The sequence below is a fragment of the Jaculus jaculus genome, chromosome 14 (assembly GCF_020740685.1).
Source record: "Jaculus jaculus isolate mJacJac1 chromosome 14, mJacJac1.mat.Y.cur, whole genome shotgun sequence".
Classification (NCBI taxonomy): Eukaryota; Metazoa; Chordata; class Mammalia; order Rodentia; family Dipodidae; genus Jaculus; species Jaculus jaculus.
The window spans coordinates 19,662,051-19,731,082 of NC_059115.1; the positions used below are offsets into that span (position 1 = coordinate 19,662,051).

At 49.0% G+C, this 69,032-nt stretch overlaps 5 protein-coding genes and 1 pseudogene across 6 annotated transcripts; all 6 read right to left on the reverse strand.

Annotated features, from left to right (window-relative positions):
* Nucleotides 1-16,337: 16,337 nt before the first annotated feature.
* On the reverse strand, nt 16,338-23,465 carry Klk8 (kallikrein related peptidase 8). Of its 2 annotated transcripts, XM_045134113.1 has the most exons (6): nt 23,362-23,465; nt 22,964-23,041; nt 22,364-22,523; nt 21,773-22,035; nt 17,909-18,042; nt 16,338-16,522 (listed from the first exon to the last, which is right to left on the reverse strand). In XM_045134113.1, the coding sequence occupies exons 1-6, from the start codon at nt 23,369-23,371 to the stop codon at nt 16,367-16,369; spliced, it is 801 nt and encodes a 266-aa protein (XP_044990048.1). In that variant the 5' UTR covers nt 23,372-23,465; the 3' UTR covers nt 16,338-16,366. The 2 variants fall into 2 exon arrangements, with proteins under 2 accessions (XP_044990048.1, XP_044990049.1); XM_045134114.1 differs by lacking the exons at nt 22,364-22,523; nt 22,964-23,041 and having other exon boundaries at nt 23,362-23,448.
* A 1,609-nt stretch (nt 23,466-25,074) lies between these two features.
* Nucleotides 25,075-31,819, reverse strand: Klk9 (kallikrein related peptidase 9). The gene is made up of 5 exons (XM_004672570.2): nt 31,777-31,819; nt 31,496-31,652; nt 28,632-28,897; nt 25,532-25,668; nt 25,075-25,227 (listed from the first exon to the last, which is right to left on the reverse strand). Exons 1-5 carry the CDS (start codon nt 31,817-31,819, stop codon nt 25,075-25,077), a joined length of 756 nt encoding a protein of 251 aa, XP_004672627.2.
* Nucleotides 31,820-36,335: 4,516 nt separating this feature from the next.
* Klk10 (kallikrein related peptidase 10) lies at nt 36,336-39,207 on the reverse strand. The gene is made up of 5 exons (XM_004672571.2): nt 39,111-39,207; nt 38,250-38,418; nt 37,231-37,505; nt 36,862-36,995; nt 36,336-36,488 (listed from the first exon to the last, which is right to left on the reverse strand). Exons 1-5 carry the CDS (start codon nt 39,205-39,207, stop codon nt 36,336-36,338), a joined length of 828 nt encoding a protein of 275 aa, XP_004672628.1.
* Nucleotides 39,208-42,137: 2,930 nt separating this feature from the next.
* Klk11 (kallikrein related peptidase 11) lies at nt 42,138-44,612 on the reverse strand. Its single transcript, XM_004672573.2, has 5 exons — nt 44,546-44,612; nt 43,983-44,139; nt 43,395-43,660; nt 42,776-42,912; nt 42,138-42,290 (listed from the first exon to the last, which is right to left on the reverse strand). Exons 1-5 carry the CDS (start codon nt 44,583-44,585, stop codon nt 42,138-42,140), a joined length of 753 nt encoding a protein of 250 aa, XP_004672630.1. The 5' UTR covers nt 44,586-44,612.
* Nucleotides 44,613-47,802: 3,190 nt separating this feature from the next.
* On the reverse strand, nt 47,803-53,210 carry LOC101600323 (kallikrein-12). Its single transcript, XM_004672572.2, has 5 exons — nt 53,174-53,210; nt 51,859-52,018; nt 50,420-50,676; nt 48,616-48,749; nt 47,803-47,958 (listed from the first exon to the last, which is right to left on the reverse strand). The coding sequence occupies exons 1-5, from the start codon at nt 53,208-53,210 to the stop codon at nt 47,803-47,805; spliced, it is 744 nt and encodes a 247-aa protein (XP_004672629.2).
* Nucleotides 53,211-68,392: 15,182 nt separating this feature from the next.
* Nucleotides 68,393-68,493, reverse strand: LOC123454900 (annotated as a pseudogene).
* Nucleotides 68,494-69,032: the final 539 nt, after the last annotated feature.

Here is a 69,032-nt window from a genome sequence, read left to right on the forward strand (position 1 = left end):
TTTCTCTAGTCCTAGCTCTCTCCTATCTCCAATTCTCAGTCCTATTTCAGACCCAGTCCTTTAGACATTGAATAAATGTGCACCTGGCCCCAGCTATATGCCAGGTTGGGCAAGGTGCTGAGGGCAGAGATTCACATACTTCAATAGAATGCTGTTTTTCAAAGCACTGGCAGTTTTTTTTAATTTATTTCTCTTTAAAAATACTGTTTATTGGGCTGGAGAGTTGGCTTAGCATTTAAGCACTTGCCTGTGAACCCTAAGGACCCCGGTTTGAGGCTCGATTCTCCAAGACCCATGTTAGCCAGATGCACAAGGGGGCGCACATGTCTGGAGTTCGTTTGCAGTGGCCGGAAGCCCTGGTGTGTCCATTCTCTCTCCCTCTCTCTCTCTTTTTCTCCCTCTCTCTCTATCTCTCTCCTGCTCTCAAATAAATAAATAAATAAATAATTTTTTAAAAAGCTGCTGTTTATTTATTTATGTGTGCATGGTACGAGGGTCTTTTGCCACTGAAAAGGGAACACCAGATGCTTATACCACTTTTTACATCAGGCTTTAAGTTGGGTGTCTGGGAAATTGAACCAAGGGTGGAAAGCTTTAACCACAGAACCATCTCCTCAGCTCTCCAACAGCCTTGTGTAAAAATAACAATGAAAGAAGTAGTACTAGGAAACAGATGGAAAAAGGGGACTCCTGTGCCACAAGGGCCTCAGAGTGTTTTCCAGGTGGAGGCCCAGTGGATTGCCAAGAGCTCAAACCCCAGAGGCCCATTGTGAATAGGGGGAATACATTCTTATCATGTCTCACATTATTCCCTACAACTGGCCTCCTCATTTTCCAAAACCTGGGGTACTAGGTACTTGTCAAGAGCCTGGAGCAGGTTGCCTGTCACTCTGACTTGATCAGCTTAAGCAGTCTTCCATGCACATGGCTCGCTCCCTGGTCTCCCGGGTGCAGGAGGCTGTCTGGGCACACTCCTGCACTCTGGCAAGTGTAAGATGATTAACATGGTGCCCCCTTCCCCTACATTCTCACCAGACAGATTCCACTAGCTGCACCCAGGGGTGGGAGGATGCCTTGCCAATTGCCTCTCACCAGGCTGTGGGGGGAGGGTTTGCAGTCCAGTTCTCATTGCTGGTAGAAATCATCCAACCAAGAGCAGCTTCTGGGAAAAAGAGGTTTATTTTGGCTTACACGCTCAAAGGGAAGCTCCACAATGGCAGGGGAAAACGATGGCATGAGCAGAGGGTGGACATTACCCTCTGGCCAACAGAAGGTGGACCACAGCAACAGGAGGGTGTGCCAAACACTGGCATGGGGAAACTGGCTATAAAGCCCATAAGCCCGCCCCCAACAATACACTCCCTGCAGGAGGCACTAATTCCCAAATATCCATCAGCTGGGGATCTAGCATTCACAACACCTAAGTTTATGAGGGACACCTGAATCAAACCACCACAGGGGGATAAAGGCCTGGCTGACCAATGGTGAGGGCAGGGCAGGTTGGGTCAGGGAGCGTCCCCACCCCATAAAAAAGTAGTAATAAACGAATGGAAAGTGTGATCTGAAGGAAAGGTACAGTCATTCTGAAATCACTTTCAGAGAGTTTGACCCACAGAGGGCCAGAGCTGAGAGTCGGAGGCACAGTAAGCATTCTCAAGGAGAATCTGGGAGGAGGAGGAGAGTGTATCGCGTAGAGGAAACCATTTACAAAGGCCCTGAGATAGGAAGAATTACAGAGATGGGAGGAATTATGGAGAGGGAGGGAATTATGGAGATGGGAGGAATTATGGAGATGGAGGGAATTATGGAGATGGAGGGAATTATGGAGATGGGAGGAATTATGAAGATGGAGGGAATTATGGAGATGGGAGGAATTATGGAGATGGAAGGAATTATGGAGATGGAGGAATTATGGAGATGGGAGGAATTATGGATATGGGAGGAATTATGGAGATGGAGGGAATTATGGAGATGGAGGAATTATGGAGATGGGAGGAATTATGGAGATGGAGGGAATTATGGAGATGGGAGGAATTATGGAGATGGAGGAATTATGGGTGCAACTCAGCATTGGAGCCAGACCACAAGGGCACTTGTATTTCATGATGAATATGATTGTATCCTGCAGGGTGGGCATGGTGGCACATGCCTTTAATCCCAGCACTCGGGAGGCAGAGGTAGGAGGATTGCTGACAGTAAGGACACCCTGAGACTACATAGTGCTGAGCTAGAGTGAGACCCTATCTCAAACAAACAAACAAACAAACAAACAAACAAACAAACAAAAAAGCTACTTGTTTATATCCTGCAGATGGTGAATGGCTTCAAAGTCACTCAGGGGAATAACATGACAAGATTCATAGTTTCAAAATATCAGGGCTGGAGAAATGGCTTAGTGGTAAGGCGCTTGCCTGCAAATCTTAAGGACCCAGGTTTGACTCCCCAGAACCCATGTAAGCCAGACGCACAAGGTGACGCATGTGCACAAGGTCACACATGCACTCACGATGGCACACACCATCTGGGGTTTGATTGCAGTGGCTAGAGGCCCTGGTGTGCCAATTCTCTCTCCCTCTCATATTCTCTCTTTCATAAAAAAAAAAAAAAAAAATTCCAAGTCACTGGGGCTGGGGAGCGGGCTCAGCAGTTAAAGACAGTTGCTTGCAAGGTCTGCCAACCTGGGTTCAATTTCCAAGTACTCATGCAAAGCCAGATGCAAAGTGGTGTATGCATCTGTAATTCCAACACACTGATGACAATATGAGGTGGACCCAGGACTCCAGATCTCCTAGGCCAGCTAGGTGATGTCTGTTTGCAGTCTGGAAGTTCTGTTGTAGTGACACGAGACTGTCTCAAACACGGTGGAGCACAGGCACCACAGAGCTGTCCTGGGCTGTCCACCTGCATGCCATGGCGGGCCCCCACCACAAACACAGAATAAATAAATAATAAAAGTTAGAAATACATTACTTTGGCTGCTCTACAAAGAATGGAACTAGGGGATGTGAGGATATGGAGAGACCATCAAGACACCAATGCTGTTATGTAGGTGACAGATGATGGTGACCCAAGGGCATTGGGAATGTAGATGATGTTCACTAGATAGTTCCAAAATGCACTTAAGACTGGGGTTGGAAAGATGGCTCAGCAGTTGTTAAAGACACTTCCGTGCAAAGCCTGATGGTCCAAGTTTGATTCCCCAGTACCCACAAAGCCAGATACACAAACTGGAGCATGTGTCTGGAGTTTGTTTGCAGTGGCAGGAGGCCCTGGCGCACTCATACTCTTTCTATCTCTCTGCTTGCAAATGAATAATCAAATTAAAAAAAAAATTAAATGCACTTAAAAAAGAAAGTCAGCAGGTTTTGGCGGTGGGGTAGACGGAGACTGTGGTAAGAGACATTAAGGCTTCATTTGCTGTCTGGCTGTATGAATGCTGGAATCATTGCAGAAGACATGGCAAAGTGTGGTTAATCTGGTTTGAATGCGAAATGACCCCTACAGGCTCATGCGTTGGAACACTTGGTCACCAGTAGCGCTGGTGGCGCTATTTTGGAGGATGTAGAACCTATTGAGAGATGGGGCCTGATGGAAAGTAAGTGGGTCACCGACTGGGGGAGTGGGGGGAGGAGGGGAGGAAGAGGCAGTCCTCGAGGCCCAGTCCTATTGCCTGTCTGAGTTCTGCTTCCTGACTTACTCAGATGTAAGCAAGGGCCCACCGCTATATCTTCCTTACCATGATGTACCATAGCCCCTCAGAGTGAACCACAGTATATCCCAGTGACAAGAATACCAATTAAGCCAGTGTGGGAGACACCTTTAATCCCAATACTTGGGAGACATAGGTAGGAGGATCCCTGTGAGTACAAGGCCACCCTGAGACTATATAGTGAATTCCATGTCAGCCTGGGTTAGAGGGAGACCCTACCTTAACTCCCCCCCCCCAACCGCAATTAATACAGTAGTCAATTCCTTCTCGCAGCAGGACAAAGATCTCTGATCTTGGCCTCAATAATAACTGCAGGGCCTGGGGAGATGGCTCAGAGCTTGCTTGCTTGAAAACCTGGGTTCAATTCCCCAGCACCCACATAAAGCCAGATGCTCAAACTGGCACATGCATCTGGAGTTCGTTTGCAGTGGCTGGAGGCCCTGGCATGCCTATTCCTCTCCCCTTCTCTCTCTGTTTGGAAATAAATAACTTAAAATAAAAAAAACCCTGCAGTATCAACAACAATCTTTTAAATGTTTATTATTAACAACATGTTTCATATGATACACCATATGTTGGTACCCTCTTTTCCCTCATCCCTGCCCCCATTTCATTGAGGACGCTCCTCAGTGGGGTTGCAGTTATTCCACATGGGGTTGTGATTTATGTGTTGTGAGAGCAGCAGTCAGTTGTTTTCTGGGGGAGGGAATGCCCCTGGGCATGATGTCTCAACTTCTCCCATAAAATTCCCTAGGGGAGTTTTTTTTGACATGTAAATCCTTTTTATTTATTCATTTTTTAATTAATTAATTTTTATTAACAACTTCCATGATTGTAAACAATATCCCATGGTAATTCCCTCCCTCCCCCCCTAACTTTCCCCTTTGAAACTCCACTCTCCTTCATATGCCCTCCCCCTCTCAATCAGTCTCCCTTTTAGTTTGATGTCATGATCTTTTTCCTCCTATTATGATGGTCTTGTGTAGGTAGTGTCAGGCACTGTGAGGTCATGGATATCCAGGCCATTTTGTGTCTGAAGGAGCACATTGTAAGGAGTCCTACCCTTCCTTTGGCTCTTACATTATTTCCGCCACCTCTTCCACAATAGACCCTGAGTCTTGAAAGGTGTGACAGAGATATTGCAGTGCTGAGCACTCCTGTCACTTCTTCCCAGCACCATGATGCCTTCTGAGTCATCCCAAGGTCACTGCCATCTGAAAAGAGAAGGTTCTCTAACCAAAAGTGAGAGCAGCGTTAACATATAGGTATGAACATTAAGAGAAGTGCTTACTGGGCAGTTTGATAAGCACAGTATATACATTTAGCCAGACAGCAGCAAACGTTACACCCCTAGGTCTCATGACTATCCCTGTTTTAGGTTCTCAGTATCAGGGATGTATTCCCTCCCATGGAGTGGGTCTCCAGTCCAATTAGAGGGAAGTTGATTTCCACCATGACAGATGTGTCATTATTGCACCCGTTGGCTCATTTGGCCTGGCTGGCAAAATATAAGGCTTGCAGTATCCACTATTGAGTATCTTCGCTGGTAATTTCTCTTTCTCCCATTAAACTGCATGCAGAATGGCTTCTTCCAGCTTTCTGTCAGCTGGTCTAGATGGAGGAGGTTATCAGCTCAGTTCCAGCAGGATTTCCCAGTGACCTTGCAGCCCAAATATATGGAGTCTTCAGCAATAGTGTCTTACCATCTATTCCTGGTGGGAAACCAAGGGCCTTGGCAATGGTCTGTAATGTTTTGGGGGCATCAGGGACTTCCCTGGCCAACATGAGTTTTAAGTCTACTTCACTGATAAGCTCTTAGGAGCCTCTGGATCTCTGTTTTGGAAGGTGATGAGCATCCTCAGGGTTTGTCTCTTACACCCCTGCATTGATTATTAGGTTCAGCATGGAAGCAGCACTCTTTCTCACTGGTCTCCCCAATTTCCCTGTGGTTTCAGCTATGGCTTGGCTGAAGTGTAAGGGGTAGTTTATCTCTTCCAGTGTCACTGCCTTTCCGTGCTGCGTGCACCCCTCCCCAACAACAATCTTAACACAAGCCCTGGACTTAACTCCAAACTTCAGCTCAACCAATCCTAATGCTGCCTCATCCTTAGCGAACTCCAAATTAGCCTGAACCCAGAACCTAAACCTTGACCAAATTCCTGACTTTAAACATCAACCAGACTCTAACTAACTGTCACTGACTCTTTAAAAACATTTATTTATTTATCTGAGAGACAGAGAGAGAAAGAGAGAGAGAGAGAGAGAGAGAGAGAGAGAGAGAGAGAGAGAGGGAGGGAGGGAGGGGGAGGGAGGGAAGAGAGAGAATGGGCATGCTAGGGCTGCTAGCCATTGCAAGTGAACTGCAGACACATACTCCACCTTGTGCATCTGGCTTATGTGGGTCCTGGGGAATCAAGCCTGGGTCTTTTGGCTTTGCAAGCAAGTGCCTTAACCACTAAGCCATCTCTGCAGATCCTGTCACTGGCTCTTGAACTACTAGTCACAAGGCAAACTCAACTTTGACCCAAACACTGAGCATCATTATAGCCTCAGTCCCAAATATATCCCAGGCACTACCCAGACACGGCCCAGACTTAGGTCTCCTGCTCAGTCATATTTTAAGCAGACTTGGTTGAAATTCTCCCCACGAGCACTTCAGCACCGACCACAACATTCTAATCCCAACCTCTTAACTCTTTCCCCCACTCCACACTCATTTCTTAAATTCTCTTTTCCAATATTTATTCATTTATGTGTGAGAGGGTGTACATGCGTCCTGCAAACACGACTTTGCATCTGGCTTTAGTACTGGGAATGGAACTTGGACCTTTGCAAGAAAGTACCTTGAACCACAGAGCCATCTTCCCAGGCCCCATTTCTTCAGTTCTACACCAAATTTGGGGAGGGAGGATTAAATGAAGGGAGCTATACTCCTCAGCCACACCCCAGCCCCTCACGGTGGTTTCTAGACAGGAGCTGTACCTCTGAGCCACGCCCCCAGCCCTCACTGTGGATTCTAAGCAAGCTGAACTTTATCCCTAGCCTTACTTTTAAAGTACTTTTAAAAATTATTTTTATTTTTATTTATTTATTTGAGAGAGACAGAAAGGAAGGCAGAGAGACAGAGAGAACGAGTACATCAAAGCCTCTAACCACTGCAAAGAAATTCAGATACATGTGCCACCTTGTGGCTTACATGGGTATGCTTGCACCACCTAGTGGTGACATGCGACCTTGCACTTGCCTCACCTTTGTGCATCTGGCTTATGTGGGATCTGGAGAGAGATGGAACATGTTTCCTTAGGCTTCGCAAGCAAGCACCTTAACCGCTAAGCCATCTCTCCAGTCCTTACTTTTATTTTATTTTGGTTTTTCAAGGTAGGGTCTCTCTTTGGTCCAGGCTGACCTGGAATTAACTATGTAGTCTCAGGGTGGCCTCAAACTTACTTTTATTTATTTTTTTAATATATTTTATTTATTTATTTGGGAGAGAGATGGAGAGAATGAGGGACAATGGGTGTGCCAGGGCCTCTAGCCACAGCAAACCAACTCCAGATGCATGTGCCCCCTTGTGCATCTGGCTTATGTGGATCCTGGAGAATCGAACTGGGATCCTTTGGCTTTGTAGGCAAATGCCTTAACTGCTAAGCCATCTCTCCAGCCCCCTTACTTTTACTTTTGAGATAAGCTTTCTTTAAATTGCCCAGGTTTGTCTTGAATTCACTGGGTTGCCTAGAGAGGGCTTGAGCTTTCAGTTCTCTGCCTCAACCTCCTGAGTAGATGGGATGACAGGCCACTACACAGGTCATCCAGGCACAATTGTAATCCTTAATTTCCCATGAGCTCTAAAGTAATGTCTGCCAACTAACCCTATCCTGGCCTGGGTGCCATGATAACTGGATTCAAGCTAAGTCACTAAATCTGAGATATTTATTTACATAAAGTCCAAAATATATCTCAGAGTGCAAACCCCACAGAGGGACTCTGGCCTTTAAGAGTGTCAGCCTTGGGCTGGAGAGATGACTTAGCAGTTAAGTGCTTGCCTGTGAAGCTTAAGGACCCTGGTTTGAGGCTCGATTCCCCAGGACCCACGTTTGCCAGATGCACAAGGGGCGCATGCATCTGGAGTTCGCTTGCAGTGGCTGGAAGCCCTGATGCACCCATTCTCTCTCTCTCCCTCTCTCTGCCTCCTTCTCTCTGCTGCTCTCAAATAAATAAATAAAACTAAACAAACAAAAAAATATTGAGAGTGTCAGCCTTGCTGATTCAGGCTCCCAAGTCAGGGGTGGATCCTAGGCCACACGCTCTCATGGTTCAGCAAACTGTATCTTTCTTTCTTTTTTTTTTTTTGAGGTAGGGTCTCACTCTAGCTCAGACTGACCTGGAATACACTATGTAGTCACAGGGTAGCCTCGAACTCATAGCAATCCTCCTACCTCTGCCTCCCAAGTGCTGGGATTAAAAGTGTGCACTATCACACCCAGCAAACTGTATCTTTCTTTCCTGGTTTTCAAAGCAGGACCCTGAGCAAGATGCCCAGTTTGTCCCACCCAACTCTTCCTCCTTGGTCTTTTCCACTCCTCAGTCTCCTGCCTCCTCAGCATTCTGTTAACTGAGACATGGAGCCGGCTGGAGGGCAGGTCGAGTGCTTGCCTCAACGTGCACGAAGTCCTGGGTCCCATCCCCAGCCCCTCAGAAACCAGGAATATAAAACACCGACCTGTAATCTCAGCATTTGGAGACAAGAACATCAGAAGTTCAAGGTCATTCTTGGCTACATGAGAGTTGGAAGCTAAACTGGGGTACGTGAGAGCCTGTCTCAAACAAACAAATAAGCAAATACACACCAAACACACACATACACACACACATACACACACACAAAGGAGAAGAGCTATGCTCCTTTGGAGCTGGTATTCAATGAAATCAACATGCATGGCTTTGCATCTCTGTCACTCTGAAAGTTAGTTAATTAGTCTGTATTTGTTACCAACGCTGGTGTTCAGGAGCAGATGACATGTGTGTGGTGTGCACTGTTGTTTTCTTCAGCACCCAGCCCAGACTAGATGACACAGGAGGCACTTGGATAAATAGTAGCTTCAAACAGCTGGCACCCACACATCCACCTCCTACCACTCACTCCTGCCCGCATCACTGAGCCATTCTGCCTTGGGGTGTGACAGAAGGAACGTGGCCTCACAAGTCACTCCAATGCAGTTACTCACCCTATGACTTCCAGTAAGTGACTTCATTCCTCTGACTCTCTACAGTGGGAGAGAGCAAAACCTGCTTCTTGAGGCACCTGGAAGGATTACATCAAATTATGCGTGGAAAATTGATGGGTACAGAGCAGACATTGGCCCCACCATGCAGGGAAGGGAGCAAGCAGCTTTAATCTCTAATACCTACAGGGCAGGGTGTCAGAAGTTTTTTCTCAGACCTCATTATTCTTCCTCAGATGGCCCAAGTGATAAATGTCATATATATAGTATGTGTAATATATATATATCATATTTTATTTGAGAGAGAGAGAGAGAGAGGATGGGTGCACAGAAAGATAGATGGAGAGAGAGTCAGGGACCCTGCCACTGCAAACAAACTCCAGACACATGTGCCACTTTACGCATCTGGCTTTCCATGAATACTGGTGAAACAAACCTGGCATTTCAAGCTTTGCAAGCAAGTACCTTTAATCACTGAAACATCTCTCCTGCCCCTAATTTTAGATTTTTGCATGTGCATGTGTGTTTTGGTGTGTGTCAGTTCACATGTGTGTGCAGGTGCATGTGCATGAGTGTGCGTATTAAGGCGAGAGACCCATGTCAGGTGACTTCTTCAACCACTGTCCCTCTTATGTTTAGAGGCAGAGCCTGTCACTGAGCCTGGACCTCACGGCTTCGTCTAGACTAGCTATGCAGAAAGAACCGGGATTCTCCTGTGTGCGCATCCCCAGGGCTAGGGTTACAGACATAGTGGCTTTTAAGTGAGTGCTGGGGCTACAAATTCAGATCCTCAAGGTTATGGGCCAGCAATTTACCCACTGAGTCATATACCCGACCTCCGTTAGTTTTAAATAAGAAAATGGAAATTTAAGGGCTGGAGAGATGGTTTATTGGTTAAGGTACATGCCTGTGAAGCCTAAGGACCCAGGTTTGATTCCAAGAACCTATATAAACCAGATGCACAAGGTGGCACATGAGTCTGGAGTTTGTTTGCAGTAGTTAGAGGCCCTGGCACACCCATTCTCTGTGTGTGTGTGTGTGTGTGTCTGCCTCTCTCTGTGTCTCTAATAAATAAATAAGAGTAAAACATTAGCCAGACGTGGTGGCACACTCCTTTAATCCCAGCACTCGGGAGGCAGAGGTAGGAGGATCGCTGTGAGTTCAAGGCCACCCTGAGACTACATAAGTGAATTCCAGGTCAGCCTGGACTAGAGTAAGACCTTACCTCGAAAAAACAAAACAAACAAAAAAAGTTAAAAAGGGCTGGAGAGATGGCTTAGTGGTTAAGCGCTTGCCTGTGAAGCCTAAGGACCCAGCTGGATTCCCCTGGACCCACATTAGCCTGATGCATAAGGGGGAACATGTGTCTGGAGTTCGTTTGCAGAGGCTGGAGGCCTTGGGGTGCCCATTCTCTCTATATATCTGCCTCTTTCTCTCTCTGTCTGTTGCTGTCAAATAAATAAATAAAAATAAATAACCAAAAAGTTTAAAAACAAACAAACAAAAACCAGCCAGGCATGGTGGCGCATGCCTTTAATCCCAGCACTTGGGAAGCAGAGGTAGGAGGATCGCTGTGGGTTCTAGGTCAGCCTGGGCTACGACTAGACCCTACCTAGAAAAAATAAAACAAAGCCAAAAAAAAAAAAAAAAAAAAGAAAGAAAGCCAGGCACCATGAGTTTGAGGCCAGCCCAAGACTACATAGTGAATTCCAGCTCAGCCTGGGCTATAGAGAGACCCTAGATTGAAAAAAAAGAAGAGGGAAAAAAAAGCAAACAAGCAAAAGAAAATGGACATTTAAGATAGATTAAGTCACAGAGGAAAGTCACACAGCTAAGGAGGACAAAGTTTCAGAGTCTGAACGCTGGCAATGCCAAAATCTGTACCATCACATCTAGGCACAGTTTGAGAAGGCAGCTCCTCCATTCCTTCTTCTCGAGTCTTCAAGTCTTATTTGTCTCCAAACAGATCATAACTGCTCAGGATGCAACCCCTGAATTTTGGAGAGCCCCTGTGTCCTGTGGGGTTGGCCCCAGTGCCTGTCCCTAAGTCCCACTCAGACACTTGGCTTATACCTCCCTCACCTGGAGACCTTTGCTCTGAATTTTTGCTGAGGACTCCTCCTGCAGGTTCCCCGTGGCATGTGAGAATAGACATGCCTCCAGCTGTGTCCTGCCCCAAGGGATTCAGGGGACTGGTGACCTCAACACCTCCTGACTCAGCCCATGGCTTCTGATGGCCCATTGTTTCTGACTTCCTGGGCTCCCTTTCTTTTAAAACAGCATCCCACTTCTTTTGGGGAGATGGTCCCTCCTTTCCTGTATTTCTGATGAAACCATCCATCATAGTTCAACCCCACCTCCACACTGGGCTGGACAAGGAATGACTCAGGCCAAGCCAACAAGGTCCATACTTTCTCCCCCAGCAACAATCCTGGGAGGGCTGGTCCAGTTCAAGCTGGACCAGAATTAGAGACTGATTGTGCAAGGCATCTGACATACCTATTACACCCAATGGAGGAAGATGGCTCCCCAACAGCTGAAGGTAGTCGTGTGCTATAGTGCAAGACGCCAAACAACCACTGATTGGGTAGAATGGGTCACTTGACCAAAATGAAGTCAAACTATTGGCCATTCAGTAACTGATGGCAGAAGGCGAAAAGGTGAGCAGACAAAATGCACAGGCAAAAAGAGGGAGGGGGGATGAACTTAGTTGGTCGAGTTCTTGTCTAGCATGCATGAAGCTCTGGGTTCCATCCCCAGCACCACATAAAAATCAGGCATGGTGGGCCATGTTGTAATCCTAGCACTAGGTAGGTGGAGGCAGAAGAATTAGGAGTTCAAGGTCATCTTTAGTTATATGGCGAATTGATGCCAGCCTGGGAAACACAAGTCACTCCAAAAGAAAGAAAGATAAATACTGTGATGATTCATGTAGACAGTTAACTTGACAGCATAAAGAAGCACCTACGATACACATGTCTAGAATTTCTGTGAGGAAGTTTCTAGATGAGGTTAATTGAGGTAGGAAGTCCTGCCCTAATGTGGGCAGGACCATTCTGTGGGCTGAGGTATCGGTAGAGAGGGGTGGGGGGGGGGGAGCTGAGCACCACCATTTATTGCTCTCTGCTTCCAGACTGTAAACGCAGTGTGGCCAGCTGCCAGCTGCCACATGCTTCTGTTACCATAGCCCACCAGGATGGACTGTAGCCTAGAACTGAGCCCAAAGAAACCAACCTTCCTTCCTCCCTTCCTTCCTTCTTTCATTCCTCTTTTCCTCCCTCCCTCCCTTCTTCCTTCCTTCCTTCTTTCTTTCTTCTATTTCTTTCTTTTCTTTCCTGCTCTCTCTTTCTTTCTTTCCTTCTCTCTCTCTCTTTCTTCCCTTCTTTCTTTCTGTTTTGACCTAGGGTCTCACTGTAGTCCCGGCTGACCTGGAATGCACTATTTAGTCTCAGGGTGGCATTGAACTCCCTGGGATCCTCCTACCTCTGTCTCCCAAGTGCTGGGATTAAAGGTGTGCGCCACCACACCCAGTAAACCCCTCCTTTCTTAACTTCCTTCTTATCAGATATCTTATCACAGCAACAAGAAAAGTAACTACTACAAATATAGAGTCAGGCAAGGTGGCGCATACTGGTAATGCCAGCATTTGGGATGTGTAGGTAGAAAGACCAAGAGTTCAAGAGGCTTGACTACATAGGGAGTTTGAGGTCATCGTGGGCTACATGAGACCCTGTCTTCTAAACCAAATAGGGTCTGGGAAGCTATGCAAAGAGCTTGCCATGAAAGCGTGAGGACCCGAGCTCAGATCTGCAGCATCCACAGGCAGTGTGCGTCTGTAAGAGCAGTGTGGAAGGGCAGCTAGCTAATCTAGATGGATCCATAAGTATCAGGTGCGATGTGTGTTTGCCCCACAAAAGAAGGTGTAAAAGGTATTGAGGAATATGCCCGACTTCCACCTATAGTCTCCTATGTGCACCTGCCCGCACATACATACGTGCATACCACACACACACACACACACACACACACACACACACACATCAATGAATAATAAAAACTAAAGTAGGGCTGGAGAGATGGCTCAGCAGTTACAGGCGCTTGCTTACAAAGCTTGTTGGCTATGGTTCAATTCTCCAGTACCCATGTAAAGTTAGATGCACAAAATGGCACATGCATCTGGAGCTCTTTTGCAGAAGCAAAAGGCCCAGGCACACCCATACACTCTCTCCCTCTCTCTTCGCAAATAAATAAATAAAAATATTTTAAAAATATAAAGAAAGCTGGGGCTGAAGAGCTGGCTCAGTGGTTAAAAGCACTTACTTTCAAAGCCTGCCAGCCTAGGTACAATTCCCCAGCCCACGTAAAGCCAGTTGCACAAAGCGGCAAGTCTGAAGTTCTATTGTAGTGGTACTAGACCCTAGCATGCCAATTCTCATTCTCTCTCTGGATGCAAATAAATAAACAAAAAATTAAAAAGATATTTAAAAGTTTTAAAAGCCAGGCGTGGTGGCGCATGCCTTTATTCCCAGCACCTAGGAGGCAGAGGTAGGAGGATAGCCATGAGTTCAAGGTCACCCTGAGACTACATAATGAGCTCCAGGTCAGCCTGGGCTAGAGTGTAATCCCACCTTGAAAAACAAAAACAAAAACAAATTTAAAAAAGTTTAAAAGTTAATAAAATAAAATAAGATTACAGGCAATCATCGTGGTGCAGGCCTGTAATACTAGATACTGGAGAGGCTGAGGGAAAGAATCAAAGACTCATGGGTGGCCTGAGTAACTTACTGAGATCCTGGGTTTTTTATTTTTTATTTTTATTTTAGACACAGAGAGAAGGAGAGAGAGTGAGATAATAGGCATGCCAGGGCCTCCAGCCACTGCAAATGAACTCCAAATGCATGTGCTGCCTTGTACATCTAGTTTACATGAGACCTGGAGAACTGAACCTGGATCTTCAGGCTTCTCAGGCAAGTTCCTTGACTGCGAAGCCATCTCTCCAGCCCTAAATTAAAATTTAAAAATAACATTTAAAAATAAGAAGCCCGAGCTGGAGAGATGACTTGGTGGTTAAGGTGCTTGCCTGCAAAACCAAAGGAACCAGACTTGATTCTCTAGGACCCACATAAGCCAGATGCACATGGTGGTGCATGCATCTGGAGTTCACTTACAGCTACTGGAGGCCCTGGTGCTCCCATTCTTTCTCTCTCCCTCCCTCTCAAATAAATAAGAATAAAATATTTAAAAGAATATATAAGAAGCCGGGTGAGGTAGTGCATGCCTTTAATCCCAGAACTCGGAGGCAGAGGTAGGAGAATTGCTGTGATTTCGAGTTGAGCCTGGGACTACAGAGTGAGTTACAGGTCAGTCTGGGCTAAAGGGAGACCTTACCTAAAAAAAACCCAAAAACAAAAATAAATAAAGCTGGGTGTGGTGGTGCATGCCTTTAATCCCAGCCCTTGGGAGGCAGAGGTAGGAGGATCGCTGAGTTCAAGGCCACCCTGAGACTCCAGGTTAGACTGAGCTAGAGTGAGACCCTGCCTTGAAAAACCAAAAATAAGTAAATAAATAAAAATGAGTAGAAAAATAAGAGGCTAGGGGCCAAGGTGTAGCTCAATGATAGAGGGCCCACTTAGAATCCACAGTGAGGAACCTGAGGTGTGGTTCTGTGGTAGAGGTCCTGTCTTGCAGGTAGAAGACCCTAAATTGATCCCAGTAGTGCATAGTAGTCAATAAAGAAACAACAAAATAATATATTCTGAAAAAAACTACTGAGATTGACTTTATCTTTACAATGTCTACATATAAGGTACAATTTCCAGTCAGCTGTCACTGGATTTTCAGACCTTATGGGTAGTTTTATAGGTGTTTACATGTTAATATTTAAGGTTTTCATGTATTTCTTCTCTTTACACAACTATCAATGTAAAAAAAAAAAAAAATGGAGAGCCGGGAGTGGTGGTGCATGCCTTTAATTCCAGCACTTGGAAGGCAGAGGTAGGAGGATTGCTGTGAGTTTGAGGCCAGCCTGACACTACATAGTGAATTCCAGGTCAGTCTGGGCTAGAATGAGATCCTATCTTGAAAAACAAAGCAAAAAAACAAAATTGGCAGGGGGTGGGGATGGAGAGATTGTTCAGTGGTTAAGGCATTTGCCTGCAAAGCCTAAAGACCTGGGTTTGATTCCCCAGTACCCACGTAAAGCCAGATGTACAAAGTGGTACATGCATCTGGAGTTTGTTTGCAACAGGTGGAAACTCTGCTGTGCCCATTCTGACTCTCTTCTCTCTATCTTTCTCTGCTTGAAAAAATATATATATATATTCTTTAAAAATGGAGATTTTTAAATTTTGTAGCACTTTCCATGTCAGAAAAATATAAGTAAAAGACTGCCTTTTAGTTCGTGTCATTGTCCATGCAGGAAGCCTGGCTGGAGTGCCAGCTGTGGGGAGGCTGAGGCAGGGGGATCTAGAGTTTGAGGCTAGCCTACCCTGTCTCAACAACAGCAACAAACAAGAAAGAAAGAAAGAAAGAAAGAGAGAGAGAGAGAGAGGGAGGGAGGGAGGGAGGGAGGGAGGGAGGGAGGAAGGAAGGAAGGAAGGAAGGAAGGAAGGAAGGAAGGAAGGAAGGAAGGAAGGAAGGAAGGAAGGAAGAAAGAAAGAAGAGAAAAAAACCCCAGAATTTTGGGTACTAGATTCCCGGATATTTGAAAATCCTGATAAATATTTGCTTCTCTGAAATAATCCTCCCACTCATCCAATTGCTTTTCTTTTTCTTTCTTCCTTTTTTTGTGAGTGTGTGTGTGTATTCACGTATTCACGTGTGTAAGTGCAGGCACAGGCGCATCTGTATGTGGCACATGTGTGGAAGTCAGTGGACAACTTCAGGGGTTTGTCTTTGCCCTCCACCTTATTCGAGGCAAGGGCTCTCACCCACTGCTCTGAGTGCCAGGGCAGATGACCCACAGCTTCCAAGGATTCCCCCCCCCCACCTTCTCTGCCTCCTCCAGGCTGTAGTGTGCTGGGATTACAGATACTCAAGCTGTAATGCATCCTTTTACACGGGTCCTGGGGACGTGAACTCAGGTACTCATGCTGATAAAGCAGATACCTTCCCCACTGAGCCATCTCCCCAGCCCTGTTCTTTTTATTGAGAGCCAAGTCTCATGTAGAGTAGACTGGGCTCGAACTTGCTATGTAGCCAAGGATGATCTTGAACTGACTTGTTGCCTCCACCTCCCACGTTTTGGGTTGACAGACACAGGCCACAACCCTGGCAACTTCAGATAGTGTGATTGTTACAGGAGTCACTGGGTCGTAGTTCTTCCTGTCTCCCACCAAGCCTGCCAATCCAGTGTGGCTCCTTCCCTTCATCTCTCTCTCTCCAGAGCCAAAACGTAGTCACAGAGCTGCCTAAGTTGCTGTTTATTGACTCAGGATCAGTCCCGGTTGCCCATGGTCTTCTCCACCCACTCAGTGTAGCGGCAGAGGTTGGTGTAGACACCAGGTCTGTCGGGCCGTCCACAGGGGTCTGAACCCCAGGACGTGATGCCTTGGAGCACTTCATCACACACCAGAGGACCTCCAGAGTCGCCCTGTGAGGAAACAGAGAGGTACTTCCTGAGAATTTCCATGTTTCTTTTCTTTAAAAAAAAAAATATATATATATATATATTTGCAAGAAGAAAGAGACTGAGAGAAGAGAGACAGACAGCTGAGAGAATGGGTATACCAGGACTTCAGCCACTGCAAATGAACTCCAGATGCGTGTGCCTCTTTGTACATCTGCCTTTATGTGGGTACTGGTGAATCAAACCAGAATCACTAGGCTTTGCAGGAAATTGTTTTAACTACTGAGCTCTCTCTCCAGCACACCCCCACCCTGCCCATGTTTCTTTTCCTTCTGCACCATGTTCTTTTTCTCTCTCTCTCTCTCTCTGATATATGAGGATGACCTTGAACTTCTAATTCTCCTGTCTCCACTTCCCAAGTGCTGGAATTACAAACATGCTAGGCAAGCACTTCACCAACTGAACTAAACCCCCAGTCCCTAGAAGCATTTCCTTAGCATGTTTGGTTCATTCTACTCAATTAGGATAACAGGATTGCTCCCTGGGGTCAATTGGAAGGGAAAGGGAGGGGTTTCCAATGTACGGAGTCAACTGAGAGGATATCTAAGGGCAATGGCCAAAGTTATGACTAATGGAGAAAGAGATCAAAGTGTCCAGGGTCCAATCCAAAGACAGTGTGGCTTTGAGGGTGGGGACTTAGATGAAGATTCCAGTTAGGAAACATAGGAGAAAGAAGTAGGGTCCTTGTGGGGACAGACAGGAAGACCCAACTACCCATGGCCACAGATGATCTCCAAGGGACAATAGCAGGAATGTTTGTACAAGAAACTATTTCCTTTTTTTTTTTTTTTTGGTTTTTCAAGGTAGGGTCTCACTCTGGTCCAGGCTGACCTGGAATTAACTCTGTCATCTCAGGGTGGCCTTGAACTCATGGCAATCCTCCTACCTCTGCCTCCCGAGTGCTGGGATTAAAGGCATGCGCCACCACGCCCGGCTCAGAAACTATTTCCTATAGGGGAGAATGGAGTGTCCATGATGCAAGAACTGCACACTTCGCCAATGAAGGAAGAAGCTTCACCTTCAGAGATGATAATGATGGGGGCAGTGCTTGCAAAGCCAGAAGGAGCCTCACGGGCACCAGATGATGTTGTAGCCAATAGGAAAGAGGGTACTCTATGACAAATCCCGAGGGGAGATGATGGAAGCTTACTGAGGGACGTGCTTGCTATGTGACCCTCTAAGAGTGGATGGCTTTCTCTGAACTCTACAAGGGTGGAGACAGCTTCTCTGGGCACTAACCCCTTCAGCGCTCTCTCTCTCTCTCTCCCTCTCTCTCTCTTTCTGTCTTTCTCCCTGAAAGATATGAGGGGCATGAACATGAAGGAAGAGGGGATGTCAGAAGTCGCTCACCTGGCACGTGTCAGCCCCGTTGCTATTGCCCGCACACACCATGCCCTCTGTGATCTTCCCTGGGTAAGCTTTTTTACACTTCTTCTGAGAAAAGATTTCTACTGTTGCACAGTTAAGAGTGTCAGGAAAGTTCTCTGAGGGAAGAGGTGGGAAGAGTCAGCAACTGTTTCCCTGAATTTTTGCCAACACACACACACACACACACACACACACACACACACACACACGTATATCAGTCTTTTTTTTTTTTTTTTTTTTTTTGAGGTAGGGTCTCACTCTAGCCCAGGCTGACCTGGAATTCACTATGTAGTCTCAGGGTGGTCTCAGACTCCTGAGTGCTGGGAGTAAAGGTATGTACCACCACACCTGCCTTAGTCCACCTTTTTTTTTTTTTGTTGTTATTGTTTGTTGTTTGGTTTTTCAAGGTAGAGTTTCAATGTATTCCAGGCTGACCTAGAACTCACAGTGATCCTCCTAATCTGGGTCCTGGGATTACAGGCATGTGCCACCGTGCCCAGTGAAAACTTGTTTTATGAGGTTTTGTTTTGTTTTCTTGAGGTAGGGTCTCACTCTTGTCCAGGCTGATGTAGATTTCACTATGTAGTCTCAGGGTAGCCTCGAACTCATAGAGATCCTCCTACTTCTGTCTCCTGAGTGCAGGATTGCATTCCTGGGTGCTGGGATTAAAGGTGTGTGCCACCATGCCCAGTCTGCTGTCTCCCTCCCTCCCTCCCTCCCTTCCTCCCTCCCTCCCCTCTTTCTTTCTTTCTTTCTTTCTTTCTTTCTTTCTTTCTTTCTTTCTTTCTTTCTTCCTTTCTTTCTTCCTTTCTTATTGCAAGCAGAAAGCTAGAAGAGAGACAGATAGAGGAGAATGGGCACATGAGGGAACTGCAAATGGACTCCAGTTGTATGTGCTATTTTGTGCATCTGGCTTTATGCCGGTGCTGGGGAATCAAACTTGGGTAGGTTTTGCAGGCAAGCACCTTAACAGCTGAGCCATCTCTCCAGACCTATTTTTAAATTTTTTTTATTTATTTGAGAGCAACAGACAGAGAGAGAGAGAGAGAGCAAGAGAGGCAGACAGAGAGAGAGAGAGAGAGAGAGAGAATGGGCATGCCAGGGCTTCCAGCCACTGCAAACGAACTCCAGACGCATGCGCCCCCTTGTGCATCTGGCTAACATGGGTCCTGGGGAATTGAGCCTCACACCTGGATCCTTAGGCTTCACAGGCAAGCGCTTAACTGTCAAGCCATCTCTCCAGCCCTCCAGACCTATTTTTGTAGCCCAGGCTGGCCTCAAACTTTCTATGTAGCCGAGGCTGACCTTGCACACCTTACCCTCCTGCTCCTACCTTCCAAGTGCTTGCGATTACAGGTGTGTTTTGTGTTTCACCCAGGTTGGCCTTTAACTCCAAATCCTTCTGCCTCAGTATCCCGAGTCACTGGTATGATAGGTCTCTGCCATCAGGCTCATATCCCTGTTCTTTTACCCTCCACAATTTTCTATTATCGCACTTCATGCTACCTAGTATATCATTCTATATGTATTTGTTCATTGTCTATTCCTCCCACCTAAGATGAACTCCATAAGGATAGGAGACTTTGGACAGTTTGCTGAGGGCTATTTCCTAGTGCCCACCACAGACCTGTGACATGTTAGATCTGCAATAAGTGTAAATGACTGCAAGGTTGGAAGAACAGAGCTCAGAGGTACAGTGTTCACCTGGAATCCACAGTGAGGGCTGGGGGTGTGGCCCAGAGGTACAGCTCCCACCTACAATCCACAGTGAGGGGCTGGGGTCATGGCTCAGGGGTAGACCACCTGTTTAGCATATCCAAGCTCCTCAGTACTATCAAAATTGATGACTGAAATTGAATTTAATCTTTGTTTTTGTTTTTTTTTTTTTTGAGGAACAGGCTCTAGGGGAAAAATCTAGACGCCATATGCCCATATCTCATGTGATCCATTTTGTAACTCTTTGAAGGAGGGCTTCTTTCATCAATTTTGTCATTCATTCATCTCTTCAGTAAAAATTTACTGAGGAGGGTTGAAGAGATGGCTTAGTAGTTAAGGTGCTTGATTGCAAAGCCAAAGGACCCAGGTTCAATTCCTCCGGTACCCACATAAAGCCAGATGTACAAGGTAGTGCATGAGTCTGGAGTTTGTTTGCAGTGGCTAGAGGCCCTGGCATGCCCATTCTCTCTCTCTCCCTCCCTATGTGCCCTTTTATCTCTCTCCTCCCTTCTCTTTCTCTCTCTCTCAAATAAATCAATATTCAAAATATTTATTGAGCATTTACTATGTAGCTTAGTTGTTAAAGTGCTTGCTTTTCAAGCACGCGAACTTGAGGTCAACCCCGTGAACCCATACTTTATTGCCCCATATGTTCACATGCACTTGTATTCCCAGCACTAAAGAGACGGAGATGGATCCCTGATACTAAAGCCCTAATCAGGCCAATAAGAGACCCTGATTCATCCAGGCATGATGGTGCATGCCTTTAATCCCAGCCCTCACTCAGATGGCAGGGGTAAGAGGATTGCTATGAGTTCAAGGCCACTCTGAGACTATATAGTGAATTCCAGGTCAGTCCTAACTAGAATGATAATGATACCCTATCTTGAAAAAAAAAAAGGGTGGGGGGGCTGGACAAATTGCTTAGTGATTATGGTGCTGAGGAACTGGAGTTTGTTTGCAGTGGCTAGAGCCCTGGAGTGCCCATTCTTATTCTCTCTTTCTCAAATAAATAAATACAAATTATACACACACACACACACACACACACACACACACACACACATATATATGAAAGACACTGCCTCTATAAACTAGATGTGGTGGCACATGCCTTTAATCCCAGCCCTCAGGAGGCAGAAGTAGGAGGATTGCTATAAATTGAAAGCCAGTTTGGGATTTCAGAGTTCCAGGTCATCCCTCACCCCCACCAAAAGAGAGAGAGAGAGAGCGAGAGAGAGAGAGAGAGAGAGAGAGAGAGGGACCCTGTCTCAAAAAGAGGTGAATGGCATTCCTGAGAAGACACCTGCAAGTTGTACTCTGGCCTCCACATGCATGCACACACCTGTGCACGTGCACACACACGTGCATCCCCACACACTTGCACAAGCTCAGAAACAGAATAAGAAGAGTATGAGCCCTCATGGAGCTCACCAACCCACTGGATGATTCCCAAGATGTAAATGAGGAAAGCGAGGCTCAGGGGTGGAGAGGGCTCTCCTCTGGGCAAAAGGGGAAGGGCTGTGGCTTGGCAGATGAACCCCTTTCACAGTCAGATGTAGTTCCACAGTCACACACTGTCTCATTCCCCGTAGGAGTCAGACATGTGGGGACCTGACTGTTGATGTGGCCATCCCTGGAGGGCCCCATTGTTTCTCTGAGCTGAACCTCACTTATCCCCACTGTGAAGAGAGCCCAGGGGCTGCCCAGATGCTCAAGTCCCACAGGGGTGGTCTTTGACCTCTGGAGAAGGAAGTTAGGGACCTGGGTCAGCGAGTCCTGGACCTGTAAAGGTTTGGACCCTAAGCCTTCAAGGCAGGGGGACTGTACCAGGTTGGAACTTCTTTGCTTGGGCCCAAGTCCGACAGGAAGCTTATGGAAACCCTACACAATGAAAGCTGTCAATGATGAGCAAACAATTTGTTTTTCCAACATTGATTAAAACCTCCTGTTACTGTAGTCTAGGTTTCAAGGTTTCCAAGATGGGTCCTTAGTGAATTCTCAATGTCGCAATCACTTTCCTCCTTATTTTCTGGTGTTGGAGGGGAGGGGGACAGATCTACAAATAATTTGGGATCCACAGAGCTGAGCAGCCCCTCCTCACCCTGCCAGAAGGGCCCAGGATATTACCTCGGGGACTGGTGACAGTCCCCCAGCCTGATATGGTGCACTTCTGGCCAACGTAAGCACACTGGGGGGCTAAGTTGATGGGCTTCACTTTGGACCCGAGGGATGCTCTGTGACGCAGTTCGATGAGCATCAGGTCGTGATTATGGTCCTCGGGATTGCTGCTGTTGTAGCACGGGTGCTGGATGGACCGAGCCACGGCGATCTCTTGCTCCGGCTCGTCTTTACTCTCTAGGCTGTGATCTCCCAGGCGCACAGTGTACTTCCTGTGGGATGAGGAGGCAGCTCTGAACCTACGCACGACTCTGGGTCACCGTCTCCTCCTCCCTACTCAAAACCAGGAATCCCGGTCTTGGACCTCCACCCTCAGACCCAGGGGTGCAGACCCCAGCCTTCCTCCCTCAGACTCAGGGGTTCAGACCCCAGCGTTCCACCCTCAGACCCAGGGATCCAGACCCCAGCCCTCCTCCCTCAGACCCAGGATGTAGACCCAGGCCCTCCTTCTTCAGAGCCAGGAGTCCAGCTTGCTCTTCCTGAGCGGGGACCCGGGCTCCCTCAAGCCCCCACCTCCCCTGCACCCATCCCCCCACTCACGATTTTTTACAGTGGGCTGCTGTGAGGACCCACTTGGCTCCCACCAGGACACCCCCGCAGATCAGTCGCTCACCCTGGAACAAGGCCGTCTGCCAAGGCTGAGAGTGGGGATAGCACTCCTGACCCGACAGCACTTTGGACCCCTGTGCTCTGGAGAGCCCTGCAGCAGGAGGGAGAGGGGTGGGTCGCCAGCCTCGGGGGGCAGAGCCAGGGCCAGGGCCAGGGAAGCCACTGTGGGTTCAAACGGACACACAGGCCAGTTTCTCTGTGTGCCATCTCATGTGAATTCATGCCCAGGACCCTGGCATTCACACACTGCCACACTAAGGTTTGTGGGTAAGGTTCGTGTGTCTCTCCTAGTCTAGCAGGCCGCAGGAAATCGCCTCCTCCACCAGGCCACTTTCAGCCAAACCCAGTGCTCCATCCTCCACGTGTCGCTGATGCCGCCACCCACATTCAGGAAAGCCTACATCATGTCACAAGCTTGTTCCACATTCCCTCCCCCCATGGTCACCGCAAGCACCCACATGCTGGTAGGCTCTTGCACAGGCTACCAGGCCTCCCCTCACCTACGACAGCGGCGTCCCCCGTACCCCTCACCTGCCCATGCTCCCAAGAGCAAAAGTAAAATGATCCAAGTCCTGGCTGCGCCGGGTGGGGGGTGTCCCATGGTGGCCTCTGAGAGAGCGAGAGGGTGGAGCTAGAGAGGACGTCTAAGGGAGGAGTCTGCAACCCTGCTGCGGGGATTTAGGGACCGGGAGGGAGGAGAGGTTCTGGAGCCCTTCTGCGCCTTGCAGGAAGGAGGAGGTGGGCGCGGGGCAGCAGAGGACCAGGCTGCAGGTTCTGGACTCGCAGTGTGGGGGAGAGCTTGCTGGTGGACATTACTACATTCCAAGGGAGAAGGGGAGGGAGAAGAGGCTGGGTCTGGGGTCTTGAGGTCTTGGGAGGAGGAGGTCCCTGCCCCTGAGGTCTGTTTCCAGGTATTTTCTGCTGCTCACCTTCCAGCATCCAGGGGGCAGGGTGACTCGAAGCCAGTGGAAGAGGCCCCCGGGCTTTCCTTCTGTCAGCCGGTACCTCATTCTTCAGCCTTTTAAGTGGGAATCCCCGCCCTCGGCCCCGCCTCCTCGGGGGCTGGACTGAGGCTGTCTGGAGGAGGGGCTTAGAGCCTCGGGCTCCTGGGCTGAGGACTGGAGGCGGAGTGCGTGGACCTCAGGACTGGAACCGAGAGTTGGGTCGGAGGGAGGAAGGCCAGGCTCTGGACCTCTGGATTTGAGGAAGGAGGACTGGGATCTGGACTCTCAGGTCTGAGGGAGGCGGTCTGATCTGGATCCCTAGTTGTGAGAGAGGAGGGCTGAGGGCTGAACTGACCCCTGGGTTGGGGTCTGCACCTCTGGGCTTGAGGGAAGAGGTATGCGATCTGGGCGCCTACCTGTGAGGGAGATGGGGGGCTGAGGACTGAACGGACCCCTGGGTTGGAGTTTGCACCTCTGGGCTTGAGGGAAGAGGTCTGCGATCTGGGCGCCTACCTGTGAGGGAGATGGGGGGCTGAGGACTGAACGGACCCCTGGGTTGGGGTCTGCACCACTGGGTGTGAGGGAAGAGGTCTGCGATCTGGGCGCCTACCTGTGAGGGAGATGGGGGGCTGAGGACTGAACTGACCTCTGGGCTGGGGTCTGCACCCTGGGTTTGAGGGAGGAGGTCTGAGGTCTGGAACCCTAGTTAGGAGGGAGAAGGGCTGGTGTCTGGGCTCCTGGGTGTGACGGAGGAGAGCTGGGACCTTAACTGGGTCTGAGGGAGGAAGGGAGTGAGACCGTTCACAAATCCTTAAATCCTTTTCAAAAGGGGGCCTTGAAACCTTATCCCTTCCCCCAGGAGATGCAATCAGTAAGCCGTGGGGAAAAAAAGGCCAGTTTTCTTGGTTGGGGCTTGGGAAGGTGGGTCAGCCTGCCCGCTCCTGAGCGAGGTCTGAGGGATGCGGGAAGTCAGGTTTGGGCGGCGCTGTGACCTGCTTTCCCCTTCCCCGAGGGCGGCGGAGCAGCCCCGTGTCTCACGCTGCAATAGAGCTGTTTTCGGGCTAGTGTGAGGATTGGGGATGGTGTCCCCTCCTTCCTTTGCCCTCCCTTCATCCCATAGCACAGGCAAGAGGAAGTCACTGTCCCTCCGGGGTGGTTTATCGTGAATCATTTATTGGCTCTGAATAGTTCAATGCCTCCTTCAGCTTCTCTCCATGTAACCCGGTCTGAATTCAAACCCAGGACATGCCCAGAGCTTGACTGGGAGGAGCTGAAGTCAACAGTCTGAAGTCTGCCCACGTTGCCCTGGGAGCTACTGCAGCCCTGACATCACAGGAGGCGAGATGTGACCCCAGCATGCAAACTCCAGAGAGGGGGAGCTAGTTAGTGGAAGTGTTCCTTGGGACAGCGCCTCAGGGTTGGGCTCTCCCACGGAGTGCGCGGGTGTCTATTTCGATGATGTCATAGTGTCAGGACCCGGAGGAGTGGAGTCGTGTCCCTGCTAGGTTCCAAACGACGTGGTCATTCTGTGGTCCCCTTGGCTTGAGAGTGGACTCTGGGAGGCAGAATCTCAAAGGGTGGGGTGTAGGGCGGAGCCTGAGAGGTATATAGAATTTGATGTGGCTGGAGGTCCTGGAAGTAGACCCTGGACTGTACCAAGGGCCACTGTCTTCTCATGGCTGTCTGTGGTGTGAAGACTCAGTTTTCTTTCATGGTTTTTTCCACCCAGTCCACATAGTGGCATACGCTGGTGTAGACAGCAGGGCGTCGAGGCCTGGAGCAAGGTTCGGATCCCCCAGACACCACGCCTGCCAGGGTCCCATTGCACACCAACGGTCCCCCAGAGTCACCCTGAGCACCGGATAAAAGCAGAGAAGTTATTAGCAGGGTCTAGTCATGAGAACAAGGTGGGGGGCAGTTTCTCCACAGAAAACCTCTGTCTCCTGCTCCCCAACACCTAGGAGGCATGATCTGAAGCCTGTCTTCTCTCAGGCTCAAGAGCTCAGGGGCCTCTACCCCCTTCCCCACCCCAGGACTCAGTCTGGATCCCCAGGAACCTCCTTCTTTGGTCCAGCGGTCTGGGGCTCCAGCCACCACCTCCACTTAGACCAAGCAAACTGCCTCCACTTCCCCACCAGGCAGAAGGGGTGCTCACCTGACAGGAGCCTCGGCCCCCTTCCCACAGGCCAGCACAGAGCATCTTCTCTGAGATGTGGCCTGGGTACGCCCAGTGGCAGAGACTGTTGCTCAGGATGCTGATGTTGGCACACTGTAGCGTGAGTGGGTACTGTGCTGTTGGGGAAGAGACAGATGATGGAGGATGCCCCCAGAACCCTCACTCATTCCCTTGGAGAACCTTCTTCCCCACGGCCAGCACAGAGCCTCAGACTCATAGATGGAGACACACGCGGGCAGTCATGGCCAGGAGATGGCTTAGGACAGGGAGGACCAGAGGAAGGAGAGGAAGAGAGACAGGAAGTAGAGGGAGCAGCAGGAGGAGGTGTATGTATAACGTGCCCAGGGAGAAATAGAGACCACAGGGGGAGATGGTGATTTCCTGGGTGGGGGGGGGGTACTGAGAAGAGAGAAAAGGACCCAGAGATGTCAAGAGGAGGGGAACAGTACCGTTCAGGAGAATATGGTCCCTCACAGATCCACAGATATTGGATACACATAAAAGTGGATAGGAGAACCAGGCATGACGATGCATGTCTTTAATGCCAGCACTCGAGAGGCAGAGGTGGGAGAATTGTCATGAGTTCAAGGCCACCCTAAAACTACAGAGTGAATTCCAGGTCAGCCTGGACTAGAGTGAGACCCTACCTCGAAAAAAAAAAAAAAGTGTATTAAGACAGGCTGGAGAGATGGTTAAGGCATTTGCTTCTGAAGCCTAAGGACTTAGGTTTGATTCCCCAGGACCCACATAAGCCAGATGCATATAGTGACATGTGCATCTGGAGGTTTTTGGTTTTTTTTGTTGTTGTTGTTGTTTGTTTGTATGTATGTTTGCAGTGGATAGAGGCCCTGGTGCATCCATTCTCTTTCTTTTTTCGGGGGGCGGGGATTGAGGTAGGGTCTCACTCTAGCCCAGGCTGACCTGGAATTCACTCTGTATTCTCAGGGCGGTCTTGAACTCAGGGTGATCCTCCTACTTTTGCCTCCCGAGTGCTGGGATTAAAGGCGTGCGCCACCATGCCCGGCTTCTCTCTCTTTCAAATAAACATAAAATAAAATAAATAAAAGTGGATCACTATGAGTTTGAGTCCAACCTGGTACTACAGAGTGTGTTCCAGGTCAGCCTGAGCTAGAGTGATACCCTACCTCAAAAAGCAAAACAACATAAAAAGTGGTTAGAGATATAGTAGCCCATGTTTGTATCTATACTGACATGGTACAAACTCAGTTATATCAGGGAGACCCTTGCTGGGTAAATAGGGTGGGGAAGATACTATGCCAGTGAGATGAACAGAACCTAGTCCCGTGGGGTAGCCTCTACCATTGACTCCACCCATTGTGCTCCACTTTGGGAGTGTGGGCACCCTGTGGCCAATTCTTGGAGATTTTTCCAAGTGAATACAGAATACTGGCTTTTTACATAATGCTTCTCAGGCTTAGGTATAGGAGCCACAAACCAGACGTTTAGCCAGGCATGGTGGTGCACATCTGTCATCCCAGCATTTGAGAGGCCAAGGCAGGAGGATCACAGATAGTGAGAAGTCCAGGCTAGCCTGGGCTACAGTGATATCCTGTCATACAAGAAAGAAAAAATTAGCTGAGTTTGGTGGCACACTCCTTTAATCCCAGCACTCAGGAGGCAGAGGTAAGAGGATTGCCATGAGTTCAGAGCCATCCAGGTCAGTCTGAGCTAGAATGAGACCCTACCTTGAAAAACCAAAAAATAAAAAAAGAAAGAAAAATTAGAACATTTTAGATCTGATAAAACCCGAGTAGGAGGGGGTGGAGAAGGGTATAAAGAAGACAGGAGAATCAGACCCTGGGCCCAAGGCTTTGGCGAGGATCAAGTCAAGGTTGTAGGCTAGGGGCATGATTCAGAGGGTAAGGTGTTTTGGCCTTGAAAACATGAGGACCTGAGCTCTCTCCCCATAACCCACATGAAATTGCCAGACATGGTGGCATTCCTATGATCCCAGAGCTGAGGAGGAAGAGACAGGTCGTTCCCTGGGGCTTATAGACCAGCCAGTCTAGCCTAGTTGGTAAACTCCAGGCCAGTGAGAGACCCTGTCTCAAAAATAAAATAAAATAAAATAAAATAAAATAAAATAAAATAAAATAAAATAAAATAAAATAAAAAAATAAAGCCAGGCATGGTGGCACATGTCTTTAATCCCAGCACTTGGGAAGTAGAGGTGGGAGGATCACCGTGAGTTCAAGGCCACCCTAAGACAACATAGTGAATTCTAGGTCGACCTGGGCTAGAGCAAGACCCTACCTTGAAAAAAGCCATAAATAAATAAATAAACAATGAAGCTGATGTGCTGAGGGTCACTGTGAGTTCGAGGCCAGCCTGGGACTGCAGAATGAATTCCAGGTCAGCCTGGGCTAGAGTGAGACCCTACCTCAAGAAAACAAAACCAAACCTCATAAAACGAGGTTTCACTGGGCATGGTGGTGCATGCCTTTAATCCAAGCACCCAGATTAAGAAGATGACTGTGGGTTCAAGACCAGCCTGGCACTACACAGTGAGTTCCAGGTCAGCCTAGGTTACAGTGAAACCCTATCTTGAAAAACCAACAAACAAAAGTGGACTAAATTAGGTGTGGTGGAACACACCTTTAATTTCAGCACTCCGGAGGCAGAGGTAGGAAGATGACCATGAGTTTGTTCAAGGCCATCCTGAGACTCCATAGTGAATTCTAGGTTAGCCTGGACTAGAGCAAGACACTACCTCAAAAAACACAAAAAGGTGAACTATATTCTTGATGTCTAACACCTGAGGTTGTCCTCTGGCCTCCACACAAGTGCAAACACGTGCACTCCCCACACTCACGGGATCCCTCGGATTCCCTGGTCAACCAGTCTAACCAAGAAAGGTGAGTTCTGAGTTCAGCGAGAGACTCTGTTTCAGAGTAATAAGGCAGAAAGGTGATAGAGAAAGGCACCCCACACCCTCCTCTGGCCCAGGCATCTGCACACAGCCATGCATGTGCCACACACACATCACCCCACACACATCGCACTTCCCACCCATCACACATACAAGCAGGAAAACTTTAAAGAAAGGGCAAGGTGGTACCCTTGGGGCTGGACACGGCCCCCCAGCCTGAGATGAGGCATTGAGTGCCAGGAGTCACACAGTCGTGGCTGAGGTTGAGGGGCTGCACAGCGTCACTCAGGGGTACCCTCCTAGGTAGGCGGATCAGCATGATGTCATCGTTGTGGTCGTTGGCTGTGAGGTCCTGGTTGAACCCAGGATGAGGGAAGAAGTCTGTAGCAAGAAACAGCTTCTCTGGACCCTCCCACTGCCATAGGTGGTGCTCCCCAAGGCGGACCCACAGGTGCCTGTGGGGACAGACTTCAGAGGTCAGCAGGTAATCCTCTACAGCCACATACCCTTCCTGGGCCTCTGCTCCTCACGCTGGCTTTCTGATTCCCGCCAAGCTTCCAGTCTGTAACCTGCTATGTCTAGTGAGCCAATCCTGTCCCACTTGGGGCCTCAGTGGTGACCTGGACACATGGGGGCCCCACCTACCACACAAAAACAACCCCGCCCCCCACGCCCACAGACTCAGTGGCTTCTGCGGGTATGGTTCTAAGTATGTTCTGAGGTGTGTGTATGGAGGGGAATAGATTATGAAAAGAAATCTCCAAATTGGAGCCTTCCATGGTCTTTTCCTATCTGTCTTATCCTTCACTGGCATCTGTTATTCTTCATTTAAGCATATCTTCTCAAAGTCTAACCTTAGGCTCTCTTGCTGCAGCCCTAGCATATCTGATCTGCTCAGAGTCCATGTTCTGGACAGTTAGGGACTCTGTGAGGATCTCCACACACTGTCCCCTGCCTCTGACACAGGGTAATGGCAGATGTTGGGGTTTGGAGAGAACAAGATGATATTTCTATCTCTGTCCCTCTCTGACACCCTCATGGTCCTGGCTCTGCATCAGGGAAGCTAGCCCATCTACCCCATCTTGTGCTTCTGAATCTTCTTCATCTCCATGCCCTTTCCTGTTCTTCTCTTATCTCTGGAGCTAAATCAAAATTGTGCTCTTAGCCTGTGGTAGAGGTCCTGGTTAACAGAAGACTCATGGCTGAGTAATGCATGATGGGAAATTCCTGGAGGGAAGAACACTGGTCTAGCCTGGGTGACCTTATTCAGGCACAATACTGAAAGGACCCTGTGATCTCACAGAGATGGGGGCCCCTACTGGAATGTCAAGAATCTACGAATTTAGAATCCCAAGATTTGAACACTTCATTACCCATGCTTCTAGGATTCTGGGGTGTTCAACTTCTGGAATTTTATGGACCCAACCCTCTGTCATTCTGTATTTCCCTGGATCAAGAACTCCAGGATTTTAACCAGATGTGGTAACACACACCTGGAATCCCAGCACACAGGGTGGCGATCAAAGTCATCCTTGACTGCATAGCCAACTCCAGGCCAGCCTGGTCTACACGAGACCCTGTCTCAAACATAAAAGAAATAAACAAGCCCAATTTTTTAAAAAAATTTTTCGAGGTAGGGTCTCACTCTAGCCCAGGCTAAGCTGGAATTCACTATGTAGCCTCAGGGTGGCCTTGATCTCATGGTGATCCTCCTACCTCTGCCTCCCAAGTGCTGGGGTTAAAGGTGTGTGCCACCATGCCCAATACAAGCCCAAGTTTTAAAAACTGTCTGGCCGGGCGTGGTGGCGCATGCCTTTAATCCCAGCACTTGGGAGGCAGAGGTGGGAGGATCATCGAGAGTTCGAGGCCACCCTGAGACTACATAGTTAATTCCAGGTCAGCCTGGACCAAAGTGAGACCCTACCTCGAAAAAACAAAAAAACAAACAAACAAACAAAAACTGTCTGTATTAAACCTAACAAAGATCTAGAAATTTAATATTCTGGGACAATAAGACTAGATCCTCCTCATTCTGACCTTTTTCTTTTTTTAAACAATTTTTTTCAAGGTAGAGTCTCACTCTAGTCCAGGCTTACCTGGAATTCACTATATAGTCTCAGGGTAGCCTCGAACTCACAAACTCTCAAACTCACTGACTCTGTCTCCCAAGAGCTCGCCCATGTCCAGCCAGTTTTCCTTTTTTTGAGGCAGGGTCTCACTCCAGCCAAGACTGACCTGGAACTCACTATGTAGCTCAGGCTGGACTTGAACTCACAATGATTCCTTCCAAGTGCTGAGATCATAGGTGTGAGCTACCATGGCTTTAGCATTTTATAAATGTATGATCTTAGAAATGTAAGTGTCTAGGGTTCAAATAGTTTGATTGTAAAAAAAATTTCTGAGAGAAAGCCGCATGAATTTTAAGATTCTGGAATGACAGCATCCTAGGATTTTTAACCTTCCAAATTTCATATGTTTATCAATCTAGGCTTCTAGAACTTTCCTGGTTTAAGGTTATAGACTTTATGAAACACAGCATTCTAGGACACTGGGTAAGACTCTAATGGTTTCTGAATCTAGGATCCAGAATTTCTTTCCTTCCCTTCTTTCCTCCTTCCCTCTTTTCCTTCCCTCCCTTCTTGCTTTCCTCTCTCTCTCTGTTCTTCCTTTGCTTTCTTTTTTTCTATCACCTTTTGATTTTTGTTTTCTTTCTGGGACACAGTCTCATGTAGCCCAGGGTGGCTTTAAACTCACTATGCAGCTGGGGATGATCCTCTAGTGCTACCACGACCACATTCTAGAATGTCAGTCTGCAGGATTTTAGGATTCTACAATCTGAAATTTTCAGGATCAGAGCCTAGGAGTTTAAGAACCTAAGCTAGAAATCTTAAGCATCTTAGAGGCAGATAGACATCTGCTCAGGGAGTCCTGAGCTGGAACCTGGTGTGCTCGCCTGCGCTCGCTTCCTTGCTCTAACCCAGACCTCCCAGCCCTTCCCCGTTCCTGGTCCCCACCCCCTCCCTACTCAGCCTGGCTGGACGGGGGACACTCACGACTTGAGACAGTGGGCAGCTGTGAGCAGCCATCGGTCACTAATGAGGGTCGCTCCGCAGAAGGGCCTGGTGAGGTAGAAAAGGCCAGCCTGCCAGGGCTGCGAGTGGCGGGGACATTCCTTGGCCCCGATAGCGCGGGTGTCGGCCAGGCCGTGCCCTGGGGAGGGATGAGGGCACTGGGGTCAGAGATCGCCAGGTTGGAGGAGGGCCCAGGGAAGATGTCCGAGGACAGAGGATCCAAGCCTAGTGGGGGACGAGGGTGGAGAGGCTGGCTCGCTTACCTGCCAGCAGAGAGAGCAGTGTCAACGTGAGTCCCAGCTTCATGGCCTCCGGGCGCCTGGGTCCTGCACCCCGAAGTTGGGAGCCTGGCCTTCTTTATGGTAAGCCATGACATCTCCTTCCTCCTCCCGGGGCCGCCCCTGTGATTAATCGGGGTTGGGAAATGCCCCGGGGGAGGGGGAAGCCCTGACGCAGTACTTGGGGTCCTGGGGAAGTTGGGAGGTGTGGGGGATCCCCTCCACAGGGACTCAGGCTTTGTAGAATGGGCTGAGGGGAAGGGGTGTTGGATGTGAGGACAAGCTGTGGGTGCCTCCTCCAGGGCCTTCGGAGTGGGGAGTTGTCTCCCCATGACCTTGGGTGGCTAGATCTGGATCCAGAATCGTCTTGTAGCCTGGAGGAAGAAGAGGGGCTGGGCCCTGGGATGGAGCGGAGCTGACCAAAAAGCACAACTGCACCGGGCTGGAAGTGGTCGAGAGACTCAGGCTCCAGGCAGGCCAAGAGAACAAAGTGAGAGAAGGAAGAAAGGAAGAAGAGGAAGGCCTGGGGGAGGAGGACCTAAGGGAAGAAGGAGGGAGAGAAATGGAGGGAAGGGGAAAGGAACAGGGTGGGAGGAAGACAGAATGAGAGAACGCACCCTCCATAAACTCACAGAATGCACCCTGCCCTAGAGACTTGGGTTCCTTCTCTCAAGCACACAGGAGTCTCCTACAATGTTCAGAAATCTGGTCCCATCTGGATTAACCTACTCCTGTCCTAACCTGTCCCCTTCTCACAGCCCAGCACACCCAGGAACCTAGGTGTGCAGTCTGCTTGGGTCTGTCTGTCTCTCTCTCTCTCTCTCTCTCCCTCCCTCCCTCTGTCCAGGGACTCAGACTTGCTATATTTTTCTCACCTATGTCCCTATACCCCCTTGATTGACCCTCTGATCACCCCCATCTTCCCTGACTCTCCCTATCACCAGGTGGGTAACCCACCGCCCCCCCCCCAAAAAAAAACCAGCCCAGATGTGACTCATCTCTTTGTCCCCAAAATCACCTCATTCTGGGCAGGGCTCTCAGGAGTCCTGTGAGATGCTAAATGAATAACTGAATGTCTCTCTCCTATCCTTTTTTGTTTTTTTCTGATGAACTTGCTCATTTTTCATGACCCAGCCTCAATGTCCCTCCAACAGACTCCTCTGAGTTCTCCAGGCAAAGATTGACTAGGAGCTCAGGGGCTCGCCTCCACTCCCTGAGGCCTGCTGGCCTGTTCCCCCTAAAACATGAGCTTTGGAACTGAGCAGTCTGTGTCCAGTTGTCTTGCTTGCACTGACTTAGGTGCACGACCTAGAGCACGTCACAGGCCCTTTCTCAGTGGCACAGTTAAGTAGCAATAGCAAATTTGTCCATCATCTCCTGCAGAGCCCTGCAGTGTCTTCATCAGGGGACACACCACTTAGGGCCACAATTACTCCCCTTCAGACATGGAAGTCCTTCAGAGCAGGGACTGGACACCCACTGTGTGAAAAAGGACCGCACTAAGTGCTTTATTTTTCTGTTGGCTTGTGCATGTGTATGGGGTATACATGCATATGTACATTCATGTCTGTATCTGGGTGGGTGCGTGTGTATGTGTGGGCAGGTGCACATGCATGTGGAGGCCAGAGGGCAACTTTGGGTGTCGTCCTCAGGTACATTGTCCACCTTTGAGGCAGGGTCTCTCATTGGCCTGGAGCTCACTGGTTGGGCTAGACTAGCTAGCCAGCAAGCCCCAGGGATCCTTCTGTGTCCACCTCCCCAGTGTTGGGATGACCGTCACCCACCACCATGCCCAGCATTTAGGCAGATTCCAGGGAGAGGACCTCATCCTCGCGTGACAAATGTTTTACTGGCTAAAGTACCTACTAAGTACTTTAAAGAACATTTTAGCAATTGCTTTTATTAGCTGTTTCCTCTTAGCCTCGAGTTCAATAAGCCGCTTGTATAGAACACCTCAGTTAACACTCATGAACTTAATCAAGCAGACATCTCTGTTTTGCAGAGGGGTAGATTGAAAGAATATGCAGTAAATGAGTTCAAGATCACATATAAGTGATATGAATGCATTGGGGGGGGGGCTAGGAATGTAAAGAGCCTACATAACACAAGGCCCTAAGTTCAATCCCCAGCAAGCACCTAAAAAAAAAAAGCATTTCTTCTTTCTTCTCTGATGAATTCCACCAGTTATTTTAAATCCCATGCATTTATGCAAATTCCCCATTGTGTGAGAAGTTCCATGGTGCATCTTTTCTAGTATAACATTGTTTTGTGTTGCACATTTAGTCTACAATGTACTGAGTGGCTTATGTACCCCGCACTATAGCAAGTGCTTAGAAACCACAGTGAACACATATTTGTTTTCTGCCCTTGTGAACTCTGTGTGTGTAAGAGATGGGGGAGAGGGGCACAGATCATTATCAAAATAAATAAATGCATAGATAAATAAAAGAGCCTGGCATTGTGGCACACACCTTTAATCCCAGCACTTGGGAGGCAGAGATAAGAGGATTGCTGTGAACTTGAGATCAGCCTGAGACTACATAGTGAATTCCAGGTCAGCTTGAGCTAGAGTGAGACCCTACCTCAAAAAAAAAAAAAAAAAAAAGATAAATAAAAATTAAAAGAGACAATTCCAGCTGTATCAAGTCTACTATGTAAATACATAAAGCAGTGAAATTGGTGACCAACAGGGGACTCTTTGGCTAGCATAATCCAGGAAGGCCTCCTGAAGGAGGCGATCTTCTCATGAAGGCTTGAATGGCAAGAATGTGAGGCTTGCATATTCCCCAGACCTGACAAGCAACTTATTGAGGGTAGGGCTTGGCTGGCATCATTTCAATGGCCTGTCATCGGATATGGGTGAATTGCCTTTAAACAGAGGCCAGTGTACAAGTTCCCACCTACTTTGCACCTGATCCTTAGATGACAAACAGCTGATGCACAGGACTGATATTTCCTGGGTGTGCCCATGGGATGGGATGGGATGAGATGGGAAGAACCAATGGAAGGGAGCTGTAGGCCAGACTCCATGCTCAGGCCTCAGGCACCAACCTGTGGGCTCTGTGAGGGATGGGGAGATTTCTCTGTTCACCTCTGTGTCCCACCCTCCAGCACTGAGGCTGGTATAGAACAGATACTCAATAAACTGATGCTTGGGTTTTGAAAAATGTTTAAGGGTTTATCAGAAAAAAATGAAAAACATGGAGAAAGATACTCAGTTGGCATGTTTTCACCTTTCAAACTCAATGTCCCTCTGCCATGATTTGTTGTGCCCTGTTCAGTTTAACTTATAGTTCCAAAGTCTAGGCTAAGCCAAGATGCTCAAACACTCTTTGGATAGAAATATTTATCTGAGATCAGTTTAGGGAGAGGAAAACAAATCTCTCCTCAAAAATCTCAAAATCTGGGCTGGTGAGATGGCTCAGCAGTTAAAGGCACTTGCTTATAAAGCCTGATGGCCTGGGTTTGATTCCCTAGGACCCATAGAAAGCCAGAAGAACAAAGTGGCACATGCATCTGGATTTTGTTTGCAATGGCAGGAAGCCCTGGTGTGCCTATACTTTCTCTGTCTCAGTCTCAAATATATGTTTAATATATATATATATATATGTTTACACACACACACACACACATATACACACACACACACTAAAGATCTCAAAATCCCCATGACTTTGAGGCCACCCTGAGGCTACATAGTGAGTTCCAGGTCAGCCTGGGCTAGAGTAAGACCCTACCTGAAAAACCAATCAACCAAACAAACAAAAAGAATGCAGGCTCAGTACTGTGGTGTTTGGGGCAGGTTTGGATGCCAGATGGGATTCCTTGAGTTCCCAGGACCCCAAGAAGGTAGAGAAGGTGTCATGTGATCCAAGTCTAACCAAGCTCCTACTGGAATAGGAGGAACTGGTGTTGGGTTGGACCCAGAAATGGGACCCAGTGGGAGGGAGGAAGTGGTTCAAAGGCACTTCCGGGAGCTTGGGAGGAATGGAGAAATCCCATTTTCTCATCAGTCCTGAAGGTGGGAGTGAAGGCTCCTGTGAATTTCTCCACTCCAGAGTCACACATGCATGTTCATGGTCAGGTTATAACTACTGGTAATGTTTAATCAGCACTCACAGACACACTGAGTTCACACTTATATGACAGTTACCATAAATATTCACACATGTTACATCATGTTCTTACAACACAGTTCAGAGGTTGGCACTTTAAGTTGTCTGTCCCATTTCTCAGGAGAGAAAACCAAGGCTCAGAGAGAGGGTACCAGGTCACACAGCACGGAGTGACAGAGCAAGACAGGTTGGGTGTCTTGATAACTTCGCTGGGACAACGGGAGTTTGCAGCTTCCTTGACTTTCTTGAACTTTCCTTGGCCACCACCTTCTACATTTGTGAGCAGAAGAACAGGGCTGTACAGGGGGTGAGGGAAGAGGTGATCACATCAGGGTAGAGGAGGTTCAGAGAGGGTGAGCGTTAGAGAATCCAACTGACAGTAACAGTGGTAGGTGGGCAGTCAGAGCAGGCGAAGGGTCTCACCCTGTGTCAGTTGGAGTGAATGACCTTCCTGATCCAAGGGACATACTTGCAGATCTCAGTGTAGACAGCTGGGTGCTGGGAAGCACCGCAAGGGTAAATGCCCCACGAAAGGATGCCCTGCAGGATCTCGTCACACACCAGGGGGCCACCAGAGTCGCTCTGGGGGTGGGAGGAAGGAGAGAACTCAAAGTGAGAGCTGCCACTTCATGGAAGGGAGGCTGGAGGATGACCTCGGAGGTGGGATACAGTGGATGTTAGCATGGCGCTAGAATGAGGTACGGGCTTGGGGTACCAAGGGCGGGTAGATGGAGATGAACTTTGGAGTTCGGAGGGTCAGGTTGGGAGATGCTGTGGGTTTGTGCTTGGAACTGCGTATGGTTCATGGGAAGAGAGGGCACAGGCAACGAGGGGCTGTGAGGAGGAGAGATTTGGAGGGAGGGAACAGTGCTGTGCCAAGGAGTGAGGGTTAGCATGGGGAGGCAGGGGAGCTGGGACAGAATCAACCCTTCCCTGACCTCTGGCCCATCCCTACCTGGCAAGGGTCCTGGCCATTGTCCAGCCCAGCACAAATCATGTTATTGGTGATCACACCAGGGTAGAAGACCTCACACTGCTTAGAGCTCAGGAGAGTGACCCTGGAGCAGGTCAACTTCGTGTTGTACTTCACTGTGGAGAATATGCCATGTCACCCTGGGCCAGCCCAGTCCATCTCATTCAGACCCAATTCTAAGTCCCCGCTCTCCTCCCTCAGACTCAGGGATTCAGGTCCCAGCCCCACCTTCAGACCCACTGTCTAGGCCTTAGATCTCCTTCGTCAGACACAGGCAGGTCCAGGCCCAAGCCCTCCTCCCAGCCTCCTTTCTAAAGATCATGCCTCAGAACCTCCAAGCCTGCTTCTCACCTCTGCGGGTGGCTGTGGTCCCCCAGCCAGCGCTGTGGCAAGCCTGCCCAGGCTGGGCACACTGGTAGGGCAGTTGAAGGGGGTACACCCTGGAATTCATGACCACAGGGCTTTTCAGCTTCAGCAGCATGATGTCATGTTCGTCTGAGCGATGAGGCAAGATGGGGCCCGAGCAGGGTTGATACTTGGGGTGGATAACAGGGGGGTGAGTGAGGCGGAGCTGCTTTTCCAGGAAAAACAGTTGGTGGTCATTCCCGACACGAGCCATAAGTGTCCTGGGGAGGAAGAGTTGTATGGATGCAAAACTTTGGTGGAGACTGAGCCTGGACTCCAGTTCCTTGAGGGAGAGGGCGGACAGTGCTGTGGGGCTCCTCACCAGAGGGCCATGAGGGTAGGGCTGGAGTCGGAGGGAAAAGGGTTGGGGTCTGAGAAGGGAGAGCAGGGGTTTGAGGGAGGGAAACGGGGTTCTGGGGTCCTGGTTGAGCCCACATCTTCCTTTTTCATGTCACCTAGCGCCTTGAATGGGAGACTCATAAAGAGAACATTTCCCGCGCTGGAGAGGTGTCTTAGTGGTTAAAGCAATTGTCTGCAAAGTCAAAGGTCTCAGGTTTGATTCCCCAGGACCCAGTTAAGCCAGATGCACAAGGTGGCGCATGTGTCTGGAGTTTGCAGCAGCTGGAGGCCCTGGTGTGCCTATTCATTCTCTCCCTCCCTCCCTCCCTCCCTCCTTTCTCTCTTTCTCAAACAAATAAATACACAAAAATAAAATATTAAACAAATTTAAAAGAGAACATTTCCTTTAGTTCTGAATTTCTGACCACCCCATACCCTAACTTCCGTCCCTTGAGTACAAGGCACCTCTAAATGGAACCAAGGGGTCGGATGTGATGTGTCCACACCGCCCTCTGGCGGCGGCAGGTAAGGCCGCGTCTCTCCTACAGAAAGGCGGTCACCTTTAGGCTAACGTGGAGCTAGCCATACCCTGCCCCTCCATGGTGCCCTCTAGGGGCGCCCCTTACTTCTTCCTCCAGCAGTGTGCCGCCGTGAGCACCCAGCTCGGGTCCACCAGGACGCCCGCGCACTGAAACTTTAGGCCATGGAAGAGGGAGACCTGCCAGGGCTGCGAGTCACGGGCGCACGGAGTGGCAGGGGCGGCGCTGTGGTTCCCGGGGAGCAGCGCCTCGGCGCCTGGGGAAAGAAAACGTGGCCAGGACGAGGCGTGGGCATCACGGTGGGCATGCACAGTACTGGCCTACAGCAGGCGCAGGTAGAACAGCACCGAGGGCAGAATTGGGAGAACGGTGGGGACGGGCTGGACGTGGGCGGGGAAGAGGAGGGGAAAGAACGGGGATCAAAGGCGCAACGGGCTCGACCAGGGGCACAGGGGCTCGAACCTGGGGCACAGAGCCAGGGTGAGGCAGTCAGGGGCGGAGCTAGAAGGACGGGGAGGTGAGGGGGCGGAGCTAGAAAGGGCGAGGGGGCGGAGCTAAAACGCGGCGTGGCGATAGGGAGGCGTGGCAGGAACGCCACGGGCGGGACCGCGAGCTGAGGAAAGAAGGGTTTATCCTAATGGAATGAAAAAAAGACGAGTCTCTAAAAAGCGGGAAAATAAAATTAGGACGGAGTGGAGTAAGAAAGGACGGAGAGAAGGCGTGGGGCTAGCAGAGAAGGGAAGGCGGTCCAGACGGGTAAAGGGGATGGGTTCTGTTCCAGGGTGGTGCAGTGGCAGAGGGTCCAACTAGAGGAGGGCTCCGCGGACCCGGGTGGGATGTGGCCCCTGCTCAGGCTCGCTGGCCTGGCTCAGCGTCCCAAGGGATGCTAAGTGGCACGCACTCTTTCCCCATCCCTGGGCCTCCCGCCGCCTTCTGGCCCCATCTCACCCCAGAGTTGCGCCATCAGTAGCGGCTGCAGCAGAATCACCTTTACCAGGACCGGAGCGCCAGAGGCAGCGGAGAGGTGGACCTGCGAGGGTCTCATGGCTAGGACCTGGGCTGGGGGTTGGAGTGGACATCTAAGACAGATGTTCTGTCACAGACTCCTAACTTGGTAGGGCTCCTTTCCTCCTCCCCCCTGCCTGGGCCACCTGCAGCCTACCCCTTCAAGGGTCAACATAATGGGCACAGTGACTCTCATGACGCCCCTTGGGACTTCCCTCCGCCCCGGAGGAGCAATCTGCACTTCCAGACTACCTGGCTTGCCAGCCAGCGGGTTCCCCAGGTTCACCCTCTTTTGCAGGTGGGTGGGGGTCTGAGCCCGTGGGAACCTCTTCCTAACCTTCACAATTCAGGGACTTTCCCAGACCACAGACAGGGAAATCGAGGCACCAACAGAGCTCCGGCCCGAGGTTCTTCACCTGCCTATCCTTCAACCAGGGTGGGGTGCATCACCTGAGAGTCGCCAATAGAAAGGAAGGAGGAGACCTGGAGGTGTCTCTGCCCTTCGGTGTGGACTGCCAGAATCCTCTCTGCCTTGGGACCCTTGGCCAGACCTTCCCTTTTAACCCTCAGGATCCCGGAAGCTTCCCCACCCTCCCCCCAAGGATTCACTCCCTCTCTTTCCCTATCCGTAATCATAATGTGGGTGGGGCTGGCACCAAGCCAGGGCCCCAGATTCCTGCTTTGGGAGGGGCCCTGGAATACAGGCTTCTTTAAAAGACAGAAACACATTTTGAGAGCTGGTCTCCTTGGGGATTTCCCCTATTCCCCGTTTGGAGTTTGCCCTGGTGAGGTGGTGGAAGAAAAGGGGAGAGATGGCACCATGTCTTCAAGGAGCTTAGGGTGTTCAGATGGTAGGTGATGGTTTCTTGGTTTCTGAGAGGGGAAATGCATATAGCTGGTGACAGCAATGCCAGAACGAGGAAGGGGAAGAAAGGAGGCAGCGTCGTCCTAGGTGCCAGGAAGAGAGTGGGAAGGACAAGCTTGCTCCAGAAGTGGGGAAGGGGAGAATGGAACCATGGACTCTTGGTTCTTGGGGAGTGTGCTGGACGGAGTTAGGGGTCATCATTCCTGTGTGTGACCATCTCACACCCTCCTTCTGTGTCTCCAAGTGATACACAGGCCCATGAATCATAGAAGGCTCAGGCTACAAGGGGCACCTACATCACCTCAGCTGACACCCTCTTTTTAGGTGAGGGATTAGAGGCTCAGAGAGAGAAGGCCATGACTCACAAGAGGTCACACAGCAAGTCCACCTAATAACCAGAGGGTTCTATATGGTTTCAGCTCTGAACTTCTTCCTCCTTTTGGCAGCTACCTCTTTCAGAACATATTTGTGGGGCATCTTGTCCATTAACATTGGATCAGCCCTGTCTAAACTTTTTGGGACAACGATAATGTTGGATCACAGTCCCGAGTCCCATGTACCTGTGGAACATTTGAAGTGTGACAGAGAAATTTCCTTTCTAAGCTCATGTCATTTCATATATTTATTTATTTGAGAGTGACAGACAGAGAGAGAGAAAGAGGCAGATAGAGAGAATGGGGGCTCCAGGGCTTCCAGCCACTGCAAATGAACTCCAGACGCGTGCGCCCCCTTGTGCATCTGGCTAACGTGGGACCTGGGGAACCGAGCCTCGAACTGGGGTCCTTGGGCTTCACAGGCAAGTGCTGAACCGCTAAGCCATCTCTGCAGCCCAGTTCATGTCATTTTGACTTCAGTAGGCACAGATGGTCAGAGGACAGATACCATGTTGACGGCACGGACCTGGGTGAACTGGGTCCAGGGCAGTTGAAAAACAATGCTAGCTTTCTTTGCTAGATCTTGCTGCATGCTTGCTGGCTCACTCATGGTGCAATCACACGTTTACATGGACAATTTTCATGTAAGAAAATGACATACGGGGCTGGGGAAAATGCTCAGTGGTTAAAGGTGCTTGCTTGCCAGCCTGGGTTTAATTCCCCAGCCACATATAAAATCAGACTGGCTTTTGCAGCAGCAAGAGACCAGACGTGTGTGTGTGTGTGTGTGCGTGCGTGCGCAAAAAAAAAATATTTTTTTTGAGGTAGGGTTTCACTCTAGCTCAGGCTGACCTGGAATTTACTATGTAATCTCAGGGTGGCCTTGAACTCACAGGGATCCTCCTACCTCTGTCTCCCAAGGGCTGGAATTAAAGGTGTGCACCACCATGCCCAGCTTAAATATACATGTACACATACATATACAAACACACACACATATACATATACATATACATATACATATACATATACATATACATATGTATATTTTTTTGTTTTTCGAGATAGGGTCTCACTGTAGCTCAGGCTGACCTGGAATTCACTATGTAGTCTCAGGGTGACCTTGAACTCACAGCGATCCTCCTACCTCTGCCTCCCAAGGGCTGGGATTAGAGGCGTGTGCTACCACAGCTGATTTAAAATTTTTTTTTAAAGAGAAAATGAAGTATAATGCAAACAAAATTGTCTGGTAGCTTTAAATGCTTCCATCTCCCTTCCTGGCTATGTGACTTTGAGCCAGTGACTTCATCTCTGCCTGCTTCCACATCTGGAAAGTAGGTCTGACAACGGTAACCAATCTCCAGTGGTTTTGTGAAGATTTCCTCGGTGGACACCCTTCAGAGCTTTGGGTCACCATCTGGACACGTAGTTGGAACTCAATAGATTCGTTCACTTAACAAATATTTATTGGAACCCTGGCATACGACAGGGACTATCTCTGAGGCTGGGGACAAAACAATGGACAAAACAGTGATGATAGTCATTTCCAGAGTCCCAACTTAGTCCAAACCAGGATCTGACTCGGAGGCTTAAATTAGAGCATCCCTTACACCCATGGTGGGTCAAAGAAAGTACACACAAGGGTCCTGGTTTAGGGCTTCCAAGGGTGGAATAAACAAGAAAGTCAAGCATTAAAAAGAAGTTGGTGGGACCAGGCCATGGCGTGCAGGTCTAATTGTTTCTCATAGTGTGGTGGATCCAGTCCACATATTTGCAGACTTTCGTGTAGACACCCGGCTTTCTGGTGACAGCACACGGGTCCTGACCCCAGGAGATGATTCCTTGAAGAGACCCGTCACAGACTAGAGGGCCTCCAGAGTCACCCTGGCACGAGGAGACACAACTAATCAGAGTATGTTGGGGGCAAGGCTGGCACTAGGCTTGGGGACGGTGGTGGAGGTGGGGAGCAGAGTGAGGATAGGTTTGGGTTGGGTTGGGAATGGGGATGGGGTTATGGCTGGGAATACAGACGGGGTTAGGGATCCAGATGATTTGAGGGATGGTTGGAGTTGGAAATGGGATGGAGGGTGCTATGGACTATGCTGAAGTCAAAAATGGAATCTGGGGTTGGGTGTGGCAGTGCACCCCTTTAGCCCTAGCACTCAGAAGGTTAAGAGGATCACTCTAAGTTCGAGGCCAACCTGAGACTACATAGGGAATTCCAGATCAGCGTGGGCTAGAGCAAGACCCTACCTTAGAAAAGCAAAGACACAAAACAATAACAAAAAAGAAATGGAATCTGGGGGTAGAGATGGGACATGTCACTGAAGATAGAACTGAATTTGGAGACCCAGCCTCTGCCAACTGACCTGGCAGGAGTCCTTCCCCTCTTTCCCAACGCTGGCACACAGCATAGTGTCCGTGATGTTGCCAGGGTAGGCTTTCTCACACTCCTCATGTCCTATGATGGAGATATTGGCACATCGCAAGGAGTGGGGCAGACGCACTGTGGGGACAGCAGAAGAAGGTGTGGAGAAAGCCCCAGCCTCCGTGCCCCCAACCACACCACCCAGCACCCAGCTCTTTGCTTGTCACTATAGCAACAGCAATGCCACTGAGTAGATCCTCTATGCCACTTGTTTTCTATACATTAGCTAGAATCCATCCTGGGGAGGTGGGTGTGGTCATTCTCAGTTTTCACAGGAGAAAATCAAAGTCCAGAGACGTGAAGCCATTAGTCTAAGGTCTCACATCTAGCAAGTTGCAGATTTGGGATGAGACTCATGCACAAACATCCATCTCCATCCTCCCCGGGCCCTGGATTTCCCACATTCCTTTCACCTGATCATATTCTTGAACCCCCAGATAACCTCTCTTGCTCTCTTGGGTGACTGTGATCCTCATCTCTACAGACTCCTCTGGTCATTTGATAATCATGACTTCCTGCCCTGCCCCCAGCCCCATCACATTTCCCCCGGGAGCCCCTACACTGTGGGCTGGATGTGGTGCCCCAGCCAGAAATGAGACAGCGGGTTCCAGCCTTGACACAGTGGGATGACAGGGTGAGAGGCCGCACAGCCCGGGTGATGAAAGCTGCTGAGGACAACTTGATCAACATGATGTCATTCCGATGGTCTTTGTTGGGGAGGCTGTTGTTGAAGTCGGGGTGGGGAAAGGACTTGGTGGCTGTCCGCTTCTGCTCACAGCCATCTGCCCGCTGGAGATTGTGTTCCCCCAGGAGGACCACGTACTGGCTGAAGTGGGAGAGATGTGGTCAGAGTTGGAAAGATGGGGAGAATGGGGAGGGGTGGGGAGGGAGAGATGATGAATTAGATAGCTTTAGGAACACCCTTCAAGGCTATATATCCCCAGCCGGACACCCAGCCCATCCCACTTCCAGCATGGCCCATCCTTCCACCCTCAATCCTCCCTGAAGCACCCACCATAGCGCAACCTCCCGCCCTTCCACCTGCTTCTGCCAACCCCCCTACACAGTCTTTCTCAGCCCAGCCTCTCTCTCCATCCATCTCTCCATCTCCAGCCCCCTCCCAGCGCCGCCCCAGCCCCCGCACCCACGGCTTGCGGCAGTGGGCTGCTGTCAGGAGCCATTTGGGGGCGATGAGGGTTGCCCCGCACAGCAGCCGTGTCTTCTGAAACAGGGCCACCTGCCATGGCTGGGAGTGAGGTGTGCACTCGTATCCCTTGATGATCCTGGTCTCTCCCCCTACATGCCCTGGGGGGGGGGCGCAAAAGAAGAGGCTCAGGTATGGAGAAGGTAGGCTGGGGAGAAGAAATCCCCAGTGAAGGTAGTAGATGCTATCGCACCCTGTGGGTAGCAGGCATGAAAAGATCGTGGTAATTCCACACTGGTGGTTCAGTAGTGGCTGTCCTCGGCTGTGTGGGTGACCCAGCTCCCCTGACCCCCTCCTCTGGGACCCTCTTGACCACCCTTAATTGTGTCATCTAAAGAGACTGTGCCTGGTCTTGCCTAGACCAGCTCACATTCACTGATCTCCACGCAGGTACCACGTGGGATGTTCTGTATTTTGAGTATCAGTGTCGTCAGTGTCCGGCCTCGTGAGTAGGGGATTTAGAGATAGCGAAGGAAGGCCTAGCCCTTCCCCACACCTCCACCATACCTGTCACCAGAGCAAGCGTGACAAACCGCAGAATCATCATGGCCTGGAGGGGGGCAGGGCGGGCCCCAGGTTCCCCTGGGAACAAGGAGGGAGAGACAGACAAGGGCCTAATCACTTTATAAGAAGAGATTGGAGGCTGCTGTGGGCCTCCACTTTTCCCCACCACCTGCCTGTTTCCTTGTGAAGTCCCTGGTTCTCACACCAATCTCCAAGCCCTTAAGATAAATCTTAGGCTTCCAGAGTGATCTTGGATAGGGCCTGGATCCCCAGCTAGCAGCTTCCAGAATCTTGAGGAGGGAGCAGAAGCTGCCAGAAGGGCTTTGCTGGGCTAGGCACTTGGATCAGTCCTGTTTAAGTTGCCCGTGGAGGGGAGTCTCTGGGGGACATTTTGGAGAGTGTTTTTCTTCTCGCCTGCCTTGTGATAGTGGGAGGAACAGGAGAATAAACAGGTCACCTATTCGGTAACCATTGCCTTTGTGTGTGCGTGTGTGTGTGTGTGTGTGTGTGTGTGTGTGTGTGTCCCAGTAGCAGGGTGATAGGAGCCTGTGTGGTCTGCCCCCAGCCCATGAAGTAAAGAACTGAGTTTAGGACCATGTTTGAATTCCCTCCCCTCCACCCTGCTGAACCCCTTTGAAGGACAGCCGGAAAGAGCTGGGCGGGACTGGCCAAGGGACAACCAGTGGCCTTCAATTGCCCTGACCAGCGGGGGTGGGGTGGAGGAGGGCCGGACTTAGCTACCCAAGCTAGAGTCATAGGTCATCGAGGTTGGGGACAGCTAGATGAAGGTGAGAGATACAGAGAAAGGCACTGTCACCCCAGCCAAGAAGCACAGATCAGAGAGAAATGCATGCTGGGGCAAAAGAGGCCTGGCTTCCAGGATGGCAGACTCTTGGAATGGGTCACCTCCCTTCCCTCCCCGGACTCACGGGCTCTGGTGCTGGGGCTCTAAGAGCCCGACGGTGGCAGCTGCAGCAGGCTGGGTCGGAGCACCAGGCACCAGGCAGACGGGCAGGCAAGGGTGGGTGGCCCCAGGCGGGCAGGGATGACTGGCCTCCAAGCCCTGCCTTACTGCCCTGGGGGCGGGGTGTGGGGGCCCTCCCCAGGCGCCCCGAGTCTGCCTGCCCGCCTCTGTCACCTCACCTCTCCAAGCCCCTGTCCTTGCCGTCCGTCAGACCTGCCTGCAAGCCCTCTTCCTTTATCTGAGTGTCACTCTCACTCCGTCTCTCTCGCTTTCTTGGCCATTCTGTCATTCTGTGTGACTTTTCTCTTTCTGCCCTCGGGTTTCTGTCTCTGTGCGTCCTGGATCCTTGTCCACAATCTCAGCTCTTAGCCATCCTCCTCTCTATCCCGGCCTCGCTCCATGCCTCTGTCTCTAATGTCGCCTCCTTCCAATGTCCCCGTGCCCTCAGCTCGCTCTCTTCTCCTGCGGGCCCCTCCCTTCTCCTTTCCAAACCAAAAGTTGGTGGTGTGTGTTGGGGGGTGGGGGACTGGGGCCTCACAGAGGTGGGGCTGCTTGCCAGGCAAAAGGGCAGGACCGGAGGGTTGGGGAGGCAGGTCGGGGCCTGTGACAACCAAGGCCCAAGAAAGGAGAACAAACTCTAGGCAGGTGCCCTGCTCCCCACTCTACAGCGCCTCTTTGGCCCCCTCCTGCTGTTTCCCCCCCTCCACCTCCCAGGCCTCCAGCACTTACTTGCTGCTGTGGGTGACTTTCTGTCACCCTTGAACCACCTCAGTCTCCTCATCTGGTGACCCTGGGTACGGATCACCACTTCTCCCATCTTGTTTGTCTGCATTCAGCTCTCTTCCCCAGCCTTCCTTTCCTCTCTTCCCTAACCAAAAGTGGGGCAAGGCGGGGTAGGCCCAGGTTCTGTCAGCAGCCAACCGTGGCCTCAAACCCCGGCTCAGCCTCTTCCTACCAAGGTGACGACGGTGACGTGGGATGAGGGACTCCACCCCTGGGAAGCTCAGTTTCTTCATCTGTGACATGGGGGTGCCAGCCCTGCCTTGGGGTGGGGTGAGCGGTTGGGATGAAAACTCCAGGCGGGTGTGCTGGGAAGTGCCAGCAGACACCCCGTGTCCCTGCCCTACTGGGTTCCCCTTCCTTGCGTTTGAAGGGAGGGAGTCTTTTTGTGCTTCCCGCAGAGACAATGGAGACAGAATCCCTGGGTTGGGCAGGACCTCATATGACTTGGACTGAGTCCTCTTGCTCTCCAAGACGATAGCCCATTCTTGGCTATCCCAGCCACACTCAGACTGGCATTCCACACCAAAGGTAAGGTATACAGAACAGTCAAGCAGATATTGGTTAATAGGAAAAACAATGTTTGCAGATAAGATAGTTGATTAAATCATCATGCATGTTGACTTTTGTGTTTAAGATAGAATTTTAGAGTCAATAATTCCCTTCTCCCCTCTTTTGGTTTATAAAAGCCATTGAAAAGTGTATAGGCTCTTGGCATTGTTTTCTTCATGCCCACTGTGGAAAAAAAAACTAATCCCCTAAATTTTGTTGTAATTTTTTTCGACTCCATTCTTGTGTGATGGCTGAGCAAAATTGCCACTCCTTCCTGTCTGTTTGTAACTTTTTTGAGCTCTGTGTGTGTGTGTGTGTGTGTACACACATGCACACGTGTTTGTGTACACTGGAGGTCAGAAGTTGACTTTGGGTGCTTTGCTCAGAAGCTCTCCTCCATATTCTTTGAGGCAGGCTCTCTTGCTGAACCTGGATCTCATCGATTCAGCTAGTCTAGCTAGCCAGCAAGCCCTGGGCATCCTTCTATTCCCTCCTGCTCAGTGCTGGGATCACGGGCATGTGGCCCTACACTCAGCATCTACATAGGTCCTGGGGTCCAAACTCAGGTCCTTATGCTTGTATGACAAGCACGTTATCCACTAAGCCATCTCCTAGCCCCCTTTTTGGTGTCTTCTTTGAGGCAAGGTCTCATGTAGCCCAGGTTGGCCTCCAACTCACGACCATGCTGGCAAAAGCTCCCTCCTTTTCCTGCATCTATTTAAATCTTGACTTGTAGGGAGTGATATCTGTGAACCCTCCCTCCAGGTTCAAACTGGACGCCAGGCAGAGAGACACAAACCCTGCTTTTAGTCATGTCACCTTTATTTCAAACTGTTGCCCAGTCCCCCATGCCCAGTCATGGGTCTCAGAAGGGCTGGCAGAACTTGGCGCTCCAAGAAATTCCTCCAGGCCAACACCAGTGGGAGTGTGATCCCCAAATGCGACATGGAGATGAGGAACCAGGTTAGTTGTTTGCGATGACCATTCGGATCCAGTCCACGTATTTGCAAACATTGGTGTAGACTCCAGGAATGCCTTTTTGTCCACAAGGATCCACGGACCCCCAGGACACCAGACCCTGAAGGACTCCTCCACACACTAGGGGCCCCCCAGAGTCACCCTAGAAGATAGGAGACGGAGAACAACGTGAGTCAAGTGGAGGAAGACGCCTTCAAGCAGGGTCCTGGTAGTAGGGAGCACATCCCAGCCTCAGGAACCGACTTGATCACTGCCAACCAATAGAAAAGAAGATGCTGTTCCTAGGAGCCAATGACAGGAAAGGAGGCGGGCTCTAAAAGTGTGAGGGTTCTCTGAATGGCGGGGGCTAGGTTAGGGGGAGATTCCTCTGGGATATCCGAGAGGACAGGATGCGGAGTCAGACTGACAGCCCACTGGTGTCTTCTGGTCTTCATCTTTAAATTACTCACCCTCAACTTGGAGCAATCACAGTGGAGGGCAAGACTTGGCGCCCCACAGATGGCAGGCCCCTGTCATACCCAAGCCCTGGTTGGTTTTTTGACCCCTCCACTGCGCTTTTATCTACCTATCTTCTGCACCACCTGCCTGGCCATTCCTATTTCTCCTGATCCTTCATTCCCAGCCCTCATACCTATCTCCTGCCTTTTCCTCTCTTAGGCTTAGCTTCCCCTCCTCTCTCACCCCACCTCTGTACCCACAGCCTTTTTCCTTCGGTTTCCCGGTTTTCTCTCTCACTCACTTTCCTTCTCAGTCCCCCACACCCTACGTGGGTGACCATCACCACCCTGACTTTGTTCACCTGACAGGCGTCTTTCCCAGCATCGCCTCCTGCACACACCATGTTCTCTGTCACTCTTCCCCCGAACACAGCCCGACACGTGTCATTGGAGACTATGGAGAGGCTGAGACACTGGAGCCGGTCTGGGAAAGAGTCTAGGGATGGAAGATGTATGATGCAGGGTCCCTCTGGGCTCTCCACTTCAACACCGCACTCACCTTCTCTAGGGCACCCAGTGAAAGCCTATACAACCTTCCCACCCTCCACCTTCCTGCAACTCCACTAGGATCCCCCAAACTCAGAGATTCACCATCATGACTCAATTTCATAGCAACCTGGAGCATTGGCCGATTCCCTTAACCTTCAGCCTTTGACCTCCTCACCTCATAACCAAGAGACCTTCTATATTTTGAGTATCAATCAGTCTTGTCAGCATCGAGATGTGGAGGGAGGGTATGTCGAGGTAGGAGAGGAAGGGCTTGTCCTTCCCCAAACCTCCACCACCCTCGTCACCAGAGGAAATGTGATGAAACCTTTGACCTCAGTTCTGCCTGTTCCAAACCTTCTTTTTCCTCATCCCAACTCCAAAATGTCCTTTGACCTCAGGCCCCTTGACCCCAACTCCCAGCCTTTTACCTCAAACCTTATAACTTCCAATATCAGACATGCAATAAAATTCCATCTTGGGCCAGGTGTGGGGCTGCATGCCTTTAATTCTACCACTTGGAAGGCTGAGGTAGGAGAATCATTGTGAGTTCAAGTCCAGCCTGAGACTACATAGTCAATTCTGTCTAGGTCAGCCTAGGCTAGAGTGAAACCCTACCTTGAAAAAACAAACAAACAAAAATCCAGCTTGGGACCTCAGCTTCCTCAGCCCCTACCCCTGCACCCCAATGTGGACTGAACCTAGGATCTTGAGAGTGAGAATCTGCAGCTAAGCCACGCCCCCAGCTAGGCAGGTGCTGTACTGCTGAGCCACGCCTCCAACTGTCGGTTTATTTATTTATTTATTTTTAATTTTTTTTCTGTTTTATTTATTTATTTGAGAGGAACAGACAGATAGAGAATGAGGCTGATAGAGAGAGAGAGAGAGAAAGGGCACGCCAGGGCCTCCAGCCACTGCAAACAAACTCCAGACACGTGCACCCCCTTGTGCATCTGGCTAACGTGGGACCTGGGAAACCGAGCCTCGAACCGGGGTCCTTAGGCTTTACAGGCAAGCGCTTAACCGCTAAGCCATTTCTCCAGCCCTGCTTATTTATTTATTTTAAAATCTTTTTTGTTTTGTTCTAGGCAGGGTCTCTCTCAATTAGGCTGATCTAGAACTCACTCTGCAGCCCCAACGCTGGCCCCAAACTTAGGGGGATCCTCCTACTTCCAGCTTTCCAAGTGCTGGGATTAAAAGTGTGTGTCACCGTGCCTGGCAGTTTGCTTCTTTATTTTGAGACAGTCTTAGTAAGTTGCCCAAGCTGGCCTTGGCCTTTCCATCCTTCTGCCTTCTAAATAGTTGCTATGATGGTCCCGGCTAACATCTGCTTTATAATAACCTCTAACACCTGACCTCATGACTCATGACACCCTTTTGCTCCAGGCTGATGAGCCCTGACATCATTCTGATCTCTGACGACATCGCTGACCTCTGGCTTCTGACCCCTTACTCAGTACCTCCACCTCTTTGACTCTCAAGTGTCTGACCTACTATGTTTTCTGACATGTCTTTGACTTCACAGCCTGGTCCTTTCTACATCCTGTTTCTGAACTGCATGATGATTGGCCTCTCATTTCACCTCCCAGACTCTGATCCCTGGCTCTGGGGTCCCCTTACTCGGTGGTTGGTTGGTGGTGCCCCAGCCTGAGATGTGGCACAGGGTTCCTGCAGGTGCACAGGATCTGGGCAGAGGCAGGGGCCTGACCGCGTGGGTCAGGCGCACAGGCCAGGCCAGCCGCAGAAGCCGGAGGTCATGCTCATGGCTCCGCCGGGCGCCCTGGTAGCTGGGATGTGTCACAGAGAAGGTGATGAACCGGAACTGCTCTGTCCAATCCAGCTGGCTCAAGCTGTGCTCCCCAAGGCGCACAATATACCTGTGGTGGGGCAGCGGGGGGCAGCAAGTGACAAATGGGCAGCACCCCATCTCTCCTCTCTCTCTCTCTAGCGTCTAGGTTTCTGTCTTTTGTATTTTGCGCATACTTTTGTTTTTCTTCTCCCATGGTACTACCTCCGAACCCCTGTCTGATGTTCTCAGTGAGGATTCCAAGGAAAGAGAGATCCCCTGCCTTGCTTGCTGCCTTATTCATTCAAACTTCTGGCACCAGAGATGTGGCCAGCACTGTTGACTGAACAAGTGAATAAGGAATAAGTCACCTCTCTGCTCTACTGTCTGTCTCTCAGTCCTTTTACACGTACCCCACCCCCATCTGTGTGTGTGCGCGCGCACACACACACACACGTATACACACGTGCACCCATGCACACATTTGGAAGCCAGAGAACCACCTTGGGTGCCATCCTCAAGATTACTATCCACGCTGGGCATGGTGGCGCACACCTTTAACCCCAGCACTCGGGAGGCAAATATAGGAGGATCACCATGAGTTCAAGGCCACCCTGAGACTACATAGCTAATTCTAGGTCAGCCGGGAACAGAGTGAGACCCTACCTTGAAAAACCAATATATATATATATATATGCACATATATACTGTCCACCTTTTTTGAGACAGGGTCTCTCACTGGCTCATCAAGTACACCAAACTGGCTGACCAGTGAGCTCCAGAGATCCTCCTGTCTCTGGATCCCCAGCACTGGGATTACAAGTGTACACTACCACACCCAGAATTTTTATATGGTTTCTGGGGGTAGAACTCAGGTCCTCATGCTTGTGAGCCAAGCACTTTACCAACTGAGCTACCTTCACAGCCCCTGGTGTTCCCTTTTCTAAAACGCTCCAGACTTAGTGGCCATTTTACACCCAGGACCAATGAGGTCCAGAGAGGTGACCAAAGATATCCCCAAGGTTCTACAGGGTAGTTAGACATGAGCCCTGAGAGTCCACATGAGGCCGGGGAATGACTGGGGCTAAAAAAAAAAATAAAGGCACTTGAAGAAATGGGAGGATCAGGAGGGACCCTCCCAAGACCTCCACCCACCACACAGCACCCCAACCCACCCAGCCCTACGCTTGAGAAAATTCTACTCCTCTAACCTCAGATTGGCTTGTGGCACACTCACCCAATATTCTCCCCTACCCACCACAATGGGGCTCACCTGCCACTGCAGTGGGCAGCTGTGAGCACCCACTGTCGGTCCACCAGGACACCGCCACAGCGCAGGTATTTACCCTGAAACAGCCCCACCTGCCAAGGCTGTGAGTTCCTCCCGCACTCGATTCCATCAAAGATCTTCTCTCTGTCTGCCTGGCTGAGACCTGATACAGGGGCATAGGCCAAAGAGACTGGGATCAGACAACAAAATTTGGGTCTGGGCACAGGAGGAGAAGAGATTCAGGGGTGGCAGGCACAGAGAGAGAGAGAACCAGGTCAGGCTGGGCATGGTGATACACCCCTGTAACCCCAGCACTCAGGTGGCAGGGGAGGCAGGAGGATCAGGAGACAGAGGAGAGAATAGAGACAGCAAAGTGCTAAAGTGACCAAGAAAGTAAAAGAAAGAAAAACACAGTGGAGTGTGATGGTTCACACCTATAATCCTAGCACTCAGGAGGCAGAGGCAGGAGGATTGCTGCAAGGTCAAGGACAGCCTGGGTTATATAGTGAGTTCAAGAAGGAGGAGAATGAGGGGAAGGGTGGAGGAAGGGGAAGAAGAAGGAGAAGGAGGAGGAGGAGAAGAAAGCAGCAGGGCTGGAGAGATGGCTTAGCTGTTAAGGCACTTGCCTGCAAAGCCTAACTACCTGACTTTAATTCCCCAGTTACCCACATAAAGCCAGATGCATAGAATGGCACATGCATCTCGAGTCTGTTTGCAGCACCTAGAGGCCCTGGCAAGCTCATTCTTTCTCTCTTTTTTCTATCTCTCTCTCTGTATATACATATATACTTATACACACATCCATATATATGTATTAAACAAGTGTTTAGGAGATGGTTTAGCAGTTAAGTTAAAGGCACTTACTTGCAAAGCCTGCCAGTCCAGGTTGGATTGCCCCGTCCCCATGTAAAGCCAGATGCACAAAGTGGCATATGCAGTTTGTGGTCAGTAAAGGCCCTGGCACACCCATTCTCATTCTCTTTCTCTCTCTCTCTGCTTGTAATTATAAATAAATTTTTAAAAAAATTAAGAAAGATGGAAGAGGAATAGGGCAGGGAAAGAATGAGTGGCAAGAAAGGCTTCAGGCCAGGAGGGAAGTGGAGAGGATGAGCAGAGGCTGGTGGCCATGTCATGGACCTAAGGATACAGGGGGACAGTGAACAGGACCCGAGAGCCAGGGATGGTGGATGGGGGCTGAGCGTTAGCATCTTCCCCATTCTCAGCACCAGACTAGTGGGAGCTAGGACTTGGTGACAGGGAAGGGAGGGAGCCACCCTCAGAGCTGCTCTGAGAGCCGCTCCCTGCTCTGAGGACTCACCGAGAGCACACAGGAACAGGAGGATGCTGGGCCTCATGGTGGGCTGCCTTCGAGCTCTGCAGAGAATGCTGTGGAATCTCGGAGATCAGCCTTCTCTGGCCCCCACTCTGTCCTCGCCTTCTTGGTCCCCTACGGGCCACTCCTCACCTTGTCTGCCTGTCTGACAGATCCTCTGCCTGTTTTGTCCCTTGTTCAGCCTGTCTCTCACTGCTCTCTCCCAACTGTCCACCTACCTGCCTGTCCTTTCGTGAGCCAGCCACCCTGCCAGGCAGCTCTCCTTCTGTCCACCTGTCTTCTCAGCTACCTGTCATGATGCCCCACCTGTTCCCCTTCCAAGAGCCTGCCTTTGCTCCCTTTGTCCAGGCTAAGCCAGTTTCCGGGGAGCAAGGGTGGAAGAGGATGAGGAAGACAGGGCGGGGGCAGGCTCTAATCCTACAGAAACTCTCTTCAGCTAATGACATTTCATTAAGCTTCACAGGTAGAAGAGGACCCAGCTCCTCTCTCTCTCCCCTTCCTGAACCAATCCAAAGACAGAACAGATGACTGGGTTCTAATCCTGACTCCAAGGAGGAAGGAACAAGGAGGGTGGAGGCCAGAACACCTGGGTCAGGGAGGGGCCCAGGGAAGGGAGGCTGTGAACTGGGGCCCGGTGAGAGGGCACACAGCAAACTGAGAGCTCAGAGCGTCTGAGAGAGAGGGCGAGCGAGCCAGGCAAGTACAAAGCCTGGAGCCTGTCTGACCTGGGCTTCCACAAGTCAGATTGTAATGGAATTTATTTTTGCTACTCTTTTGTACTGTTTTTGTGATAGGGTCTTGCTATGTAACCCTGGCTAGCTCTGACTCTTGCGGTGTAGGCTAAGCTGAGCCCAAACTCACAGTTCTCTTGCGTCAGCCTCCTGAGTGCTCATGTATCATCACATGTGAGTTTCTTTTTTTTTTTATTTTTTTTTTTTAAATTTATTTGAGATAGACAGACACAGAGAGAAAGGCAGATAGAGGGAGAGAGAGAATGGGCACACCAGGGCTTCCAGCCTCTGCAAACGAACTCCAGACGCGTGCGCCCCCTTGTGCATCTGGCTAACGTGGGACCTGGGGAACCGAGCCTCGAACCGGGGTCCTTAGGCTTCACAGGCAAGCACTTAACCGCTAAGCCATCTCTCCAGCCCGCATGTGAGTTTCTTAAATGCACAGTTATTTCTGATTAACTTGGGGGACCCTTAGTGTCTGTCATATCCATACATCATATGCATACATGCATACACACATGTCTCTATAATGCCATGAAGCTTTTTCTTTGTATAAAAGCGTCTATTATGTAAGTAAAGCCCACAGAAAAGGGACATGGCGGCAGAAGTCCAGAGAGAAAGAGGAAAGGAAGAGAAGAAAGGAAGGAAGGGAGGGAGGGAGGAAGGGGAGCGAGACTACAAACCAAGGAATGAGGGATGTCTGTATGGATGTTTTGAGGGTTTTGTTTTCTTGTCTGGCAGAAAGGAAAGGAAAGAGCAAAGAAAAGAAGAGGAAGATGGAGCAAAAGGAAACTAAACCTGACAGGAAGGGAAGCAGCGGAATAAACCGAGGAACTGCAGGAAGAAAGAATCCTGGGAACTCCACTCCCATGTTTTTAGTCCTTGCCAGTTCCCTCCGGGCTTGGGTTTCTGCTTCTGTGCTGATTAAAAAAAAAAAAAAATTATTTATGTATGGTGGGGGGTGGGCAAGCCAGGGCCTCCTGCCACTGCATACAAAATCCAGACACATGCACCCTTTTGTGTGTCAGGGTTTACATGAGTACTAGGGAATCGAACCTGGACTGGCAAGCTTTGCGAGAAGGTGCTGCTGAGCCATCTCCCAGCCCTGTGTCCTTTTTTTCTTTGTTTTTTGAGGTAGGGTCTCACTTCAGCCCTAGCTGACATGGAATTCACTATGTATTTCTCAGGGTGGCCTTGAACTCATGGCGATCCTCCTACCTCTGCCTCCAGGGGGCTGGAATTCGAGGTGGGAGCCACCACGCATGGCTTTCTGCTTCACTTTTCAGAACAACATAACTTTAGGTTTGAATATACTCTCAGAATCCACCGAGCTACCTCAACCTCTCCCTTCTTGTGGAGTTTTGAGGAATTAAGTTTGTTAGGGTGTAATTTATAGTCAGTAAAATTCACCCTTCTGCTTCAGGTGGAAGAGCCGCCTCCCCAGGTGGAATGTGGGTCCAGCTTTGCCAAACCCTCTGACTTACCAAGAGAAGCTGGAGATTCCCACTGGCACCAGGGGGCCTGCTGATCTTATGACAGCAGATGATAAACTGGGCATGGTGGTACCCACCTGTCACTTCAGCCTAAGGCAGAAGCATCGGGAGTTCAAGGACAGCCTCAGCTATATAGAATATGAGAGCCAGCTGGAAAAACCAACATGGGACCTGGGGAGATGGCTCATTTGATAAGGTGCTTGCCTTGAAACACGAAGACCTGAATTAGATCCTCCGAACCCGCATTAAAAAAAAAAAAAGTCAGGCTGGGCATGGTGGTGCACACCTTTAATCCCAACACTCGGGAGGCAGAGGTAGGAGGATGGCCATGAGTTTGAGGCTACCCTGAGACTACATAGTGAATTCCAGGCCAGCCTGAACTAGAGTGAGACTCTACCTAAAAAAAAAAAAAGAAAGAAAGAAAGAAAGAAAGAAAGAAAAGGTCAGGCATGGGCTGGAGGGATGGTTCAGCAGTTAAAAGTACTTGCTTGCAAAGTGTGATGTCCTGGGTTCAATTCCCCCATATCCACATGTTGCAGTCCGGTTTGCATTGCTGGTAGAAATCACCCAGCTAAGAGAAGCTTGTGGGGAAAAGAGGTTTATTTTGGCTTACAGGCTTGAGGGGTAGCTCCACGATGGCAGGGGAAAACGATGGCATGAGCAGAGGGTGGACATCACCCCCTGGCCCACATAAGGTGGACAACAGGAACAGGAGGGTGTGCCAAACACTGGCATGAGGAAACTGGCTATAACACCCATAAGCCTGCCCCCAACAATATAATCCCTCCAGGAGACATTAATTCCAAAATCTCCATCAGCTGGGAACCTAGCATTCAGAACACCTAAGTTTATGGGGGACACCTGAATCAAACCACCACACCACATAAAGCCAGATGTACAAAGTGACACATGTGTCTGGAATTTATTTGCAATGACAAGAGGCTCTAGCACACCCATTCTTCCCTGAGTTCTCTCCTTGCAATAAATAATATATAATATTATATATACATAACATATTTATATTATATATATTTATATGCATTATATATTTATATATAATTTATAGATAGTATAAATAAATAAATAATAGATAATATTTTTAATTTTTTTGTTTATTTTATTTATTTGAGAGTGACAGAGAGAGAGAGAGAGAGAGAGAGAGAAAGAATGGGCGCGCCAGGGCCTCCAGCCACTGCAAACGAACTCCAGACGCATGCGCCCCCTTGTGCATCTTGCTAACGTGGGTCCTGGGGAATCGAGCCTCAAACCGGGGTCCGCAGGCTTCACAAGCAAGAGCTTAACCGTTAAGCCATCTCTCCAGCCCTATATTTTTTATTTTTCATGTTTTATTTTTATTTTTGGCTTTTCAAGGCATGGTCTCACTCAAGCCCAGGCTAAGCTGGAATTCACCATGTAGTCTCAGGCTGGCCTCAAACTCACGACAATCCTCCTACTTCTGCCTCCCAAGTGCTGGGATTAAAGGCGTGCACCACCACGCCTGGCCTGATATTATTTTTTAAATATATATATTATTTATTTATTTGAGAGTGAGTGAGAATAGGCACAGCAGGGCCTCTAGCCATTGCAGACAAACTCCAGACACATGCACCACCTTGTGCATCGGGCTTTACATGAATCCTGGGGAATCAAACGTGAGTCCTTTGGCTTTGCTGGCAAGTGCCTTAACCACTAAGCCATCTCTTCAGCCCCATGCCTGATACTTTGTCAGGTCCCCATGCTTGTGAGACAAGAACTTTACCTGCCCCCTGACTCCAGACTCCCCCTCTCTAGAGAGAACTCAGTCACCCCCGGAGCATGGGTTGTCCTAGTGGACACACAAACTGAGGTGCAGTTCAGTGAAGTCACTTCCTGAAGTCATCCAGCTGAAAGTCAGAAGGGCACATTAAACAAGGTGGGCTGGCTTCAGAGTCTTTGTTCCCAATTATTATCCAAGTATGAGAGCAAACAAAGGAACAACTGACTGGATTAAGAAGCGCACACGAATGAGGGAAGAAATGATTATTTGTACAAGTTGAAGAGAATAGCTTTTGGAATCTCACAGAACCTGGCCTGAAACCTTCAGCTCATCTTACAACTCGCCATCTGTTCCTGACCTCACTTTGCTCATTGGAGTGCTGCTCCTTCTCACCAAAACAGGCCGACAGAAGCCAGGCAGGGCACTGCAGGACTGTCTGAAGCTACGTGGAAGGCTGAGGCAAGAGGATTAAAAGTTCAAGGCCTGCTTGGGCTGCAAAGTGAGTTGAAGGCCAGTCTGGGCAACTTAGTGAGACCTTGTCTCAAAATCAAAAGGGAAAGCTGGGTGTGGTGGTGCGCGCCTTTAATCCCAGCACTCGGGAGGCAGAGGTAGGAGGATCGCTGTGAGTTCAAGGCCACCCTGAGACTACAGAGTGAATTCCAGGTCAGCCTGGACCAGAGTGAGACCCTACCTCGAAAAACAAAAACAAACAAACAAAAAATCAAAAGGGAAAAGAGGGCCAGACGTGGTGGTGCATGCCTTTAATCCCTGCTCTTGGGAGGGTGAGGCAGGAGTATCACTGTGAGCTCCGGAACAGGATGAGACTACATAGAGTGAAACTCCAACTCACAACAAAGGGTGGGGGAAGAGGGCTGAAGGCGTGGCTCAGCCATAGAGCTCCTGTCTAGAATCCAGCAAGGGGCTGGCAGCGTGGCTCAGCTGTAGAACACTTGCCTGAAGCCCTAGGTTCCAACCCCATTATGGGAAGCAGCTCAACAGGGCATGCTGGGTATCAGTTTGTTTCTCTTTAAAAAGTTGTTGAGGGCTAGAGAGATGGTTCAGTGGTTCAGTGCTTCGCGTACACGGATGAAGGCATGAGGCGAACTAAGACCACCTGAGTTCAGGGCTCCAGCACCTACATGCAAGGTAGGGCGTGGCTTCACATGTCTGTAATATCAGTTGTGTGGAGCAGAGACCAGAGAATCACTGGGGCTCACGAAAATGTCAAGCTCCAGAATCAGTGGGAGATTCCATGTCAAAGAAACACCCAGATGAGCTGGAGAGATGGCTTGGCCCTTAAATGCTTGCCTGTGAACCACAAGGACCCTGGTTAGAGGCACGATTCACCAGTTCCCACGTAAGCCAGACACACAAGGTGGCACATGCACCTGGAGTTGGTTTGCAGGGGCTGGAGGCCCTGATGCGCTCATTCTCTCTCTCTGCCTCTTTCTTTGTCTGTCTGTCACTCTCAAATAAATAAATAAAAACTAAAAAAAGAAACACCCAAATGTTCTCCTGTGGCCTCCACTAGTGTAAGCATGGGACATCACATCTGCACATATATGTATACACTCCACAGTCACCACACTGCAAAAAATATAAGGTTTGGGGTTTTTTTTGTTTTCATTTTTTAAAAAAATATTCCATTTATTTATTTAAGAGAGAATGTTCACACCAGGGCATCCAGCTACTGCAAAGAAACTCCAGATACATGTGTCATGTGGGTCCTTATGCAGGCCCTGGAGAATTGAACCTGGGTCCTTTGGCTTTGTAGATAAGTGTCTTAACTGCTAAGCCATTTCCTGAGCCCTATTTTCATTTTTGAAACCGGATTTTTGTAACCCAGGCTGGCCTTGGGACTAGCTATGTAGTTGAGAATAACCTTGAACTTGTGATCCTTCTGTCTCCATCACCAGGCCCCAATTTATGCAGTCCTGATGCTTGAACTCAGGGCCTGGTGCATGCTAGACAGGCACTCTACCACTTGAGCTACATCCCCAGCCCCTGTCCTCGTCTTAAAATCTCAGTGGGCAGCATTCAACTCCTGTCTTTTCTTGAAATTGACTCTCTTCTGGTTGTCAGGGCATGGTGAAACTCTGCTTTCCTTCTGCCTTTCCCAGCGCTTCTTCCTGTACTGGTTCCTGAACAGACTTCTCTTTCCTCCACCAATGGCTTGAAAACTGAAGGAAGGTTTGGGGAGATGGCTCATGGGTCAAGCACTTGCCTCATAAGCATGAGAATCTGAGTTTGGTCCCCAGAACCATGTGAAAATACTGGGTCTGGTAGCAGATCTATAATCCCAACCAGGGGAGCCTAAGGAGGATCCCTGAGGCTAGCTACACACACACATACGTACACATACTCATGCATTAAAAAAGAAGAAGAAATGAGGGCTGGAGAAATGGATTAGTGGTTAAAGTGCTTGCCTGTGAAGCCTTAGAACTCATGTTCGAATCTCTAGGTCCCACGTATCCAGACGCATAGTGAGGCAAGTGTGCAATGTTGCAATGTGCTACAAAGGGGCACATGCGTCTGGAGTTCATTCATAGCAGCTGAAGGCTCTGGCACTGCCATATTTTCTCTCTTTCTCTCTCTCAAAAATAAATAATTTTAAACCATAGTCCCTTTGGGGTGATTGAATGCCGCAGGCTGGGGCCCCAGTTCTTATTCTCTCGGTGAGCTGTAGGCTGTGGAACTTCCCTCATCCCGATGACAAGAGGAAAGCTCTTACGTTGCCCACATCTCTCCTTCCCTCAGATCTCACTTGACACCCTCACTCAAAGGCAGCTGTTTCAGTCTGTCTGCAGAGCCCCATTTTCCTCAAGGCCTGGGCTCAGTACTCCTGCAGACTCTTGACTTGCAAAGCCTACAGGATAATGGGTGAGGCCTTGAGGAAGGTGGAGGGATAGATGGGTGGGGGAGGTGGGGGCATGGAGGCGGGGTGGGTGTGGCCTTCCCTGAATAGGGTGGGTGGGAGGGGAACAAGACCCTTTTGCACAACTCTCTTAAGTTCTTTTTTTTTCTCTTTTTTTTTTTTAAGTCATTCTAATTTTCTGCATTGTGTTTGGGAAATAAATAAAAAATAAATTAAGACCAATAGAAACTGGTTTTCAAAAGGCAAATACACTCCCATCTGTTTCAGATGCTGCCGATCATTTCAGCAGTGACAGATTCAAATAATAACCTAATCTTTGGACAAAGGATTAAAAGAAAAAAATTGTAATATTTATCACTTGCAAGCTATGTTTAATAAGGAAAGGAATGGTTTCTAACAAAAGAATAATAATAATTTTAACAAAGGAAGAAGAAATGAGGGCCGGAGAGATGGCTTAGTGGTTAAAGGGCTTGCCTGTGAAGTATAAGGACCGTGGTGGTTTCATTCAGGTGTCCCCCATAAGCTTAGGTGTTCTGAATGATAGGTTCCCAGCTGATGGAGAGTTGGGAACTAAGGCCTCCTGGAGGCAGTGCATTGTTGGGGGTGTGTTTATGGGTGTTATAACCAATTTCTCCTTGCCAGTGTTTGGCACATTGTCCTGCTGTTGTCCATCTGATTTTGGCCAGGAGGTGATATCCACCCTCTGCTCATGTCACTGTTTTCTCCTGCCATCATGGAGTTTCTCTCATGTCTGTAAGCCAAATTTTTTTTTCCCCCCCACAAGCTGCTCTTGCTCGGGTGATTTCTACCAGCAATGCGAACCTGACTGCAACAAGAAGTCAGGTTCAATTCCCTAGTACTCACATAAGCCCAAAGAACAAGGTAGCGCATGTGTCTGGAGTTGGTTTACAGTGGCTGGAGGCCTTAGCCTGGCCATTTTTTCTCTCTCAGTCTGTCTCTCTCCAATAACTAACTAACTAAATAAAATATTTATCTGGGTGTGGTGGTGCACGCCTTTAATCCCAGCACTCGGGAGGCAGAGGTAGGAGGATCACCGTGAGTTTGAGGCCACCCTGAGACTACATAGTGAATTCCAGGTCAACCTGAGCTAGAGCAAGACCCTATCTCGAAAAAACCAAAACAAAATAAGTAAATAAAATAAAAAAGAAAAGAGGGAGCAGAGGAGAAAGAGGAAGAGGAGAAGAAATGATTCCAATTGAGTCTAGTTTGGTGAACCCGTGAGTTTATTAGGATTACCTACAGAAGTGTGGGTGACTTGGGCAACTGCATCTCAGAAAAACCCACCCCAGCTTGTGTGATGACTCACAAAAGCTAAACCACTGGAGTTCCACCCATCAGCTTTCTACCTCCTATAGACTCCGGCATTCCCAAGACATGTACAGCTGGGAAGCAGAATCAGAAGTGGTGGATAAAATGTCAGATGAGGATCTGAGAACATTCCTACTTCTGTCTACAAGGGAATGTCAGCAGGCCTAATCCAGGGGGGACAAGATTGAGGATGGGGGAGTGGGTGAATGACTTCAGAATTCCTTTGTTTTGTGTATGGACAATTATGTAAGCACATTTGTGTGTGTGTCGTGCATGTGCTTGTATGTGAACATGTGTGGAAGGTGGGCATCATTCCTCTGGCACTGTATGCCTTTGTGACAAGGTCTTTCATTGACCTGGAGAGCATCAACTAGGCTAGACTGGCAAGCAAGGGAGTCTCACCTGTTTCTGCCTCCCAATGTGGAGATTACAAGCGTGTGCTTCCATGACTAGCTTTTACATGAGTGCTTGGACCAGCTTCTTCTGCTATTATGAAACTTCTCCCAGTTCAATAAATCCCTTCCTCCCATCACCGTGCCTGGTCCGAAAGTTCATCCCAGCAATGTGAGGCTGTCTGCTACAGGCATATTTATTAAGTCATACTGGTGTTCTCTGAGTCCATTACCACGTCTGGTGAGAAAGTGAATGTTCTTTTCAATTTACTGCTGTGGTAAGAATGATGTGCTCCCCTGGTTGCTGCCAGCAATATGGCTGGGCTCCAAAGGGAAGACGAAGCATCTAGACTGAGCTTGTATGCAGTGTGCTCTGCTGTGTGCAGAGACGGATGTCAGCTTGATTAGCATCTGGAGTACCTGGTGTTCCCAATATTCTTTACCTCAAAGCAGATAACTCTGGGTAAGAAATTACTGGTGCTACCATTGCCCAGGACCACAATGACAAGATCATTGATCATGGCTCAAACTTCCCTTTTGTCACTTTTATTTCATATCTGTTATAACAGGTCGTGCTCTTTTATTCCCTCAACAATGCTCCAGTTACCCTGGGGGCCCTCCTCAGTGGGGTTATGGTATTCACTGGAGGGTCATGAGCTTCAGTTAATCCCCAGAGGGAAGAAGGAGGAATATGCCTCAGAGTATTCCTAATCTCTCTGTGGCTCTTACAATCTTTCTACTCCCTCTTCCTCAATGTTTCCTGAGCCCTGGCAGGCCTGTTGGAAGTATGATTTAGTGTTGAGTCCTCTGTAGCCTCTGTATTTCTGGTTTGGTAGGTGTTGATTGTTCACCATGCCTGTCTCCATCACCCTTTAGCTGGTTGTCAGGCTATCAGGAAGAGCTGTATATAATTCATGTTGTCACTTCCTCCGTGATTTCTCCTGGTCTCTGGCAGATGTGGTAGAGGGGCCACATCTCATGGTGGACAACAGGCTATCATCTTCTTGTCTTATGGATGGATCTCGGTTCTCCTCCATTTTCTCTGCCATCTATAGAACAAAGCAGATTCTCCAACCAAGAGTGAGAGCAGCTTGGGTTAAAGGGGGTGTGCAAGGTTATTTGAGAGCTCATTCTTCTTCTCCTCCAGAGAGCACTGGGGGCTTCTTTCTGAACTCTGAGCTTCCAGTACCAGATATGAGTTCTAGCCCGCTGAGCAGGCCTCTTGTCCAATCAGAACGGTTGGTTACTTGTAGAGGCTGTGTACCATCAGACTCCCTTTAACATATCCACATGTTGATGGTTATTGGCATGGACATGCAGGGCAAAGCAAGATTGAGGCCAGCCTGGGCTACATAAGACCCTGTCTGAACAAAGAAAGTTTAGTACATGAAATTTATAATTGCGTTTCTTGTATTCTTACATGCCTGGCCATACAGTAGACCCGATTTCACTAGAAGCACTACAAACACAAAAGGAAGGCATTGCAGGATGACGTTACACTGGCTACAATGCCATTACCTGTGCTACTTACTTTGCTCAGTCACAGTGACAGAATACCGAACAGAAGCAACTTAAGGGAGGAAGGATTGATTTCAACTCATAATTTGGAAGATTGACACAGTTCATCAGGGCAGAGAAGGCATGACTCATGATGATGGCAACAGAGGCTGTGAGATGGTTGGTTACGTCTGATCTGTGGCCAGGAAGTAAAGAGTGTGCTAGAAATAGAGCCAGGATATGCTCCTCAAGGCTGTCCTTCCAGCTACCAATTTCTTCCGGCTTGACCCACACCCTCCTAAAACAGAGCCACCACCTGGGGACAAACTTCAAGCACATAAGGCAATGGGGATATATTATGTATGTGTATATATATGTATGTATGTATATATATATGTATGTATGTATATATATATATAGTATGCAGATTCATATGTGTGAGTGCAGGCATGCACATGCTGTGATGCGTGTTTGGAAATTAGAGGACAATTTTCTAATCAGTCCTCACTTTTCACCTTGTTTGAGGCAGAGTATCTCCTCCTGCTGCTATTCTATTGTTGAGGTAGGGTCTCCCTTTAACCCAGACTGACCTGGAATTCGCTATGCCGTCTCAGGCTGGTCTCAAACTCACAGCAATCCTCCTACCTCTGCCTCCCAAGTGCTGGGATTAAAGGTGTGCGCCATCATGCCCAGCCAGAGCATTTTATTATTCTCTGCTCTGCCTCCCTTTCATCTTGCTATAGATGCACAGGGAGTACAGCAACCAAAACCCTCTTTTTTTTTTTAATGTGGAATCTGGAGATATTTTCAGGTACTTAGAGTTGCATGGCAAGCACTTTATCCACTGAGCCATCTCTCCAACTTACCAATGGAGGATGTTTCACATTTATTTATTTGGAGGGCCAGAAAGAGAATGGGTGCACCAGGGCTTCTTGCCATTGCAAACGAATTCCAGATACATGTGCCACTTAGTGCATCTGGCTTTATGTGGGTACTCGGGAATCAAACCTGGGCCATTAGGCTTTGCAAGCAAGCATCTTTAACCACTGGGATATCCCTCCAGCCCCAATAGTTCATATTAATCCATGACACTGGGTGGCGGAAACTCTTAAGCACCATCATAATCTCATGGGACCACTGTCATATACACATAGATCCATCATTAAACCACAAGGACATTGTGTAGGCATGACTGTGCTTTTAATTGTGCAAGATTGGGAGGGCCTCAGAGCAAGAAGTTCTCTCTGAAATTATGTCCTCTTTCAAAGCAGATCATAGAAACTAGCACTCCTCTCCCCCAGAGCAAGTCATAAACCTAATCTTACTCTCTGACCATTTCTCTTTTTCTCTGGAGACTCTCATATGACATGTTTCTGGCCTCTAACTAGAGGAAAGAATGCCAGGCAGCAGCTGAGAAGAATTTGAACAGACAGGCCTTGCTGAGCCCCTCTCTGTTATTTTTATTTTATTTTATTTTTATTTATTTCATGCATTTGCAATGCTAAGAATGGAACCCAGAGCTTTGCACTTGCTAGATTAGACTATATTGTAGGATTTTTTTTTTCCATTTGTTTTTGCACATGCTCTATTGTTACAGGTAGCCCAAGTGAGGAGGGGTTTCTAAGTCTTCTGTCAAATAGCATTTTCTCTCTCTCCCTCCCTCTCTCTCTCTTACCTTGATAAGGTGGAATCCTGGGTAGATTAAGTCAAGGTCTTTCTCAAAATGGAAACATGACATCTCACCCAAGTGAAGCCTTGGGAGAAGGAACTAGAAGGGCTTCCCATGCTGTACTGAGCTGGATGCGTTCCAGAAAGCATGGCTACCCTTTGTCAAAGCTCTTCTCCAAGGAACCATCTCTGTCTTCCACCAGGCTCTCTAGATTCCTTCTTGCACAGGCTTCCATTGTCATTACCATTCCCCTGGGCAAAAACAGGAAGAGGAGGGCAGGTGTCTGTGAAATCTCTAGAGAGGGAGGTGGTAGGAGGAAGCCAGCCACCTGGCTGGCTTTCCTGAATTAAGGTGTTGTTGGTAGCAGGATCTCAGCTATGTCATTATTTTCTGTTCCACAGGAAGGATTTGGGCGGCTGCCTCCTACTCTCTCAAATCCTCGGCTGTCATTCAAAGCCGCTGGCTCTGGCCCTGGCACTATGGAGACATAGCCTCATGCCAATTAAGTCAATAAGAGCAACCGCCACCATAATAATAATGATGACAGCTATCACTGATTAAGCACCCACTCGGTGCAAAGTGTTCCCAGGGCTTTCCACATATTAGTTCAGCTAATCCTCCCAGTAACCCTCTGAAATCAGTGTCATTATTTTTTAATTTTAAAATGTTAGCAGAGGGTGTGGTGACACACGCCTATAATCCCAGGACTCTGGTGGCTGGAGGCCATGAGTTCGAGACCAGCCTGGGCTTCAGAGTGAGTTTCAGGTCAGCCTGGGCTACACTGAGACCTTGCCTCAAACAAACAGACAAACTGTTAGCAGCTGGATGTGGTGGTGCGCACCCATGATACCAGCTGCCATGGAAGCTGAGGGAGGTGCATTGCCAGAGCTCAATAATTTGATATCAGCCCGATAAACCTAGTAGCAGACTACATCTCAAAACAACAACAACAAAAAAAAAAAAAAACATGCTTATGCATGTCTTAATCCTTGATTCTCAGGTAGAGAGAATTGAGCTAGCCAGTGGCTATTATTGTTAGTGATTAGTGTAGGACTCTTATTTTCCTCATTTATATTATTATTTTATCTTCATTATGATACTATCTTCATCATTGTATATATTTTGCAATGATCTCTATTAACATGTTTCTGTCAGTATTGTTTTTCTTAGCCTCTGCAACTATCTTTATCACTGTGTATTGTAATATTTTTGTGTGTGTGCATGTGCAGTTTGTGTGATGTGGTGTAATGTGTGTGTGTGGTATGGTGTGTGTGGTGTATGAATGTGTGTGCACAGGTGTGTGGAGGCCAGAGAGAACATCAGGTGTCTGCCTCAATGGCTTATTCACCTGCTTCCTTGAGACAGAGTTTCTCACTGAACTCAGAACTACTGTCTTCGCAGACCCCAGAAATTCTCTAGTCTGGGCTCCCCACCTGACTGAGGTTATAGATATGAATCACTCACCAGTTCTGCTGGACTAGCTGGACAGTGAACCCCAGGGATCCTCCTATCTCCCCCTCCTGAATTTCTGGTACATACCACCATGCTCAACTTTTACATGGCTGCTGGGGATCTGAACTTGTGTCCTCATGCTTACAGAGTGTATCAGACAGTCTTAGGTTCATTGAGACGAACTTTCAGACCAGGCACAGTTATGGAGGAAGGGATTTATTGAAGCTTACAGATTCAGGGGAAGTTCCATAATGGCAGAAGCTGGCCTGCTTTCACAGACCAAACACACAGAGAGAGGCACAAACCAAAAATCAAAAGCCTCACAGCACAGCACAATTCAGGAACTCCAGCTAAGCACATTTTGTTTATCTTTAGACTGAAATCCTAAACCTACCATCACATCTTAAGATTCACCCAGCGACATTGCCTCTAGCCAGGTGGCTGCAAATGCAAACTACAAACTAATAAAACACTGAATATTTTGGGGGGCATCTATTTAAACTATCATACAGAGAAAACACTTTACCCTCTGAGCCATCTCCCCAACCCCCTAGTAAGTTCTTATTTGCATAAAAGAAAATTTATTCATCTCAAGTGCTCACTCTAATGAATCTTGGATATCAAATGCAATCATGTAATCTAATCCATATCAAAACAGTTCCTCCCTTCCCTCCCTCTTTCACCATTGGCCTAAGAAAACTTGCAGCCTCTGTTAGTTTGAATGTATGTCCCCCATAGACTCGGGTGTTTGATTAAAGCTTATAACTGGGGTCTCCAGCCACCTGGCTAGAGGAGGTGTCATCCCTGGGGGCAGTTCATGGGGTCTAGCCCTAAGGTGCGTTTAGGGGAGGATCTGAATTCCAGCCCAAAGATATGCAGAGAGGTTTGAGCACTGGGAGGTTTTATGCTTTCTGCTTTTTGGTGTTTGCTGGCTGCTGGTGGGTTCTCTCCCTGCGTGGATCTGTGAAAGGGAGCCAGCTTCTTCTGCCATTAATATAACTTCCTCTAGATCTGTAAGCTTGAAATAAATCCCTTCCTCCCATAAAGCTCATTCCAGCTCATTCTAGCCATGTGGAGCTGACTCCTACAAGCCTCCTTTGCAGAACTTCCCTATTACCCTGGTTCTAGGCAACTACTGGTCTACCTTCTGCCTCTTTTTTTTGAACTTCATACAAATGTTAGGCTTCCCTAACTAGTCTGATGCATTTCTGACTCACCCGTTTTGACAAGTATCTTTCAGTAAGTGGTTCACCCTTTCCTCTTCCTGAGTGTTATTCCACCAAATGTCCCTTCCATACATGTTTATCCATTCAACAGTTGTTGGATGTGTGGGTGGCTTCCAGTTTCTGGCTATTACAAATCATAATTCAAGTACAGATCGTTGTGTAGATATAATTTTTCATTTCTCTTGTGTAGATACCATGGAGCAAAATCGCTGGTCACATGTCAAGCGCATGTGTTTAACTATTGAGGACGGTATTTCCTGCATGCTGGGGACTAAATACACATCCTCATGCTTTCAGAGTGTTGCAGTCAGGCTCGCATTGCTGGTAGAAATCACCCAACCTAGAGCAGTTTGTGGGGGAAAAAAGAGATTTATTTTGGCTTATAGGTTTGAGAGGGAAGCTCCATGATGGCAGGGGAAAACGATGGCATGAGCAGAGGGTGGACATCACCCCCTGGCCCATATAAGGTGGACAATAGCAACAGGAGGCTGTGCCAAACACTGGTAAAGGGAAACTGGCTTTAATACCCATAAGCCCACCCCCAACAATACACTGCCTTCAGGTGGTGTTAATTCCCAAATCTCTATTAGCTGGGAACTTAGCATTCAAAACAGCTAAGTTTATGGGGGACATCTGAATCAAACCACCACATTCCACCCCTGGCTCCCATAAACCATCCATGATGTAAAATGCAATGCACTCAGTCCAACTTTAAAAGTCCCCACAGTTTTAATTAATCCTAATGATGTTCAAACATTCCCATAATCCAAGGTCTATTTTTTTTTTCAATATGGAACACTTCATGAATTTGCATGTCATCCTTGCACAGGGGCCATGCTAATCTCTGTATCATTCCAATTTTAGTATATGTCTGCCAAAGCCAGCACAAATCCAAGGTCTTTTAACTGAGCCATAATACCAAAAAAATTCCCCTAAAACTCATAATGGCACAGAATAAACATTCACACTGCAAAAGATGGCATTGGGCATAGCAAAGAAATATTCAACCAATACAAGATTTGAAACAACCAGGGCAAACATCAAACTCTGTAGCTCCAAGTCCAACAACTCTAGCCAATGACAAGTCTCCAAGTCCAATAATTCTAACCAGCATCAAGTCTCAGGTATTCCAATCCCACCCCTCCAGCTAGGCTACTCACAGTCCTGGAAAACTTCATCCTGGGCCAGTAGCTCTCCTTAGTAGCCATCTCGTGGTCCAGACATCGCCACTGGGTCTCTACTGCAATCCTCACAGCTCCATGGGGTCTCCATGCAGGTATCCAGCAAACCTGCTACACACTGCCCATGGCCATTTCCAAAACACAAGACTGTGTTACAAACTTAATGACCCTCTCTTTCCTGCATTTCTTTTACTCCAGAATACCAGACAGGGTGCCAATATGTTAACCCGGGGGGTGGGGGGA

Bases quoted from the DNA above. Each gene is read 5' to 3' on its own strand.
- Klk8 (XM_045134113.1), bottom strand. The intron at 22,524-22,963 runs GTGAGGGGTACG...CTCCTGCTGCAG, and splicing joins GCTCTTGGGAGCATGGGCAG to GGCTCTCCAGAGCACAGGGG. The intron at 22,036-22,363 runs GTGAGTGGGGGG...CTCATCCCACAG, and splicing joins GCAGCCCACTGTAAAAAATC to GAAGTACACTGTGCGCCTGG.
- Klk9 (XM_004672570.2), bottom strand. From the start codon at position 31,819: ATGAAGCTGGGACTCACGTTGACACTGCTCTCTCTGCTGGCAG. The intron at 31,653-31,776 runs GTAAGCGAGCCA...ATCCCTCCCCAG, and splicing joins ACTGCTCTCTCTGCTGGCAG to GGCACGGCCTGGCCGACACC. The intron at 28,898-31,495 runs GTGAGTGTCCCC...CTGTCCCCACAG, and splicing joins GCTGCCCACTGTCTCAAGTC to GCACCTGTGGGTCCGCCTTG.
- Klk10 (XM_004672571.2), bottom strand. From the start codon at position 39,207: ATGAGACCCTCGCAGGTCCACCTCTCCGCTGCCTCTGGCGCTCCGGTC. The intron at 38,419-39,110 runs GTGAGATGGGGC...TTCTTTCCCCAG, and splicing joins ACTGATGGCGCAACTCTGGG to GCGCCGAGGCGCTGCTCCCC. The intron at 36,996-37,230 runs GTGAGAAGCAGG...TATTCTCCACAG, and splicing joins GACCACAGCCACCCGCAGAG to TGAAGTACAACACGAAGTTG.
- Klk11 (XM_004672573.2), bottom strand. From the start codon at position 44,585: ATGATGATTCTGCGGTTTGTCACGCTTGCTCTGGTGACAG. The intron at 42,913-43,394 runs GTAGGGGCTCCC...CTGTCCCCACAG, and splicing joins CACCACATCCAGCCCACAGT to TGCGTCTGCCCCACTCCTTG. The intron at 42,291-42,775 runs GTCAGTTGGCAG...TCCTCGTGCCAG, and splicing joins AGGGGAAGGACTCCTGCCAG to GGTGACTCTGGAGGCCCTCT.
- LOC101600323 (XM_004672572.2), bottom strand. From the start codon at position 53,210: ATGAGGCCCAGCATCCTCCTGTTCCTGTGTGCTCTCG. The intron at 52,019-53,173 runs GTGAGTCCTCAG...CCCCTGTATCAG, and splicing joins CCTGTTCCTGTGTGCTCTCG to GTCTCAGCCAGGCAGACAGA. The intron at 47,959-48,615 runs GTGAACAAAGTC...CCTATCTTCTAG, and splicing joins CTGGGAAAGACGCCTGTCAG to GGTGACTCTGGGGGGCCCCT.